We start from the raw sequence: 59,515 nt of genomic DNA on the forward strand, positions 1-59,515 counted from the left end.
AAATTTTCATTAGGTTTGAACACATATTCTTTTGTGGTACTTAGTCTCCAAAAGTGGTATGATATTGTAGTGGTACAAGATTGAAGTGATACAAAGTCTCCAACATTCAGGGGGAGAATGCCGGGTCATTTCCCTCAACAGCTATAAAAAATTCAAGTTAACAATTAATTTTGTTTACTTTACAGGGCCTTTTTTCACCACTTTGGGAACATGAACCATACCCTTGAAATTGGGAATTGAAGCTTCAATTCACCCTAAATTGGGAAAATATAATTAGTAAAAATTAATGAATTTCTTGGTAAATTGTTATAAAATAGAAACTGAAAACCTATCAGAAAAATGGTTACTTCAACCTACCCGTCTTTTTTCTACACCGAAAATAATGTGTATATAAATTACGTATCTATTCAACTTGATGTGGCATGCGGTGGTTAATATCCAGTTTAAAGACCACAAGCCTGTGAAAAGGTCATGCTCAGATTTTGTTTATACATGTAGTATGTTTTTGTCTTGTTGTAGCCAGGGAAACAGCAACTACAGTAAAGTCAGTGAGGGCCTGTCTAACTTGTAATAGTTCATCACAAGGACATTTAAAAAACTTACGAAATGTTGCTATGCGATCCATACTACTAAAAAGCAGCTTGACTGTCTGGGCTGCAATATTGAAGACCTTGTGAAAGTAGGACATGAACATTTGTTGGTTTGTGACACATGTTTGAAAATATTGGACAAACTCTCAGAAATGAATTTGAATTTACAAATGAACATGAAAGAACAAAAGAAGAGTGAGGATAGAACAAAGCGATTAATTATTCATTCTGTTTCTCCTGTAGTAAAGAAGTTCAAGGACACAACTGTGCCAGTAAAATGTAGAAGAAGTTCAAGGGCACTTTTTAAAATGCCATCTCCATCAAGATGTATTGATTCAGTTAGTAGTCCAAAATCAGGCAGCATTGATCATTTATACTCTGGGATACCAAGCAAACTAAAAACACAAAGCCTTGACCATTTGTATTCAACAAGTGTTACAACCATAAATCACTATGTAGGCCTTGCCGATAATCCGTACAGTTTTCATAAGAAGAAACTACTGATGCCCCCTGAAATTACTGTCAAAGAAAAGGAAAGTGTAATTACAATCATTGAACAATCATCAAAAAGACACTGTTAATACTGTTTTGGAAAAACTACTTGATCTCCCTTCTGTAAATGAAAGACTATATCTATTTTTATTGCAACGACTATCTGGAGAACTATACAGGATCTGTGAAACAACAGACAAAAGTGTTTTAAGGACAAATGTGTCAGAACTGGAGCCTGAAACCTTTTTCAGTGACATTGTAAAAGAAATGCATTTTAAATGTCCTAAGGTGTTGCAGTTTCTGATAACCCTGTCTTGCCCAATAGATTATGCCGTTGAAGAGAAAAAACATGGCATAGCAGCTATGTATGCGATTGGCATGTACTTACGAAACAACCACATGATTGCCTTTCAAAAAGCTATAGCTGCATCCTGTATACGACATAATGCAGGGAATGGAGTAAGTATGTTTATTCTGGCCTAAAACATGTACATGTAACAGGGATATAAATAGCATGAGTCCAAATTAGCAATGACCCCTAAAATGTGTTCTGGGCTAGTAGAATTTGAGAGATAACTCCTATATCACTATACAAAAAGATTAAAAGATTGAAAGAAAAATGTTGGGCTAATGGATTCAAAATGTTTAATAGCTTATAACCCTGTGGTATGGTTGGCAATTACATTCTGGATTATGTACATATTTAACAATGTATTATATGTACAGTCATGTTCTCTCCATTTGGCTGTAGCAGCTCACACTATTGTGTGAACTTTTTTCAAATGTATGTTATAATTTCATACAAAAATATGCACATAATGACGGTATCAATACATTATAATGTGCATGAAGATTCAATCAATGCTTATCATGAATGCCTGTGATGTATATGTAGTTTAAAGTCACACTCCATAGATGGCTTTTTTATAATATATATATATATATAAATATAAATAAATAAATATATACATAAAATAAATATAGGTAAAGGTAAAGGTCTTTTTTATTATAGTGTCATCCCTATTGAAAGGGCCAGCCAATTTGGATTATGAGACACTTTTGCGTGTATACCAATGTACCTCCCAACTCCTGTCACAATGCCAGGTGCCAGGCGGATAGAAGTCGGTAACCATTCAAGTTTAACGCTCGCGGCTCACGAGTCGGCCATATCGAAACAAGTCCCATGACAAACATCCATCCTTCGACAAACGCTCCCCATGGGACTCGAACCTTCGACCTCCCGATCCTGAGGCGGACGCCTTATCCACTAGGCCACGGCGATCGGTACATAGAATATATATTCTAAAGTACTAGTCTTCATCGTAAATAAGATTTTCATTTCTTCTCATACCAATCTTAAAAGAACATATATGTACAATTACTCATACCCTAGAATTTTTAAACACATACATTTTTCGTTAATACGAAATAGTTTTAATTTGCATTAACATCAAATATGTTCAAAGCAACCTATGCCAATGTCAAACATATTGATTTAGAGTTTATAGAGTGTAGCTTTAAGTGTTGTAAAGTATCAAACATGGCTTTCGTTTCCAGCTCATGGAGGTTTTACACAATATGGGAATGTCGATTCCTACAAAAAGCAAGCTGTCAATGTTGGATGACCTTTGACAAATAAACGGTCGGGAAGTAGTTTCTGCTTTGGCTAATGTGAAAACCATCAAAATCACAGTTGACAACATTGATGGGCACATAAAAGCCTATCAGGTTAAGAAATTAAAATATTTGTAACTTTTATTTCAGCTGTATAATTTTATCGATGTTTTACTATTTGTAGCACTTAATCAATTTTTAATGTATAATATTTATAGAAAATGAGAAAATAACAATAAAAAAACATCGAGTCTGTACATTCAACAGGAACAATATACATTCATTTTCCACAGGTAATGCTTGGAAGTGGAAACAGAGATTTTCACTAAACTCATTGGTCGATCCTGATCGACAGATTTGACCTAAGAGATCTTCAGGGACTGAGCACACAACCGAAACAGATAACTGCCCAAGGACCTGACCCTACCATCTTATTCTTGTCTTCAAACAAACATGACGCATTAAGGTATCAATTTATTTTTTTCTAGTTGATTGAAAGTAACGTAAGGACAACATATGAGTGAGAAGAGAAAAATAAGAAACAGTTAACAATGTTAATTGCATTGCAACCTTATTGTTTGTAATCCAACAATACATTTTCAATTCAGATAATTACATAAGGTAATGTTCAGTTGTTTTCTTTATTTGTATGAAAAGATTTACTCAGCGTGTGATGCGGATACTGGTAGATGAAATACAGCCATTATCCATATTTTATACGGCAACAACTCGTCTTGTGGACCATTAATACAGACAAGTGATTGATAGACCATCACAAGTTCACCCAATGTTCGTAAGTAGGACAAATAAATATGACTTAATGAATAATGAAATTGGCTAAATGCAAATTTTTACATTTTGGCACGTAACTTCATTATATGTTACCTCAGCTGGAAAAATCAGTCTTGTGGTAAAAAAACACACATTCCGACTTTTTGTTTAATTGAGATACTCCAAACATTGTAGTTTACAAAAATGATATAGATTTTTTTTTATTTCTGGTATTCCAACTAAATTCTATGGCCTTTCAAAGTAATGAATCTTACAGCTTTTTGGTATGAAAATTTGTCAATTTCTATGATAAAACACACTTAAAGCATTATTCAAACAAATTACAACAAGCAATACTGTTTTAAATCAGGAATCAGTCTTTAATCAAATACATGTACCTATTAACAATATAATCAAGTAGCAACACCATAATTGACATGTTTAAAATACAATAATTATGATACCATGGTAACCGATCTATATTATCACCAAAATACACAATCTTGCCTTTTTATGCAAATGAATTTACTAATAACAAAAATAGTGTTTACTAAAAGGTTAACACTTGACCAATAACAGTCTTTTTGCAAATAGTTAACAAGAAACAAATGATGATTATTGTTTTCTCTGTACTTTGGTTACATGTGTAAATAAATAAGTGTAATGTAACTTCTTTTTGAGAAGCACCCTGTATAACTTAAGTAGTCCTAAATATTTTCCTATATAATATATATATATATATATATATATATATATATATATATATATATATATATATATATATATATATATATATATGTAAATAGTTGAGAACTAAGCTACATGGCTTTTTTTAATTAAGTGATCATTAAAGACCCAAATTGTGTTCAGATAATGGACATTATATAAGGAACCAAAGAGTCATTATATACATCTGTTGGGAGAGGTATTTAGTTCAAGTTAGAACACAGTTTCCAAGTTCATGTTCTTGTTTTTTTCCGTATTCTTTACAGGGCATATTTTTGAGGCCGAAAATTTACCCCATTCCCTCAGTAAAAGGTTTATTTTTTCCCTAATTTGAAAACATATTCCCCAGATAGAAGGAAAATGTGCAAAATGTTTCATGCTTTTGTTGAAACATTTACATAGTCCGTTTTTATCAATTTCAGTAAAACAAACATTCAAATGCTATTAAAACATTCTGTTGTTTGCTTTTAGTAAGAGTATCTCATTAAATATCAATAAATAAATTATTTTGAAATAATGTGACGGCTAAAAAGTCGTTAAAGTCAATTGAAAAATAATATACTAACATCAATTTTTTAAATTTTCAACGGAGCAAATGTTTACATTTTTCTGCTTTGCATACTAGTAAACAAATGACGTTATAAGCATGTGTTGCGGCCAACTGTTTGCTTTTGCTTTGCTTTAGTTATATATGTCTAGGGAAAGATCTGAAGTAAAACAAGAGGTTGTTGCAACCTGCTCCTTGTTGGTTCCCCCCTCCTGCCCCTCTGGTCTGGTCAACATAAAATTATGAAAATATTTCATTTGCCCAAATATTTAATGACAAATGCAGCTGATGTGCTTTAAACCCTTGATCACATGCATTTGACTAATGAGTACTCTGGATATAGCAACCTATATGAACATGTTTTGTCCAAATTTCCACCCTGCTCCTTTTTAGCAGCACCCTGTACCATATCGGATCCTAGATCTTTCCCTAATATATTGCAAAATATTACAGTTTAGTTGCTTCATAAACTGTTTGAAACTCTGTTCAGTTACAATATACATCCTTATGTTATATACTGTTCCCATTCTACAAACATATTTGTGTCAGAAATTGTATTTATTATTGCTGCTAATAATGAAAATGTTTTGGCTTGCTTTCTGTTTCACAAACACCATAATAAGCATTGTCGTTTTATATACATAAAGCTCAAAGTTTTCATTTATGAATACAATGAAAGAGCAAAAACAAGGATAAAAACTAATTGTCTTCTGCATAAGTGTCTCTATAATTAGGTAAAATATGCACAAAAACACTTAAATTGTATAACATTCACAGTGTCCTAAACATCAGGCATACTGAATATATTCTATATTGGTAAAAAAACAACAACATAAACAAGTTAAAAAAACATAAAGAATGTGCTTTGAAACAAATTAGTATTTTTATGAAACAAATTAAATGCTACCATTTATTATTTGTTTTGGTTATTTTCAGGTGGTGAATTTAGCAACATGGCCAGTATTCCCCTAGGTGGTGATCAGCTGACACGGGTAACATTTGATTCGGCACGCGTTCTGAGATCTTGTACTCACAGTCGAACAGAGAGGTTTGACCAGTTGTCTCCAGTAATCGAACAACTATTTCATGTTCAGCAAGACTTGAAATAACCCTTAAACATAATTTAATAACATTTCTTTAAACAACATTCCATTTTAAACACATATTTAACACCGTTTTCTCATTATAAAAAATATTCATTCCTACGCGGAACTATTTTGGCGGAAGCACAAATCCCCAAACCAGGGGAGTGTGATGCGTCCTAGCATAGAGGTGACAATAACGTAGTGACGTCACCATCTATGTATATATTGACAGTAAAACAAGTTGTTAATGACGTCATCCATGACATCAGTCAATTTAAAATATAAAAATTATTTAATGATGACGTATTAATGTGCTTACATCACTTGAGCATTTTATTTCTAAGATGTTTGATAATAAAAACATACTCGACGGTGCTCTATTAAGTTTATCTGTGTGGAGTGTGTTAAAAAAGTGGTGTTGATCTTAATATTGGAAGACATAGCTAGTAAAATCGTGTAACTTACGAATACGTTTTGTTTTGAAATTACTGTGTACTACTATTAATTAAAAAAACTAACAAAATGACTATGCACCCAAAGGATCAAGAAATTGCTGACTGTAAAAGGAAAATCGAGGTATCGTAAATATTTCCACAATTATAAAGATATTAATACAGATAGATATATTAATACATATATTTATTCGTTGTTGCAATAGAAATCAACAATCATTTTAAAAAGCTATTACTCTAGTAACGTGTTTACAAAATGAATTGTAGGTTTTATTTTCATAGCATTGTGAAAGAGAGGCTAGATCTCTGTTAGAGAAAGAAGCACACGATTTTGAAGACATTGCACAGTCCATTGAACAGGAAACCAATTGGAATGTTGCAGAAATCTTCGCTGGATGTTTAGGGATCGTTGTAGGCACTGTTTTGATTCAAGTTTCTTGTTAGATCTTATTTCTATACCTACAGCAAATCTGTGAATTTGAATACATATCATTAAAAAGCATTAGTAACACATGTAGATCTATTGAAATTAATATCGTAAAAAAACTATTTAAAGCACATGTTTCGAAGGTTTATACAGTACTGTATACTCATTTATTTAACAGATGGCGCCAGTTTGGTATTAACACTTGCTGGTTGGGAATATGCTGGGATAAATCTGAGCAGCGCTGTTGAATGTATGCGAGCAGCGAAAGTCGCCAGAAATAATGCCGAAGAGAAGCGGGCTGAGGCTGCGAAGCTTCATTCAAGGCTGACGAAGCTGTTATATTGTGTAATCACGGAGATGCGATTTCGATGTTGACGTTAAAACGTTACGAAGAGTACTGACAATTCTATACTAAAGAGATGTTCTCCAAAATACTTCAAAAATTTCATTTGTTTACTGTTAGTCATATACTTGTGTTCTTATTTGTGGATTTGCTAATTCATAATTAGCAATAATTAATATTAATATTATTATTTAGTTATACTGTTATGGTAGCAAGAATATGTATTCTATAGTAATATCTAATTATGAATCAGAGTTTAAAAGTTTTGACTTTTTTCGTTTGCATTTCAATTAGATCTATTCCATTCCATTTTTATTGTTTAGAAATACTCTCTTAATATTTAAATTGCGTGGCCTAATTGATGTTTAAGTTAATTTTTTTAGTAGTGATTTGCATTTAATAGATAATGCTGAAAATTATTGCATAATACCCGTCGTTTGTTTATAGAATGTATTGAACAAATATGTATAATGTATTAAACATCATTTAATAAATACACACTTTTTAAACGGCTACCAGGGTGTGATTGTTTCACGCCATGAAAGAATCAATTGATTTGTTTGTATATTTGAAAAAAAACAACGTTTAAAGCTGCTTAGTAATATATATGATGCGGTAAATATAAATGAGACCAGTACATTTGTTGCAATACATGTATCAGCAAAAAGATACTCACGCGATACAGTCAAGTAAGATTTGTTGACTTGTCTCATGGTATCATAATAATACAAATTATATCCGACTTAACGACTTTTTCGGAAAAGACAAACTAACATGGACTTCAATTGTTCACTACATGATTCGATTATAGTTATTGTTCGCCTTTGATACTAAATTGAATTAAATATTTATGACTTGGAATGATTATATATATATATGAATGATTATATATATATATATATATATATATATATATATTGCGAGTTCTCCTGCTGTTCACACACAATTAAAATATGAATTAACGATGAAAAATTAATAAACACATCACGACAAGTTTTACTAGTATTATTTATGTTTCCCCAAAATACACATATCAATTGCCAATGAAAAAACAAAAATCACGACAATGTACTCTAGTACTTTTCTGTTTACAAAAGATTCAACTATGAATTGACAATGAAAAAAAACACGACACGTTACACTTGTACACTAGTGCGAAACATGCCGGGTTATAAGAAAAGCAGTTGAATATAGTTACGTTACCAGTCGCCAGAAAAGATAGCAAGTTCGACTGGTTGGTAAATCCATTTATTTTATATCTAAGTAAAATAAACTTAAACTATATTTTACATATATTTCTAGTGTCGCTTTTATTTACAACTAAAACATAATTATTTACATATTGTTTTTTTGTCGGACACGAGGACCGGCAGTTTCGGAAATAATAGCGGATCTCAGCCAATTTAATCGGACATGTCCGAGGTCCGACGTCTTTCGTATCGGTTGGACCCATGGAAGCAAGTTAACAAAAGAAAACCATGCTTTGACAAGTGGAGCATTTTAATAAAAGAAGTATAAAATTACTTCGTGTGCATTTGTGGAACAGTCACTTTTATTGTTGAGGCGATGCAATTTAACTGCAGACAGAAGATAAGATTTCAAAATGGCACCCTCGACACCAACAGACCACATAAGGAAAGAAACATGACGGTGGCGTTCCGTTTAACTATATCGCACGAGTTGTATTGTACTTCACGATTGCATGTGCGACGTTAAATGGCACTTAAAGCACTCAGCGATTGCGATGCAATGCGCATGAAAACCACAACCATCAAACTACAGCATAAACGTAAACAATGCATCGTTTCATGCATTTATTTAGAACATTAACACAGTTTTTTTTTGTAGAACGAAGCAAAGATAAACATACCGCAATACTGCATTGTACCTTAATGAATTCACTGAATTGTCCGGATTGTCCGGCAATTGAATACGAAAAATGACAATTCGAAGTAAAATACAGGAATTAGTTTTGTATTTAATACCGAAAATACACCAAGAAGAAAGTCAGATTATATGTATGTATATAAACAGAACTATACTGAACACTGCAAAGCGTTTCCTGTAAAAACACCCGATTTGTAGTTCAACACTTTGCAACGCTATTCGATTAACAAAGTCTTGGCAATTTAAATGTATTTGAAAACAAACTGCATTGCTATCTGTATATTACTTAACGTTAAACTATGCAGTTTGTGTTGTATTTATTAAAAATTATTACGACAAAAATAACAAGTCCATGTATGGGTCACTTTAATAATCTACAGAAAGACTAATCAAAACCGTCCTTCTCTCGCATAAGTGCAAAAGGTGCGGCATCCTTATGGTTTCGAATGTCACGTCGAATGATAAAGCAATAGTGTGGTCGAAAACATGATAACCTTTGATCTGAGTATTTTGAATCACATCGAACAAATTCACTGTTCATAACATATACTTTAGATCGGTATAAAAGTTGTTTAATTGAATCTAGGTATGTTCTCATAGAAATGCCTGGTATCGTATTCAAAAGATTACAGACCTGAATACATGCAATTTACAACAACAGTATATTTTACTATAAATTATAAACATAAACTGGCAATCGTATTGAACGAAATCATGGAGACTATTAATAACTCAAGCTACACAACTAAATAAGTATCGCCGAATGAACGTAAACTTATATTGAAGATCAAAGAAAAAAGAAACCAAATTTCAATGTGAGTATCAAAGAGCAACACAGATAAATGGATTAATTAAACATTGAATTACACAGAAAAGCGATGCAACATTAAAATGCCACGTGTTTATATCTAGAAGTTTGAATAATCAACAGCGACAAATTTTTTTTGTTTGCTTGTTAAACAAAGCATTTTTTGCAACAATCTAATAAAAAAAGTGGAGCACCCTACTGATTTTAATGTTATTCTAATTCACACAATAATACTAAACACCAATCATTAAAGGGATCTTTCCACAGAGTTTGGAATGTATTGAAGTTTGTTAGTAAATGCTTTATTTTGATACATGTACACATCGGATCTACAAAGCTCCAGTAAAACAAAAATTAAAAGAAAGAAAAAAGTAACCCTCAACTGGGCTCAAACTAGTGACCCCTGGAGTAAAAGTCTATCGACAATAACATGACTCTCAAAATTATTCATTCGTTTCGCGTTGCAACGCTTAATAATTGTCAGGATTATAAAGATATTTATCTGATCGAGAAAAAGCGGGGATATTGTGGTTATCTCAGTCTTCCGTCCGTCCGTCCGTCCTGGTCACCTGCTCCTCCTACACTATTAGCACTAGAACCTTGAAACTTACATACATACATGGTAGCTATGAGCATATGTGCGACAGTGAACTATTTGGAATTTTGATCTGACCCCTGGGTCAAAAGTTATGGGGGTTGGGGTGGGGCCGGGTCTGAGATTTTCCTGCGACCGCGATGCGAAAAAGGCTCATAACTACTGTGTCCCTTCAGATATTGCTTTCATATTTGGAATTTATGTGTATCTAGACAAGACCTTTCCATGCGCATATTTTTTTCATCCCTTTGACATTGACGTTGAACTTGAGGTAAGCTTTCAGGATTCGAAATCTGCGACCGCGATTCCAAAAAGGCTCATAATTACTGTGTTCCATCAGATATTGCTTTCATAGTTGGTATGCATTTGTATTTAGAAACACCTTCCCATGCGCATACAATTTTTTACCCCTGTTACCTTGACCTTGAACTTGAGGTCAGCGTTCAGATTTCGAAATCTGCGTCCGCGATTCGAAAAAGGCTCATAACTACTGTGTCACTTCAAATATAGCTTTAATATTTGGCAAACATGTATAGCTGGACAAGACCTTTCCATGCGCATACAATTTTTGACCCCTGCGACCTGGACGTTGAGGTCAGCTTTTAGGTTTCGAAATCTGCGACAGCGATTCGAAAGAAAAAGGCACATACCTACTGCGTCCCTTCATATATTACTTTCATATTTTGTTCCCATGTGTATCTGGACAACACCTTTCCATGCGTATGAATTTTGTTAACTTGTGGTCCGCGTTCAAGTTTCGAAATCTGCGACCGCGATTCAAAAAATCTCATAACGTTTGTGTCGCTTCAGATATTACTTTCATATTTTGTACGCATGTATATCTGGACAATACCTATCCATGTGCATACAACTTTTGACCCATGTGACCTTGACTTTGAACTAAGGGTCCGCGTTTAGATTTCGAAATCTATTATGTGGTTATCTCCGCCGTATGTCCGCCCGTCCGTCCTGGCCACTATCTCCACCTACACTATTAGCACTAGAACCCTGAAACTTACACACATGGTAGCTATGAGCATGTGTGCGACAATGCACTATTTGGAATTTTGATTTGACCCATGGGTCAAAAGTTGTGGGGTTGGGGTGGGACCGGGAGAGATTTTCACTCATATTTACGCCCCCGAATGAGGGCATATAGTGATCGCACTGTCCGTCTGTCCGTCCGTCTAAATGTTTGTCCGTCCGTAAGACTGTCCGTCAAAATTTGCGATTAGGTTTCGAAAAATGCTCATAACGTCCACGTCGCTTCAGATGTAACCTTCATGTGTAAGCATGTGTATATAGACAAGGCCTTTCCATACGCACACAAATTTTGACCCCTGTGACCTTGACCTTAAACTTAGGATCCGCGTTTATGTTTCGAAATCTGCGTGTAGGTTTCGAAAAAAAAGCTCATCTCTTCTATCAAAGCGTTTATAGGGGGCACATGTCATCCCATGGTGACAGCTCTTGTTTTAGGTTATTTTTCATTAAATTCTTCATTTCTACACCGATTTACTTCAAATTGATACTGAACATCTCTTATGACAATACGGTCAATCTCAACTATTCATGGCTCCATTACCAATACTGGGTCCCCTGGGTCAAAAATGCGGCGTGGAAATAAGCGTCGGCCTCTGCCTAGTTCAATGTAAAGGTTGGGTTCATTCAGCGAAGATATTGTTTAAATCTGAGGTTAGCTCTAGAGATGTGCTCATACACAACCAATCCTTCTCCTGAAATTACAAATACTTGTGATACTATAAATGTTAAATTTATATACGACTGCTTTATTTAAAAAAAATCACTTTTAAACACTATTTATATTAAACGTCACCCGTGTTGCTTCGATTATTTCGATATCTAATTGTTATTATTTATTTCATTATATTTACAGATTTATGAAATAGTTTGTGCACCAAAATAAATCGGCTATTATTTTATTTTTAGTATGAATTGTTCCAAACATGAATAGCCGCGTTTGTTTTAAAGTGTGACCTTTAAGGGCAGGTAACCACTAAGAAAAGTCATACTGCAATCACGCATCCGGTGTGTACTCCCAAAATGCGATCGTGAGTGGTACATATTACAATATCATAATATACATCGATAGGTAAGTAAAACAATAATCATTTATTGCATAAGTTAACTTTAATTGTTTGTTTGCATTCAAAAAGAAAAAATGCTTTCTTCTTCAAACTGAAAGTTACATGAAATATTTCGCAAAAAGAAAACAGTTTCACTAAATTGTTGGTACTAATAAACTGATAAAAAACAACTTTTATTAGAAAGACAATTGCATGTGTAACATGTACATATATAATTATTTTGTATGCGTTAAAGATGTCCTATCATCATATTGTATAGGGGATATGATGTATAAATTAAGCGTCAATATGTTTATTCGTAAATAAAAATATTGTAATCCTCAAAAAGTTATTACATTGTATATGTATTATGTGTATATGTATTATTGATATATACAGTTAATTCATTACATCGCATGCTGTTTTTAAAGGTTCTTCCCGTTATGATTTCACACAAAAGGGCGCACTCTTGCACAAATGAATGGTATTAAAGACATGCAAAAGGCCAACCCCAATGTCTCGATCATTGAGTAAGTAGTTTTTGTGTTTTGACCATATTATATTATTTAAGTATCAATTACAGGATCTTTGGCCACTGTAGAAAAAATAAAGATTTTGCAATATTCTCGCATAGTTATACTTAGTTAAATCAAAGTACCTCACAGTTTCCAGTATTCTAATATGTCCCTTTCGAATTATTTAACTTTTCTTGTGGACGGATAGACATATGGGCGTATGAAAAAATGAGAACATTGACAGCCGGGAATTGAATTTTTTTTTTTCATGAAACTATCTTTCGTTTTTAGTTTTGACAATATTGTCCTTTTTCAACAATAATGACATGACGATTGGTAAAAAAAGATTTTGCAATATTCTCATATTGGCCTACATAGGATACAATTAATCAAAGTAACCTCCGTACGTTTTGGGAAATCGCAGTTTCCAGTAGTGTTATATGTGTCTTTTGAATTATTTCAGTTTTCTTTCTGAACGGATAGACATACGGACGGATGGAAAAAAGACCTATTGACAGACGGACATTCGAAAAATAAATTGCAAATAGTTCAAACCAAGTTGCAAGATTATACTTTTAACATGTTTAAGTAATTACAATATTATATAATGTGTTTTAATTATATAACTGTGATATAATCGTCGACCTCAGGTGAAAAACGTTTGTGTATATTGACATAATACAATACGAAGCCCATTCATCGAGCAATTAGCCATCCAAATACTATACACCGCTATCTTGGATGGCTAGTAAAGCGCTCGAAAGGTACGTCTTCTTTCGACTGTTTTTTTTTCAAAAGAGAAACTAAACAAGCCGTTAGTCAATCCATGCTATATTACAATTGATTGAAATCGAACAGATGTTTGCTAACAACCAACATTTGACTAGTAAGTTACCCATTTAACCGTAACACTAATAACCAATAAGTTATATTATAAATCTGAGAGGCGGCATACGTTTAAGTTCAGTTAAGACGTAGTTTAGAAGTAGCCAAAAGATTTTATCTTAAAGATTTTAATAAAAATTGTATCAAATTATCTAGGATACACATAAGATCAAAACTGATATTGACTTCAGTTTACCGTTGCGTTGCATTGAGCTTTAACAAATGGCAATGTTTTACCTCTTTAATACTCTTTTCTTGTACTTTAGATTTTCTTGCAAACAATGTGTTGAACAAGCTGTATTAACATAATTGAATGCATATTTGGATTTAACAAGTAATTGGTATATTGTCGATTTATTAAGGATTTAATATAGTTTTCATATAAAGTTTAAAAGTTAATAATTTTTACAATTCTTGTTAAGATTGTATTTATTCTTGCTCTTGATGATGATGGTGATGGTGACGCTGCTGCTGATGCTGCTGCTGCTGCTCCCGATGATGATGATGATGATGTTGTTTTTGTTGATGATGATGATGATTATAATGATGATGATGATGATAATGATGATGATGATGATGATAATGATGATGATAATGTTGATAATGATGATAGCGATGATGTTTATGATAATGATGTTTATGATGATGATGATGATGATGATGATGATGATGATGATGATGATGATGATGATCATGACGATGATGAAGATGATGATGATGATGATTATGATGATGGTGACGATGATGATGATGGTGATGATGATGATGATGATGATATAATGATGATGGTGATGGTGATGATGATGATGATGATGATGATGATGATGATGATGATGATGATGATGATGATGATGACGACGATGATGATGATGATGATGATGATGATGATGATGATGATGATGATGATGATGATGATGATGATGATGATGATGCTGGTGATGCTGATGATGATGATGATGATGATGATGATGATGATGAAGATGATGATGATGATGATGACGAGGCAAATTATTATGCTGGTGGAATATAACATTAAGCTAAAATGAAGAAACAATTGACTTATTGGAATTTGGAACACCACGATTGCGTTGTATTCACTTTGACAAGAATTCTGCAAGAAGTATTTAGAATATTACTGCACATTACAATCTTTTAGTTAATAAACACCAAGGCGGCAATGAAGGGTCATATAAATAGGCAATGTTTTCGATAACATCTTCATCCCGCAATAGTCCTGCTATTCGCAACAATGTCATCCAAAATGATTGTATGCCTGTTGCTATTAACGGCGTTGACAACCAATTCGGCCGCACGTAAGCGTTTTATTGCAAAATATTATCATACAAAGCAACAATGTTCTTATTAATAATAGATACTTAAATTTAACATTGCATTGATGCAGTAATTGTTTCAGAATAATCTTTGGTAATTGGTCTTTCCCTTTTAACGTGTAACAGCAGCGAGACGTTCGGATTGTCATACAACCGGTTGTGACGTTCAGTGCGTCTTCATGAATTACCCTTGCGGTCACTGCACAAACGGAGTTTGCTACTGCAACGTCTGCAGTTTAATTGGGTATATCTGCTTGTATTTATTACGTCTGATTGTTAAAACACATACACTTATTCCTGTGTATATTTAAATATAATCACGTCAATACATACGGAATATTACGCTAGTCAATTGTTCCAAGAGTTTGTATCACTCAAGTGGCTTATGTGATGACGTATCACACGAGAGGCGGAGCCTCGAGTGTGATGCGAAATAGCACAAGCCACGAGAGTGATACAAACTCTTGGAACATTTGACTAGCGTAATATTCCTTTTATTATATTCAACAACTAACGAAAACAGTTAACAATTGTATTTTTTACTTTAACAAAACTGACAAAACAATGGTTAAAACGGTACGCCATAGTTTATTTAAGACGCGTATGAATACAGTTTATGTAAATTAACGTGATAACATTCGAACCGGGAAAACACAGGTTTCCGACACGCTTACCTTAATGCCATCGTTAATCCAATATTTATAACAATTAAATTGATTTCTTTAATTTTTAATCCGATGTTAATAGCAAAAAAACGTTGAAACGATATGCACTTCCGCTTCTATCTTCCATGTCTTTATCGAAACTTAGTTTAAACCACACTATTGTATTGTATAATAATTCATATCGAAATATTTATTTATGCATGATAAACACACACTCCAAAATACGTTTTGAATTCTTTCTATGTTTTTAACAAATAGTATACTGTTAAAAGTCCGACATGTCCTTAAATTCCAGAGTTTAGATAAAACCATTTTGTTTCGTCACAAAAATGACGTCACACGATGTACTACGTAATATATTTCGTTACATAAAAGATTTATATTTTCGGTGCGCGTAATGTGACGTCATTAAATGGGTCGAGGTAGTCCGGCTAGTATGGTAATACGGAATTGGAAACAGCGAGTAGCGTAATTCGGGATTTTTTATTTCAACGATTGATACAACCTGTAATTTGTCAAAAACATTAAACAGGTATATAATAAAATCGTTTAATCGTTTTTCTTACACGCTATTAAATGCATTTATTTTTTGTTAAACAAATTAACGTTGCTGAAAATTTAACTTTCCAATCTTTTTTTTATTATATTTGCATTTTTTCCTTGATAATAAATAACAAGAATATCTGTGACACTGATGGGTTCTCCCCGATGATTCTCCATGTCAATGGATAGGTTATTGTTATTATTCAAGGGGCAATCACTCCCTGAAAAGTCACTAGAGGGAAACGACGTGTAATGGATCATTAATTCCTTGGATCTCACGCACAAACTTTTTATTCATTAGAAAATGTCGTATTATTGCCTTTAAGGGCCAATAACTCCCTGAACAATTATTGGAACGGAACAACCTTATAAGATGTGCATTTCAACCCAATAAGGATGCTTACAATGAAGAGTCCTTAGATTCGGATCATTTTAGTCCGTTAATAATCGCGAAATGAATTTATTTTTCAATGGTTAATATTTCTTAGAAAAATGTTCTCAACAGATGGAATGGAAAAAAGTGTGCGCATCCACTCTAAGACATATGGGCATAAAACGTCCATCACATTCGAATTATTAGTTCTTTAGATCTCGTAGGGAAACAAAAAAACAACAAATTAGACATGACATTTATAATCAAAGGGCAATATAAACCGTTGGCATGGAACGACTGACAACAATTTGCAAGTCCTTAAAAGTGGAATGCTTTATACTTGTGCTGGTTTAAACTTATATATTCTAACTAAAATGTGTGTACTATTGCAAATATTCATATATGTCAGTATAATATGTCTATGGTTTAAAATAAGCACTCATATTTATCATTTCTTTTTTTCAGATAACAGAGAGAACTTCGGAGATAAATAACGAAATGTATTCATTAAAGGAATAAACTGTTTTTCTCATATTTTGCATTCTTTTATCTTTCGGTTGCCTTTAAGAGTTTATGAACTCGGTCCTGAAAGGTAATGTGTTTAATTATAAGTGCGCGTAAATTGTAAATGCTGAACCATTGAATGGATAATGAACGTACGCGTACGTTTATTGACTATTTGAATACAAACGGCACTGAAAAAGCTGCTTCCCGAATTTAATTAACGCACTAGAATTACAAAAGTTGGGTTGCATTTTGTATAAAAGTATTGTTTTTTTCCAAAACAAAATTTAATTTTGGTTTGGTCTTGTGATTTTGTGACAGCTCAACAATAATCTTACTTTAGATTTAAGAGCAAACAGGAACAATTAAAGTAATGAGGTGACATACAATAATAGGCATTCAATAAATGGGCACATTTGATTGCAACTCGTGTGTGCTACTTTTAAAACGCGTAGACACGTTGAAAAACACATGCAAGTTGTATAATTTATTTATCAAATTACTTGCAACAAGTTGAAAAATAATCAGGACAGTAAACAGTCCGTAGTGCTGGAATAACAATTTAATCCTTGCCAGTAGTTGTGTTATTGGTAAACCTTAGTCGCTATCAGCTGTTTTATTATTCAATATACTAACAAGTTGGATAAAATAGCATTATGCTGAATGTTCTAACATGATACTTTAAAAAATTATATTTCCTGCTTTTATCCGCAAAACAAACAATCGACATGTAACAGTATCCAGATTAAGTTTGCAAATCCAGATTATTTGCAAACTTATTTTTTTTATTTATTGAACAATTGTTATGAAATTTTGCATATTTGTAGGGGGCATTGAGTACATACATATAATTGAAAAAAAAGAGTTAAAATGTTTTTGGAAAGTAGAGTTATTTGATGATAAAGTTGCCATCCCCCGTTGGATCCCAACGGGGTTTTGGCTCCCCCGTTAAGAATTGCAATTCTCCAACTGGTGTTTTTTCCAGACGGGAGAATTTTACCTATATTTTACAAAAAATGTAATTTAAATATTATGCTTTGTTTTCTGTTTCAATGTTTACAAATACACATGTTTAAGTTATAATTGTAAGAAATATGTACTTTAATAAGAAAATAAAGTGTTTGTAGATTTTCTTCCCCCGTGGGGTTTTGACGGGGGATCCCGTCCATCTCCCATATCCATTAAACTCCAACGGGGTTTTCACGGGGGACCCCGTCAATCCCCAATTTAAATTAAACTCCAATGGGTGTTTGACGGGGGATCCCCGTTTAACTCCAATTTATAAAGAACTCCAATGGGAGTTTGACCAGAGAAGAGAGGGGGGGGGATCAGACTTCAATAAACAGTTTATACCCATTGCAATATATTCCATTGTATAAAGAGTAAAAGACACCAAACTTTATTAAATAATTAATGTTTTCTTTTTAAGGTTTCAAAATCAATTTATAATTTTTATATTTTCATAACTCGGTACGTTACGTTGAATAAAATGTCTTTTTGAAAGAGATTAACCCCACATATTGCTATTTCTGGAAAGATTAATTTAAAACGTTCCATAATTTTGAAAGACTGTATAAATAATATAGTGACTTATCTCGAAAATATATTACATTTACCTTTTGATAATCCAAACGTTGCTTTTATCCATTTCTGTGATGATAAATACAATCCAGAAAGACAATAACATTGGAAGCATAATTATTGTCATTCGGAATTGTATTTCTTTTGCTGTTTATTCCCGTGTAACAGTTTTGGAGGTTTTTTTCCTAGAAATTTACCTTGCAAACATTTTCGGTGCAATGTCGTACCTTAGTGTACCGGTTACATTCCACAAGTTGTGTTTTTTTTACACAAAATGCCTGATTAGGGCAGTGTGTTAGGTTCATTGTTTTGTTATTGCAGTTGTTTGTTTTTTATCTTTAACAACACCGTGCACTGGTAGCGTTATTAGCAGAGACATGCGGGAGTATTCTTGAAACATACTGTACTGGCTAGTTTCAATTATGGGACACACCACTTCTCCAATAGAATCGATGATGTTTAAATACATTTTAGTTATATTTGCAGTTTCAGTTATTAACTGTTTTGTTTTCTGATAAGGATATGATATCCCAGACGTTAGTTCCTGTGCTGTCTTTTTCCCTCTAAACAAACAGACATATAACACCAAGGACTTATATCACTTTTCATTATTGTGTATAAAATACAATATACCACACACAACTGAAATATTTGATATAACCCATATAAGCAGTATGATTTCCTTTCTAAATGTAATAAAAACTTAATTTTCAATCATGAACTAGTAGTTTCAGGAAAACAGGAAACCAAGAAAAAATGTGAAACCAACAAAGGCATAGAATTGTGAAATATGCAAGCCAGAGTTCTCGACTTATGATTGTTGAACGCTGCACTTCTATACACCACAACCTACCTTTGTTCGAAGTTTGATGTAAATGGGTCTTATTGTAATTACGTTATGACCCGGACACTAAAAAAGTGAGATAAATAAAGTAATGAAGGGGCTATAGCTATAGTTCTTGTGCACTGAACTTCTAATCAGTGAGATCTATCCATATATGCATATATGAAGTTTCATGTGAATAGGTGATATAGTTAAAGACTAATACTCTGGACAAAGTACTGGAAGCTGCCCGACCCCAGGCATGACATAATTAATCCCTTAATATGGACTCCATTGGTCATTGTCGACTCCGGTACTACTTACGTGTACCCCAGGTACTCTTAAGTATACTTACATGTACCCCGGGTACGGTAAATATACTAAATCGTACCCGGTCGATATTAGACTGTACTCGAGTTGTATTCCCGCCTAAAATCCTATGTCGTAAAACGCGCTACCGATTATCTTAAACAAACTTCTATTTTAAAAAAAACTGCCTCAACATGCTTTGTGAGTATGAGTTTCGATAATATAGAGGTCATTTTACAGAAAATTGACATAAATGTGAATATATTTAATTAAAAACAAGATGTGTTTGTGAAACACAATGTCCCCCTATATGACGTTTGACCTTGAAGGATGACCTTGACCTTGTGAAGGATGACCTTGACCTTTCACCACTCAAAATGTGCAGCTCCATGAGATACACATGCATGCCAAATATCAAGTTGCTATCTTCGTGAAACACAATGTCCCCCTATATGACGTTTGACCTTGAAGGTTGACCTTGACCTTGTAAAGGATGACCTTGACCTTTCACCACTCAAAATGTGCAGCTCCATGAGATACACATGCATGCCAAATATCAAGTTGCTATCTTCAATATTGCAAAAGTATTCATAAAATGAGCGATTTGGGCCACATATATTTGACCTCTGACCTTGAAGGATGAACTTGACCTTTCACCACTCAAAATGTGCAGCTCCATGAGATACACATGCATGCCAAATATAAAATTGCTATCTTCAATATTGCAAAAGTATTTATAAAATAAGCGATTTGGGCCTCATATATTTGACCTCTGACCTTGAAGGATGACCTTGACCTTTCACCACTAAAAATGTGCAGCTCCATGAGATACACATGCATGCTAAATATCAAGTTGCTATCTTAAATAATGCAAAAGTATTCATAAAATGAGCGATTTTGGCCACATATATTTGACATCTGACCTTTAAGGATGACCTTGACCTTTCACCACTCAAAATGTGCAGCTTCATGAGATACACAAGCATATGAAGTTGCTATCTTCAATATAGCAAAAGTTATTGCAAAATGTTAAAGTTGGCGCAAACAGACAGACCAACAGACAGGGCAAAAACAATATGTCCCCCACTACTATAGTGGGGGACATAAAAATAGCCGACAACGACCGATTAAGCTTTAAATTCCCGGGTACGTTTTAGTATATTTACCGTACCCTGGGTACATGTAAGTATACTTAAGAGTACCCGGGGTAAATGTAAGTAGTACCCGAGCCGACAATGACCAATCGAGCCTTAATATGCCCTGTATTTGACAGACATATAAGAGACAAATGGAAAGGATGAAAAAAACAACACAGCAGTAATTAGTTTTATCAGAGACATAGATAACAGAGATAACAGAGATAGGCAGCTCGCCAAATATCGGCAAACTCTCGCGCATCCAGTGGTTTTGGCGAGATAGGTTTAATTTTAGTCTGTGCAATAAAAGAATGCATGAACATAGTTTTTACAATTTAATGATATTTCATCAAAACTTCATCATTCATAAACACATATCAATACAACTGGCATAAAAAATAAGCAATTTATTACACGTATTAAGCAAGTTGTTGATATTACAAAATTAATAACATATCGGGAGAAAACAGCTAATATTCTGCAGTTATGCAGGCAACAAACATGTAAGCATAAGAGCCATTATCGTATGGGGCAGGGTATTAATGTTGCTGAAGAAAATTCATAATCACATAAGAATTTTTCATCATGGAGATTGGACTATAAATGCGACTGAGAGTGTTAACATGTTTTTACCAAAGTCATGTAAGGAAAAAGCCCCGCCCCTTGGTGGCCATGTTTTTCATGATATCATTGGGACACTCTATAGAGTGTTAAAAAGGTTTTTCGAATCCCGGACAATCGCTCCTACGGACAATCGCTCCTACGCTAAATTTGACAAGGCGGACAGTCGCTCCTACGATGTTTTGACAGGGCGGACAGTCGCTCCTACGATGTTTTGACAGGGCGGAAAGTCGCTCCTACGATGTTTTGACAGGGCGGACAGTCGCTCCTACATTATTTTGCCAACCCGGACAATCACTCCTACATTATTTTGTCAACCCGGACAATCGCTCCTACATTATTTTTGACTCCAAGGCAAAACATATTATTCGCTGATCAAAGGCTTACACCTATAATTAATCAACAATTATAATTGCCAACCTGTTAACAGAAAGCCAATTTAATTAACATGAGCCGATCAATTTGATTTTAATTAATTAATTTACTTACTGACAAACTATGTTACAGTTTGTCGATTCTGTAAATATAAGGTAGTTATAAGGGCACTTTGGACAATGGTTCCTACATTATTCCTATCAGGGACATTCTTTCCTATATTACATTTATTGGAATAAGTGCCATTTTGCGAATGGAATAAACATAAAAACCGCATTAAATCAATAATTGCTATAACAACAATGGTAGTATCAATCGATAATGACCACTTTGACACCTATGATGTGCCAACCGTGCATAAAGATTACAGAATGGCGTCACATTAAAGGGGCCTTTTCACAGATTTTGGCATGTTTTGAAGTTTGTCATTAAATGCTTTATATTGATAAATGTAAACATTAAATTTTAAAAGCTCCAGTAAAAAATCAAAAATAAAATTTAAAAAAGGAAAACAAAAGTAGCCCGCAGCAGGACTCGAAGTAAAAAACGCATTAGCCAACTGAGCTATCCTGCCAAGGATACATAAGATGCGTATTTTATACCTTATATCATCGTAGTTTCACAAATTTAAACGACATCACTAGAACTTTCCAAATTATTCAATCGCTTCAATCAATTATACATTGAATACAAAATTCATGAAATGCAACATAATGGCGAATTCAAATGTACAGACATTTTCGATTTCAAATTTAAATATCTGGCTTATTTTGCATTTTTCGACACAAGTTGGCAATTTTAATTGTCGGTTAATCATAGGTGTTAGCCTTTGATCGGCGTACACTACATTTTGCCGTGGAGTCAAAATAATGTAGGAGCGACTGTCTGGGTTGACAAAATAATGTAGGAGCGATTGTCCGGGTTGGCAAAATAATGTAGGAGCGACTGTCTGCCCTGTCAAAACATCGTAGGAGCGACTGTCCGCCCTTGCAAAACATCGTAGGAGCGACTGTCCGCCCTGTCAAAACATCGTAGGAGCGACCGTCCGCCCTATCAAATTTAGCGTAGGAGCGATTGTCTGTAGGAGAGATTGTCCGGATACCAGGTTTTTCTATAGCTATATATAGACATATAAGGAAAAATGCCCCACCCCCTGGTGCCCATGTTTTTGAACCAACCGGAACCATTTTTGAACTTGCCCAAGATATCATTGTGACAAATCTTCTGAACAAGTTTCATGATGACGGACAATAAACCGGAACAATTTTTTAACTTGTCCAAGATTTCATTTGGAAAAATGTTCTGACCAAATTTCATGAAGTTTGGACAATTAATGTGGCCTCAAGATTGTTTACAAGGCAAATGTTGACGCCACACAACACGCACTCCACGACTGCCAAAAGGCGATCAAAAAAGCTCACCATTAGCACATTGTGCTCAGGTGAGCTAAAGGGCAAAAAGATAATCACTAGAAATTTGTTCCCACAAAAAATGGTTCTGGGCAACTTCCTAACCATGAACATATTCAGTAGTGTGTCCTGCTTCATTAACACATACTTTCATCCTTAAATATGTTTTGCCATGCTTTGATCTGAATGTAAAAAGCGAATGTCCAGGTCTCTAGCGTGCGTATTGACAATAAATTGCTTTGGATCACTTCGTTCAGTATGTAACACTCAACCCTGATAGGCACAGTGATCTCAACTTGACAGTCTCCAACGTCAGCTGAGTCTGGTTCTGTTGTTGACGATGACTAACCACACTGAGTTGCTTTGTCTTCATACAATGCAGTGTTGAGAGAAGTATCATCCTCAATTCTCAGTTATGGATTCATCCTCATCGAGCAAGAAACCATCCTCAAGCGCTGTTGGGGATGATTCATCATGTCGAGATGGCTTGTGCTTCTTCTGCACCCCATAACTCAGTCACTCCCTCCTGGGCATGGCCAAACTGAAAATACAAATGAGCATATCAGATGAACACCAAATAATATGAAATGTATTATATGCTATTCTAAATTTAGATAAAACAAGAGATGTGTTCATCAGAAACACAATGCCCCCTACTGTGCCGCAATTTGACCTTTGACCTTGAAGAATGACCTTGACCTTGAACTTCCACCACTCAAAATGTGCGGATTCATGAGATACACATGCATGACAAATATCAAGTTGCTATCTTCAATATTGCAAAAGTTATGGCCAACGTTAATTTTTTTTCGGACGGACGGACAGACTGACATACTGACAGTTCAACTGCTATATGCCACCCTACCGGGGGCATAAAATATAAAGGCCTCATGGAATTTATAAAGAAGGCACATAAGCATGCAATTTATAATGTTTCATATGTGAATTCTTTTTCTTTCTATCAGCATTTTAACCATTTTAACCCAACAACATTCAGGCTGTTTAGTTGACTTGTTACTGCATAATGTAATAATGGCAATTTCTCCATAAGATACAAAAGACTACTGCAGTTGACGGCCAGTTCCCTTTAAAATAGGATTTATGTGTGTTACATGAATATTGTAACTTAAAAACTCTTCCATTATACAAAATTCCTTTTCTTGTAATAGAATGAGCTTCATTTTTATAAATTCATTGTCATATTTAAGCAAATGAACACAGAAAGACAATAAACAACCAATCCACCATTTACACCACACAATAACTGGTAATAAGACAAAATGCTGTCTTATTTCCAGGTATTGTGTGGTATTTAATATTACCTGAGCTAAGACACCTTATTAAATTATCTTCCTATATTATAAATTGATCAACAAGTACCTGTTTTAAATTAAATTCTTAGATTTAATATTCCTTGATCAATGGATTAAAATTAAATTATTAATTAAATTCTTATCTTAATTATTAAATGACTCTTGTTTCAAAACTAAATTTATAAATTAAATCATATATTAAATGATCAATTTATTAAAACTTTCCTTAACTTATAAAACTGAAGCACTTTTTTAATTAAGCACATTCTTCGATGATTTTAACTACACAAAATAAACAAACCATTATTTATACTAATTTACACAAAGTAAGATTTTGAATGAGAATGAAGTCAAATTATAAATGTTTAAATTATTATAAAAAGTTGATTTAATTGGGGAGGGCTAATCTCTTATCTGGCACCATACTGTGTCTGCCATTATAACTTTGATATACATCAAATGATATACGTCACCATTCGGTGGACGGACGGACTGACCGACATGTACAAAAAATCTACCCCCTCTTCTTTGAAGGGGGCATAAATATGGGAAACCATAAAACTATTGAAATCAGAAATTTGCTTATATATAAATGCATAATAGATTGTTAAATGAGGCATGTATTGATACGTCTTGCTAATTATAGCATTTAAACTTAGAGCAGATAATATAAAGATTTTTTAGAGATTAAATTTTCCCCCCACAACTAAAATTTTGTACATAACATCTAACTGTATTTTTTTCTTTATCAATTGCGGATTTTAAAAATTCACTTAACTTTGTTAAAACAGAAAGAGCTTTCTCTTACATCACACATTCTCACAAGTCATATATTTGCACAAAATGCATAAACATATTTTTGGTGTTATTTTGATGCATGTGTATTGTGTATTTATTATTATGGTAGTTTGATGTTTAGCTGTATATGCTTATGTCGCAAATAAACTCGCTGTTCTGTTCTGTTAATTTTATAATATTGGGATTTATTGTGCTCGAATAAAAGTCAGGGGAAGTCTACACTGTGTATTAGCAACCTGCTGTGTTGATCACTATCTTATTAGCTCAATACACAGGCACCTGGCTACTGTACTGGAAAAATTGGATTTACTGCCAAAATAACTGATTTCATTTATTGCTAAATTGTTGTGTACCTTAAAAAAACTTCAATAAATAGTAAACGCTCTACCATTGTCTTATATTTATACCATTTGAAAAAGTTAATGACAATTATTGCAAGCATCCGTTTTATTTACCATTATTATTTTAAATACGCGTTCAATGGCAAATAATACAGGTAAAATCATTATTTGATGTGGATATCAGTACAATTAATAAATTTTAATAAATGTCTATATATTCTAAGCATAGCATACGCAATTGTATAATTCCGAACTAATATAATTTACTTAAATATGATCTAGCTAGAATCAACATCAACATGGATCAACATCACCGTTGTACTTTTTATTTAGTTTTCATTAATCTGTCCTTGAAATAGAGGTAGCCTTATTAAAGACAGCGCTAAGTGTTAAAGTGGAGATTAAGAAATAAGATCTATTGCATCGCACTGGCGGTATAGCCTGTAGTCTTAAATAAGACACATTTAAGACATGGATAAAATACAATTATGACACATATGAATCTTTCATTTCTTCAAAAAATAAGCACGTAGTCACATATAAATAAGACACATTTAAGACACATAAACAATATGAATAAGACACATTTGAATCTTTCATTTCTTAAAAAAAGCATGTGAATCTTTAGAATACAATATAAAATAACATGTATTACTGACACATTATTCTCAAACAACATGTTTAATTAAAAAAATGTATCCGTACAATACTCAATATCCTTTTACAATGAATTTAACAAGTTTTCTTTAATGACCGATTCATCAAAGAAACACAAATTCCCAACCATTAACAACATGTTCAATTAAAAAAAAAAATGTTTCCGTACAATACTCAATATCCTTAAAAAATATTGCTCAAAAATCTGTTTTACTATATAACGTCTGGCATTTTTACCTTTGGCATTTTTACCTATGGCATTTTTACCACTTTACCTCTGGCACTTTTACCGCTGGCATTTTTACCTCTGGCATTTTTACCGCACACCATATAAATGGGTATCAAAAAGTAAATTTCAGTAGTGTTAAAGATATCATAGCAAATTCAATAAGTATACTGTATTGATATGACAGAAATTAAAATTCAAGTATGAACTGTGTCCACTTTATCAAATTCTAGTATTTTAAATGGGTCCAGTTTATAAAACTTCTTGTATTGAAATTGGTCCACATTCTCAATGGTATCGTATACAAATGGTTATGCTTTAAAAAAAAAATCTTGTATCAAAATGGGTGTACTTTATCAGAGTTCCAGTATAAAAATGGGTCACATTTCGCAAGTCTCAGCGGTCTCAGTCCCCCCCCCCCCAAAGAAATACTTAAATTACTTCCCAAAATGTATAATATATTATAACATCATTATTTTTTTTGCAAGCATTCCCCACACATTTGGCAACGTCAATATGGTGAAATAATCAAAAATAATATTTTCATGATATTGTTGAAAACACAATAAGAATCTTTTATTGACATACCATATATATATATATCGCTCAAATCAGCCAATGGAATAAATGAAGTGTCTTTATTTGTGTCTAGCCGCAGGAAATTTTATTGGACAGTCTGTCTTACAAAGGTCAGGTAAGGTAAAAAGCTGGCTTAGACAGCTTCCACGAGAAAGTACAATTGAAACATATACATGTAACTGTTAAGCATGTGCTAATTATAGCAAAAAACAAAACCTGCATATTTAATTGGCTCTGGAGATAATCTGTCTACTGGGGTCGGTGATGTCCCCCAATAGCTTATCTTATTAGTTAATTTATAAACTGCAGTGTGATAGCTCTTATAATGAAGTGAAGCAAAATGTCTATGTCACAAAAGAATGTTACTCTCAGTTGCAACTGGGCAAACATGTGGTCAATAACTCGAAAAAAAAATCAATGAAATTAATGATTTTAACTTATTTTTTAACATGATTAATGTTTTTTTTCATTGATATATTATTAATTGGTAATCTCAACCAAAGTGATCAAATTGATTACAAATGTATTAATTCATGCATTGAATAATATTTGGGCTTCTAGACCCTTTATCAACCACTGTTCATCTATAAAAAAAAATCCTATTCTTATTAAGGGTGTCACGATACGCTCCCCTTCATTACTATACGTATCGCGGTACAGTGTGTACGATACAATACGTAATGGGATACGTATTGTCAGATGGAAACAACATACAAACCATTTTAAACCATTTTTTCAATTTTATTTAAAGACCTCTACATACATTCATTTCTTTAATTTGTAAAAAATGTTTTTTTATTTTAAATTCATGATTACAAAATTTGTCATTTAAAAATGTGATATGAGATGATATTGGGAGAATTTCCGTTAACATTGATCCAATTACTGTGCCACATATTTTATTGATTGCGCCAATGAAATCTTTCTTGCCGCGTATTGTTACAACATCCAAACATTTAAAGTTTACTTGGCGCGTTGGCGCATATGAAAAATGCTGTACCGTACCATACGCACTCGAAGGCGTATCATGCACCGTACTGAGAGGAGACTATTACGATATACCGTCCCACAGAGTACCGTGACACCCTTAATTCTTATCCTATTAACTTGCACAAAAAAGAAAGATGCATGGTACTGCACGATTATTGCATTTGATGTTCATGGGCATTTGAAAAGTGCGGTCACTCATTCAACTTCTATCAGAAAGGAAAGAAAATGCCAGAGTCTCTCCACTGGTGCAGAAGTTGCATGAATTGCTTTTTTAAAATGTAACTTGTATACATGGGTTAACATGGTTCACTAAAATTCTCATGAAATCAATTATTTGACTGATTACTTAACTGTTCCCACACCTAATTAAGCTCCAACACTTATTTTTTGCATAAATGCAGATCATCAATGCAATAGACTGTATTTGGAACTCAACTAATCGTTAGGTACAATAAACTTTTTACCATTATGACCCTACTGTCACATGAATATTCTGGTACCGTACTTACTTAGTTTGAACAAGACTATTTCCAAGCAATATAAGTCCAATACCGATGAAACTCCACCATTTTCAGCAATATTTCTAGTCTATTTGTTGCCATACCAATCAGAATTATTGACATTGGAACACAATGAATTGACATGCATAATCTCCATGTTGCCTTCTATCCATGTTTCAAGTTTCATGAAAAAATATGTAGAACTTTAAAAATTATCGCAGGATCCACTATTTTCAGCAATATTTATAATCTATTTGTTGCCATCGCAACCATAATTCTTGATGTAGGAACAAAATGAAGTGACGTGCATAATCTCCATATTGCCATCTATCCATATTTTCAAGTTTCATTAAAAAATATGAAGAACTTTTAAAGTTATCACAGGATCCAGAAAAGTGTGACTGACTGACTGACTGACTGACTGACAGACAGAGCAAAAACCATAAGTCCCCTCCATTTTCACCTGTAGGGGGAATAACAATACGCATTCCCGTGGATCTAGGTCAATTTTATTTGTACCTCATGTAAATTAGTGGAAAAACCAGTTGTAGGCAAGTTCCAAATAAGAACTATTGTTCAGACTTAATCCCTTTAAATACCCCTCGGACCGAGAGCTATCAGAGATCTACACCACTTTAGTAATTAACTACATGAGAAGTTGGCAAGTGTCTGATGTTGTTAATGTGTCATTTGTCTTCATGAATTGAAATTGAATCTGCTTTTTGGTCAAAAGTAATCATAATCATAAAATAATAATGAGTAATGACCTCTTGTAGAGGTAATCTATAAAATTATTATTTAAGTAATACAAAAGCTATAATTAATGATCAATCCATGATTAATGAAAAAAGTAATCAATTAATAATCATGATGATAACAGATTAACAATTATGATTACCCCATGTCTGCTACTGGCAACTTATTGAAAATATAACCCCATTTCTCAGGTAAAAAGTTTTATCAACTCATCAAATAATTATGAAATGGTATTTGTACTAAATACTTCACGTAAAAATGAAAGTTAGATTATAATTTGACATTTGCACAACAGTAGATAGCAGCTTGTGCTTCAGTGATGTGAGACACAAAGAAACTATTATCAAGCATGTGCAATACCCTTAATGTTTTGAAGCATATTTAATTTGCATGAAATGTACAACTCTTTTATCTTAAAATAATTAATGAGAAAATCAGAGCTTCCCTTGACATACTTTTTTGTATCTTCATCACACCCTAGAGTGAATTAAAAAGAGCCAAAACAAAAACACAATTTCTGATAGAATATTGGAAATAGTGTCACAAAGCATTTGGAGAGAATGTTCAAAAGAAATTGTAAATCAGGGCTCGAAATTAACACTCGCACACTCGCAAAATGCCAGTGAAAAATACTGATTAGGAGTTAAGTTTTAAGCCACTAGTATTTTTTTGCGAGTACATAAATAGTGGGAAAAAAACTAGTAATATAAATGCACTCGACGTCATGAACGCTAAACCGTAGCTGGGCTCGAAATTAACACTCGCACACTCGCAAAATGCGAGTAAAAAATACCGAATGCGAGTCAAGTTTTAAGCCACTAGTATTTTTTTGCAAGTAAATAGTGAAAAGAAATGAGTAGGTATAATGCTGCTCGACACATGATCACTAAATCTTAGGTCAATTTATAGAACGCCCAAGAACCCTTATGCGTAAGCGCGCACCTTGTATGTAGACTGGTATATACAGACACGCGGGTGGTATTGGTACAAAGGAAGTGAAACAGTCGACTATTCACACATGTTCATTGAAGCGAAAAATAACTTGTCACTTTATTCCCACAGACGGAAATAACACAAAATATACATAATACAAAAGATAAAGCAAAGTTAACCGTTTAGTTAGAAAAAACAGATTTTAAACCCTTCTATGAAAACAGTGAATTAGTGGAAAAAATAACTTAAAATAAGACTAAAACTTGTTATAGATGAAGATGGTCAATCAACCTAATGTGATACAAGGAACTGATATCTTTGTATGGTTGCAGAAATAAAATGTGTATACATGTTAAGTACTTTTATTTTGTTTAAATAGAACTAAACTAAAAACCAAGGGTTTTTTATGTTTCCATCAAAATTTGCAAGAATGTTTTTGATTTTGCGAGTTGGTATTAAAGCTGCTCGCAATTTTTTGCAAGTAGAAACAAAAGTTAAATTCGAGCCCTGCGTAGGTCAATTTATAGAACGTCTGAATACCTGTATGCGGAAGCGCACACCTTGTATGTAGACTGGTATACTTATAGTACAGATACGAGGATAGTATTGGAACAAAGAACGTGAAACAGTTGACTATTCACATTTGTTCATTGAACTTGAACAGACATGGCGTCGAAGCCAAACATAATTAGTTTCTTTTTGCATACAGACGGAAAAAAAATACGAAAGATGAAGTAAAGTTAACCGTTGATTTGTATTTTGGTGACGTCGCACTCAACACACGATATCATAGCTGATTTTTTTCAATATTTGAAAAGTTTTAAACCCATTAAAAATATCCCAAACTGACACTTAAACTTTGTTTTCTGAGTGAACACGACACACTTTTATTCGAAAACAATGCCCTTATGGTCCAAGGAACTGATATATTTGTATGATTGCAGAAATAAAATGTGTATGTTAAGAACTTTTGATTTTGTTTTAATAGAACTAAATTAATGTCCGAACTTTTTTATGTTTCCTGCAAAATTTGCGAGACTGTTTTTGATTTTGCGAGTTGGTATTAAAGCAGCTCGCAATGTTTTGCAAGTAGAAAAACAAGTTAATTTCGAGCCCTGGTTTAATTTAAAAAATGTATCCGTACAATACTCAATATCCTTTTACAATGAATTTAACAAGTTTTCTTTAATGACCGATTCATCAAAGAAACACAAATTCCCAACCATTAACAACATGTTCAATTAAAAAAAAAAAATGTTTCCGTACAATACTCAATATCCTTAAAAAATATTGCTCAAAAATCTGTTTTACTATATAACGTCTGGCATTTTTACCTTTGGCATTTTTACCTATGGCATTTTTACCACTTTACCTCTGGCACTTTTACCGCTGGCATTTTTACCTCTGGCATTTTTACCGCACACCATATAAATGGGTATCAAAAAGTAAATTTCAGTAGTGTTAAAGATATCATAGCAAATTCAATAAGTATACTGTATTGATATGACAGAAATTAAAATTCAAGTATGAACTGTGTCCACTTTATCAAATTCTAGTATTTTAAATGGGTCCAGTTTATAAAACTTCTTGTATTGAAATTGGTCCACATTCTCAATGGTATCGTATACAAATGGGTATGCTTTAAAAAAAAATCTTGTATCAAAATGGGTGTACTTTATCAGAGTTCCAGTATAAAAATGGGTCACATTTCGCAAGTCTCAGCGGTCTCAGTCCCCCCCCCCCCCAAAGAAATACTTAAATTACTTCCCAAAATGTATAATATATTATAACATCATTATTTTTTTTGCAAGCATTCCCCACACATTTGGCAACGTCAATATGGTGAAATAATCAAAAATAATATTTTCATGATATTGTTGAAAACACAATAAGAATCTTTTATTGACATACCATATATATATATATCGCTCAAATCAGCCAATGGAATAAATGAAGTGTCTTTATTTGTGTCTAGCCGCAGGAAATTTTATTGGACAGTCTGTCTTACAAAGGTCAGGTAAGGTAAAAAGCTGGCTTAGTCAGCTTCCACGAGAAAGTACAATTGAAACATATACATGTAACTGTTAAGCATGTGCTAATTATAGCAAAAAACAAAACCTGCATATTTAATTGGCTCTGGAGATAATCTGTCTACTGGGGTCGGTGATGTCCCCCAATAGCTTATCTTATTAGTTAATTTATAAACTGCAGTGTGATAGCTCTTATAATGAAGTGAAGCAAAATGTCTATGTCACAAAAGAATGTTACTCTCAGTTGCAACTGGGCAAACATGTGGTCAATAACTCGAAAAAAAAATCAATGAAATTAATGATTTTAACTTATTTTTTTACATGATTAATGTTTTTTTTCATTGATATATTATTAATTGGTAATCTCAACCAAAGTGATCAAATTGATTACAAATGTATTAATTCATGCATTTAATAATATTTGGGCTTCTAGACCCTTTATCAACCACTGTTCATCTATAAAAAAAAATCCTATTCTTATTAAGGGTGTCACGATACGCTCCCCTTCATTACTATACGTATCGCGGTACAGTGTGTACGATACAATACGTAATGGGATACGTATTGTCAGATGGAAACAACATACAAACCATTTTAAACCATTTTTTCAATTTTATTTAAAGACCTCTACATACATTCATTTCTTTAATTTGTAAAAAATGTTTTTTTTATTTTAAATTCATGATTACAAAATTTGTCATTTAAAAATGTGATATGAGATGATATTGGGAGAATTTCCGTTAAAATTGATCCAATTACTGTGCCACATATTTTATTGATTGCGCCAATGAAATCTTTCTTGCCGCGTATTGTTACAACATCCAAACATTTAAAGTTTACTTGGCGCGTTGGCGCATATGAAAAATGCTGTACCGTACCATACGCACTCGAAGGCGTATCATGCACCGTACTGAGAGGAGACTATTACGATATGCCCGGGTGTACTTTGTCCAGGGTTTTCCATGGAAATCCATGGAAAATATGAGGCTGGAGTATTCGGACTAAGTTTCCAGCCTTTTCCAGCGGCAATATTTTAAAAAAAGGGTGGAAAATTGTCCATGGTATGTAGAAATAGCCTGGAATAGTTTCCATGGTTTTCCAGGCTCCCTGGAATAATTACCATGGAACAATTTCCAGGGTTTTCTAGCCAGCATGGAATAAATACCGTCCGAATACTCCATGTAATCTGGAAAACCATGGAAAACCATGGATTTATTTCCAGGGTTTTCCAGATTACATGGAGTATTCGGACGGTATTTTTTCCATGCTGGCTGGAAAACCCTGGAAAATGTTCCAGGGTTTTTCCATGTTCAATATTCCATGGATGCCTGGTATAACATGGAAAATTGTCCAGCGTTTACCATGGTCACTGAATAGAAAAAGAAATTTCTGGTCTAAAAACAATATTCATGTATTAAATGAATACAATACTCACAGCTTAAGTAAATCATAATTTAAGGTTAGATTAAAACAAAACAAAAAATCAACATAATGCCTTAGTTTCTTCGATGTATTATTTTGTTCACAATTCATCAAAATATAACATCAGATTACAAATTGTGTTACATTTATTTAACAAATTATTCAGATCAAACAAGTGTTGTTTAATACATGCTTACAAAGCCTCTAGGTCCATAATCATAAATCAGGCCCTTACATAACAGAACAAGCGCTCCTTTAAAAGTTAAAAAGTATAATGCAACCTTCACAACATGTATTCAAAGTAACAAAATACAAGCAAGTCAAGTAATATACAGTAACAATTCACGAACCCTGTACAAACGATATACAAGAAACAAAATGAAAAATTTAAGTTATTTTTAGCTGCTTCATGTATGTCACAATATATGTAGCTGAACATGAGCACAAGGATAATATTTTTATGTCCCCCACTATAGTAGTGGGGGACATATTGTTTTTGCCCTGTCTGTTGGTTAGTCTGTTGGTTGGTTGGTCTGTTGGTTGGTTGGTTGGTTTGCACCAACTTTAACATTTTGCAATAACTTTTGCTATATTGAAGATAGCAACTTGATATTTGGCATGCATGTGTATCTCATGGAGCTGCACATTTTGAGTGGTGAAAGGTCAAGGTCATCCTTCAAGGTCAGAGGTCAAATATATGTGGCCAAAATCGCTCATTTTATGAATACTTTTGCAATATTGAAGATAGCAACTTGATATTTGGCATGCATGTGTATCTCATGGAGCTGCACATTTTGAGTGGTGAAAGGTCAAGGTCATACTTCAAATATATGTGGCCCAAATCGCTTATTTTATGAATACTTTTGCAATATTAAAGATAGCAACTTGATATTTGGCATGCATGTGTAACTTATAGAGCTGCACATTTTGAGTGGTGAAAGGTCAAGGTCATCCTTCAAGGTCAGAGGTCAAATATATGTGGCCCAAATCGCTTATTTTGTGAAAACTTTTGCAATATTGAAGATAGCAACTCGATATTTGGCATGCATGTGTAACTTATGGAGCTGCACATTTTGAGTGGTGAAAGGTCAAGGTCATCCTTCCAAGTCAAATATATGGGTCAAAATTGCTCATGTAATGCAACTTCTGCAATATTGAAGCTAGCAATTTTATATTTGACATGCATGTGTATCTCATGGAGCTGCACATTTTGAGTGGTGAAGGGTCAAGGTCAAGGTCATCCTTCAAGGTCAAACGTCATATAGGGGGACATTGTGTTTCACAAACACATCTTGTTCTCAGCTACTTTCACTTTAATGCAATTTAGGTGCTTAATTTCATTAAAATACTTTTATATAATTTTATTGTTCAAAGAAATTCAGAACATAATAGATGTACATGTATTACTTTCCAAGTGACAATTTAAAATATAATTGCAAATCTAAAACTTGTGTAGGCAGCTTAGTAAATTATAAGTACCCAGGTGGGATAAAATTACAGTTTTTAAAAACTTTTTTGTTAATTAGCTGGGCTTCAGTAGGTCGTGGATCTTTTATAGAACTTGTACTGCTGTTATACTGTAGGGCTCCTGCATGATCTCTGAAAGAAAAACAAAGCAAACAATATTACAAGAAAGTCATAAGTTTTTTACATTCATCTGTAAAAGTAAATGTGCAGCAATCATATGATTGAATATCTATACTTTAATGCTCATTCATATTTTTATCTATTTTAGATATTTCATATCACTGCTCAATTCTGTACATCTGGCTTTTTTGTATTCGAGCGAACATTTACGATCCTAAGTAGTTTGCAAGCGGGCTTTAATCTACTTGCAAACAGGAAAACTGAGACTTTAAAGTGAATAAATTGGTGATTTTACTTATATTTTTATAATGACTCTCTTTTATTTTGAAATTTATATTGTTGTTTTCTTAAATGCCCCAAAACGGGGTACACTAGCATGTTTCTGGAAACTCAAACATATATAGGAATTTTATATTCAGATATTGCTATATGAAAGTTATGCTAATTTGCTAATTCATATAAAAATAACCTGTAATTGAAACTAGACCAAAATATTGGATACCAAAAAGACAAAATACTTTCAGGTGGTTAACACTAAATAACTTATATGAGCCCGGGGCATAACAATATTTACCATGAATTTGTGGCCATGTTAGTCCTCTTGGTAAATGCGCCAAAAGAGCCGCTTTGCTGTCTTGGGTTATTTCCCTGCCAAACTCTGCAGTATCTTCCATCAACTGGTCAGCTACAGTTAAAGCACATAATGAAAATGTATATAGAAAAGAATTCAAGTATTGTTTTAAATATTTAGTAAAATGGTCTTTCAATAATAACTTACAATGAAGTTAATACATCACAAAGCATAGCATAACAAAATTTGTTGGTATGATTAGTTCAAATTTATTATTGCTATAATTAGAAAGATGTGTAATTCTATTGGTATGAAAATGCACAGTGAAACCTAAAAAACAATGCTATTGGTTTAATTAATTTATTTATAAACATTAACAGCATTAATGAGCATTGAGTTCTTATCATGCACAGCACATAACTCCCTTAGCCTCAGTTCCCTAGCCATGCATTATAAACTTCCGATACTACATTCAAGCTTATTAATATCTCCACATAGGACTTCCTTTATCAAGCTGCAAACTGCACTTAGTGAAAATGTGTGTGACAGCTGCTTTTAAACTTCTATATTTGCCATACTTTTACCTAAAATGTCACATAAAAAAGGTCTACAATGATGACATAAAAAGAATAAATTTAAAGGAATATTTAAAAATAATGAAAAGCACAAACCTTCAGTTGTTGTTCTATTCCTAGACAGACTTCTGAAACACTTGTATGCATCACTTTTTAACAACATTTCATGTCACTTTCCAAATGATATCCATACATTATTATTTTAAGAAATTCTTGTTAATGGAAAAACTCATTAACTCTACTGTTTGTGAAATTACATTAACTTCATTTTAACAACAAGTTTAACCTGCATTTTTTTCTTCAATACGCCTTCTCCAGAATTTCAATCTAACAGGTAAACTTTCTGTATTTGAACTCAGCCAATCAGAAAAGGCTGTGATATTTTATAACCAATAGATTAGCCGCAGACACATCTGACTCACACACAGGCTTTTCAGATAGTTTGTTAATTGCAAACCTGGACTGTAGTTAAATATTGAGTGTGTATACACCTTGAACAGGGTTAAGGAATTTAAACTTGTAGACATTGCTTTGAAAGTTACTTCTATTACTTCTACTACTAGTACTACTACTACTACTACTACTTCTGCAAAACTACTACTACTATTACAACAGCCACAACAACAACAACAACTACCTACTACTACTACTACTACTACTACTACTGCTACTACTACTACTACTACTACTGCTACTTCTACTTCTACTACTACTACTACTACTACATCTACTACTACTACTACTACTACTACTACTACTACTACTACTACTACTACTACTACTACTACTACTACTACTACTACTGCTGCTACTACTGCTACTACTACTACTACTACTACTACTTCAACTACTACTACTGCTTCAACTACTACTACTACTGCTACTGCTGCTGCTACTGCTGCTGCTGCTGCTGCTGCTACTACTACTACTGCTACTGCTGCTGCTGCTACTATTACAACTCCTGCTGCAGCGACTACTACTACTACTGCTGCTGCTGCTGTTACTACTACTACTACTTCTACCACTACTACTGCTGCTACTTCTACTTCTACTACTACTACTACTACTACTACTACTACTACTACTACTACTACTACTACTACTAGTACTTCAACTACTACTGCTACTACTACTGCTACTACTACTGATGCTGCTGATGCTGCTACTGCTACTACTGCTGCTGCTGCTACTTCTACAGTGAGTACTACTACTGCTGCTGCTGCTAATGCTACTTCCTTTACTACTACTACTGCTGCTACTAGTATTGTTATTATTATTTATACTACTATTGCTACCATTACTGCTACTATTCCTGTAAATGCTAAAACAACAACACAATAGTAACTGCTACTGTCACTTAAATTTGCACCAATAGTATAATTATCAGTAGTTTAACTGCTTGTACAACTTATACAACAACCACTTTTACTTCTACTCCTACAACATATTCTACTGCCAGCACCAGCATTACTACTTCTACTACTACTACTACTACTACTACTACTACTATAACTACTACTATTTCTGCCCAAACTATGCACATTGTTTTATGTTTTATTCATATGTTGTGTAAATTGTTGAACTCTGATTTACTTTGAATAAAATGTGTTGCATTTTTATAAGTTATTTTCTCCTCTTATAAAGTCTAAGTTTTTTCCAGGGTTAGCTGAAAATGTTAGAGTCTTTTCCATGCTTAAAAAATTCTATGTTCCACTTTCCATGCTATCTGGAAATATTTTCCAGGGTTATCCAGCCTAAATCCAGCGTTTTCCATTCCTTTTCCATGCTTTTCCATCCAAGGCTGGAAAATGCTTGGAAAAAAAGTCCACGTTTCATGGACATTTCTAGAACAAAACCCTGGAAAACCCTGGAAACTGTTTCAAATTCCAGGGATTACCATGGAATTCCATGTTATACCATGGATTTCCAGCCTAAGTTCCATGATTACCCTGGACAATGTACACCCGGGTACCGTCCCACAGAGTACCGTGACACCCTTAATTCTTATCCTATTAACTTGCACAAAAAAGAAAGATGCATGGTACTGCACGATTATTGCATTTGATGTTCATGGGCATTTGAAAAGTGCGGTCACTCATTCAACTTCTATCAGAAAGGAAAGAAAATGCCAGAGTCTCTCCACTGGTGCAGAAGTTGCATGAATTGCTTTTTTAAAATGTAACTTGTATACATGGGTTAACATGGTTCACTAAAATTCTCATGAAATCAATTATTTGACTGATTACTTAACTGTTCCCACACCTAATTAAGCTCCAACACTTATTTTTTGCATAAATGCAGATCATCAATGCAATAGACTGTATTTGGAACTCAACTAATCGTTAGGTACAATAAACTTTTTACCATTATGACCCTACTGTCACATGAATATTCTGGTACCGTACTTACTTAGTTTGAACAAGACTATTTCCAAGCAATATAAGTCCAATACCGATGAAACTCCACCATTTTCAGCAATATTTCTAGTCTATTTGTTGCCATACCAATCAGAATTATTGACATTGGAACACAATGAATTGACATGCATAATCTCCATGTTGCCTTCTATCCATGTTTCAAGTTTCATGAAAAAATATGTAGAACTTTAAAAATTATCGCAGGATCCACTATTTTCAGCAATATTTATAATCTATTTGTTGCCATCGCAACCATAATTCTTGATGTAGGAACAAAATGAAGTGACGTGCATAATCTCCATATTGCCATCTATCCATATTTTCAAGTTTCATTAAAAAATATGAAGAACTTTTAAAGTTATCACAGGATCCAGAAAAGTGTGACTGACTGACTGACTGACTGACTGACAGACAGAGCAAAAACCATAAGTCCCCTCCATTTTCACCTGTAGGGGGAATAACAATACGCATTCCCGTGGATCTAGGTCAATTTTATTTGTACCTCATGTAAATTAGTGGAAAAACCAGTTGTAGGCAAGTTCCAAATAAGAACTATTGTTCAGACTTAATCCCTTTAAATACCCCTCGGACCGAGAGCTATCAGAGATCTACACCACTTTAGTAATTAACTACATGAGAAGTTGGCAAGTGTCTGATGTTGTTAATGTGTCATTTGTCTTCATGAATTGAAATTGAATCTGCTTTTTGGTCAAAAGTAATCATAATCATAAAATAATAATGAGTAATGACCTCTTGTAGAGGTAATCTATAAAATTATTATTTAAGTAATACAAAAGCTATAATTAATGATCAATCCATGATTAATGAAAAAAGTAATCAATTAATAATCATGATGATAACAGATTAACAATTATGATTACCCCATGTCTGCTACTGGCAACTTATTGAAAATATAACCCCATTTCTCAGGTAAAAAGTTTTATCAACTCATCAAATAATTATGAAATGGTATTTGTACTAAATACTTCACGTAAAAATGAAAGTTAGATTATAATTTGACATTTGCACAACAGTAGATAGCAGCTTGTGCTTCAGTGATGTGAGACACAAAGAAACTATTATCAAGCATGTGCAATACCCTTAATGTTTTGAAGCATATTTAATTTGCATGAAATGTACAACTCTTTTATCTTAAAATAATTAATGAGAAAATCAGAGCTTCCCTTGACATACTTTTTTGTATCTTCATCACACCCTAGAGTGAATTAAAAAGAGCCAAAACAAAAACACAATTTCTGATAGAATATTGGAAATAGTGTCACAAAGCATTTGGAGAGAATGTTCAAAAGAAATTGTAAATCAGGGCTCGAAATTAACACTCGCACACTCGCAAAATGCCAGTGAAAAATACTGATTAGGAGTTAAGTTTTAAGCCACTAGTATTTTTTTGCGAGTACATAAATAGTGGGAAAAAAACTAGTAATATAAATGCACTCGACGTCATGAACGCTAAACCGTAGCTGGGCTCGAAATTAACACTCGCACACTCGCAAAATGCGAGTAAAAAATACCGAATGCGAGTCAAGTTTTAAGCCACTAGTATTTTTTTGCAAGTAAATAGTGAAAAGAAATGAGTAGGTATAATGCTGCTCGACACATGATCACTAAATCTTAGGTCAATTTATAGAACGCCCAAGAACCCTTATGCGTAAGCGCGCACCTTGTATGTAGACTGGTATATACAGACACGCGGGTGGTATTGGTACAAAGGAAGTGAAACAGTCGACTATTCACACATGTTCATTGAAGCGAAAAATAACTTGTCACTTTATTCCCACAGACGGAAATAACACAAAATATACATAATACAAAAGATAAAGCAAAGTTAACCGTTTAGTTAGAAAAAACAGATTTTAAACCCTTCTATGAAAACAGTGGATTAGTGGAAAAAATAACTTAAAATAAGACTAAAACTTGTTATAGATGAAGATGGTCAATCAACCTAATGTGATACAAGGAACTGATATCTTTGTATGGTTGCAGAAATAAAATGTGTATACATGTTAAGTACTTTTATTTTGTTTAAATAGAACTAAACTAAAAACCAAGGGTTTTTTATGTTTCCATCAAAATTTGCAAGAATGTTTTTGATTTTGCGAGTTGGTATTAAAGCTGCTCGCAATTTTTTGCAAGTAGTAACAAAAGTTAAATTCGAGCCCTGCGTAGGTCAATTTATAGAACGTCTGAATACCTGTATGCGGAAGCGCACACCTTGTATGTAGACTGGTATACTTATAGTACAGATACGAGGATAGTATTGGAACAAAGAACGTGAAACAGTTGACTATTCACATTTGTTCATTGAACTTGAACAGACATGGCGTCGAAGCCAAACATAATTAGTTTCTTTTTGCATACAGACGGAAAAAAAATACGAAAGATGAAGTAAAGTTAACCGTTGATTTGTATTTTGGTGACGTCGCACTCAACACACGATATCATAGCTGATTTTTTTCAATATTTGAAAAGTTTTAAACCCATTAAAAATATCCCAAACTGACACTTAAACTTTGTTTTCTGAGTGAACACGACACACTTATATTCGAAAACAATGCCCTTATGGTCCAAGGAACTGATATATTTGTATGATTGCAGAAATAAAATGTGTATGTTAAGAACTTTTGATTTTGTTTTAATAGAACTAAATTAATGTCCGAACTTTTTTATGTTTCCTGCAAAATTTGCGAGACTGTTTTTGATTTTGCGAGTTGGTATTAAAGCAGCTCGCAATGTTTTGCAAGTAGAAAAACAAGTTAATTTCGAGCCCTGTAAATACATTTTAAATGTTTATTTATGGATTATGATGAACAATTTAATGATCAATATAAAAAGTGCTTATGAAATGCTGGGAACAAATTAAAATGAATGTTGCCTGATTGAAATCCCATTGTGGTTTTTCCAGAGACTGTTTATCATCTTTGATGTGAGGTGTGAGCATTTAGAAGCCCTTAAATCAATTGAAAGTCTGTCACATTGAATCTTAAATTATGATACTGAATATTGAATTGTGTAAAAGGTCCCTTTTTTGGGCTGGACTAAATGACTGCCAACGTATGACATTGAACAACAAGTTTTACTGTAAAGTGTCAAATGAGCAGTACAACAATTGGCCCAGTGACACCCCATTTGCACAAATATTTGTTTGGTACTTTTTCAATCATTTTTAACCCTAGCATTATAACTCCTTAGTAAACTCCTAACAACAAGTATCGTTGAAAGCGATGGATGCTCCCCGATGATGCGCTTTGTCAATCTATGTGTTAATAACCACCTAAAAAAATATATTATTAGCCTCGGTGACCTTGACCCCAAATGACATCAAGCGTCATCAAAAGGTAGAGGTCTATATATGTAAGGTACCTACATGCCAAATATGTAAGAGATCAGTAAAATATTGAAGGCGCTATGAAAAACTTTAACAAAAGTGTGACGGAAAAATATATAATTAGCCTCGGTGACCTTGACCTTTAACCCAGTGACCTAAAAACTCATCAAAAGGTAGAGGTCCATGCAAGGTACCTACATGCCAAATATGAAAGAGATCGGTAAAGTAGTGAAGGCGGATGGCCCTATGAGAAACTGTAACAAAAGCGTGACGGAAAATCTATTATTAGCCTCGGTGACCTTGACCTTGAACCCAGTGACCTTAAACCTCATCAAAAGGTAGAGGTCCATGCAAGGTACCTTCATGCCAAATATGAAAGAGATCAGTAAAGTAGTGAAGGCCCTATAAGAAACTGTAACAAAAGCATGACAGAAAATCTATTATTAGGCCTCTGTGACCTTGACCTTGAACCCAGTGACCTCAAACCTCATCAAAAGGTAGAGGTACATGCAAGGTACCTTAGACATGCCAAATTTGAAAGATATCCGTAAAGTAGTGAAGGCCCTATGAGAAACTGTAACAAAAGTGTGACAGAAAATCTATTATTAGCCTCGGTGACCTTGACCTTGAACCCAGTGACCTCAAACCTCATCAAAAGGTAGAGGTCCATGCAAGGTACCTACATGCCAAATATGAAAGAGATCGGTAAAGTGTTGAAGGCGCTATGAGAAACCGTAACAAAAGTGTGACGGAAAGAAGGAAGGAAGGAAGGACAAACACTATATGCTCCGCCAAAATTTTATTTCGGGAAGCATAAAAATATAACACTTGTTTAACCCTTTCCCACACAAAAGCAAAGTGGAAGTGGCTATGTGCAAACAGCATAACTTCAGAACAGCCTGTGAATAAAATGCAGGCTGTTCAGGTTTTATGCTGTTTGCTGCTCATCAGTATCTAAGGGTTGGAAATGAAGCCTTTAAAACTTGGATTTAGTAAGAAAGGTCTTGAATTAAATATAACTTTCTAAGTGACTACAAATGCGTCAAAATACGTATCTAAGGGGTAAAGGGATAAACAAAAAGTAAGGATTTGTAGTAAAAAACTAAGAAGATTGCCAGTAGTATTAAAAACAAATAAAACTATGTATTTAAAACTGATAATATTGTCTTTGTGAAATTAATCTGCAGATTCATTAGCCAATTGTTCTCAATAATTAAATCAAATACAACTGATAGATTTACCATGCCAACACATTGTTTAAAACAATTATTATAATACTTGTTTTCCTCAATAAAAAAACAACCTATTTCGTCTTCATTTAAAATTAATAAAAAACCCTCAAATCTCAAGAGTGTTTGACCTGGAGATAATAAGATATTTGTGTGGAGTGTGTCCTTCAGCTTATCAGTTACTGTGTTACTGATTGTAATCTAATAAACCGTGGGTGACTGTGCTCTCTAGGGGTCTAAGGTGACAAAATAAGATAAGACTGGATGCATGTATTTAAGAGGGCATAAGGCACTATTTGGATTTTTTAAATTAATAAATGACATTAAATAAAAATAGAAACTAACAAACTAACAGCTCATAGATTATGGGCATTCAATAGTGGTGATATTATATTGTTAGCAAAAAACAACTGCATTCATTTATCAAAAAGAAACTTAACACATAAAATTGTCTATTTGGTATCTGAAAAATCTTTTCTTGCTGAAATTGTGATGTGCACACCATCAATGCATTTGGTTACGTAATATCCCATATTTCTACGAATTCACTGATGGTATTGACACAACTTACATGTAACTGTAACAATAATAAATATTAATAATAATTATAATGCGAAAAAGTTTCCATCGTAGATTTTCATTTACAAGTAATTGATCGCCTGATAATAAAGGCCAATTTGGTGCAGTCACACCAGCAACAAGTATTTGATTTCCATTCTGGGACCAGGGTCCATGTAAATTGTTTCGGAGGTAACAATACAATATAGGTGGAGCTAAAATTAGGTACTCTGGTTGATCCACATGGCACATGACCATGTCAACTTTAAAATATGTTTTTCAGTGAGTCAGAGATTAATGCATAGAATTAAGCTCTTGAAAATTCTTCCCACATTTTGAGTCTTAACTGCAGGAGCTCCAGGTCAACACATTGTCATAAGCATGATAATACATATTCATCATCACACACTGTCATGTAATTATTCAGGTGAGGAAGGAACTAAGAAATAAAATATATGCACACATGCACACATTTGTTCACAACCTGTGGCTTTCAAGCCTAAAAGATGCAGCAGACGTAAACATCCTCAGGTGTGAAAAAATGATGTTCAATAAATTAAAAATAATCTACAGTAGATACACTTGATTAACCACACAGACGAAATCTACAGTACTGTAACGACACTTAAGCATGTGAATAATTTCATCATTGTTCAATTAATGGATTTTTTTCAACATTTGACCAACAAAATTTTTGTTGTAGTAAATACATTCAATACCAACAACAAAAAAATCAATTATAAAAGTGGATAACATTCATTAACCCTTTCAGTGCGGGAACCGAATTTTGGCGTCTCATCAGGATCCAAACTGTTTGCTATTCTGATAGTATTCTTTGAAAAAAATCAAAGAAAATGCTAATTTTAGAAATTCAGCAGACGACGTTTTAGCAGACAACAAATTTTCCAGCTTGCAAAGGGTTAAGGGGGCAGGGGATATATTTTTGCCCAAAATTCAAGTTCCGAAAGGCAGCAAACAGTCAAATCCATTTCATCAAAACAGAAAGTGACACAAGAACGCCTATTTGTGTCAGTGTCATAACAAAGCGCTAAGGCAACATGCAGTGAAAATAAAACCAAAGACAAGGCCAGCTTCTTCACTTGTGAAACTATTGCCCTTGATCTTCCCCCTGGAAGCGAGACAATTCACCCCCAAGACAATTGACATGACGCCTCATCTATGATCGCTCCGCCCACTAGAATTGATCCACCAATCAGCGATCGATTAATCGGGCGCACTCGTTAGCAACGACCTGTCCGCCATTTTCTAGACAAGCTACATGTTTAGGTTCACTTTTATTCCAACGAGTTTCTTTTGTTTTCCTCTTTAAAAAAACGATTAAAAATGGTTAAACGGTGTCAATGGGGATTATGTAACTCGGACAATCGATATCCTGACAGATTAGTTGGTGACATTGAATTTATTTCGTTTCCAAAGCGGAAATTTCCAACGAGGCAATGCGGTCTTGACAAGAGCGAGTGGAAGCTTCAAGAATTACCGAGATCCCCTTTATAGAACATTAATTTATTTCACAAACTTGAAATGTCATATAAGCAATAACTAAGCATTATTAAGTATGTATTATGTCACATGTTCATGTAAAATAATTGAGAATTTGGTACCCAATTCGTGTTACTTTACTACGAAATCCCCGTTAAAAATCGCGTTTCTGTGTGTGTCAGAAACAAGTGAAAACCATTTTGTTATTATTTTAATAAAGACGTATCGATAAATGCTATTGTAAAAGAGTTATTATTACTGATATTAGTTAACCAATAAATGAGGTAACTTCGGGGAAGTCGGTACCTGCGCAAGCGTCTGATATTGGTAGCCTTATTAATTTATAATAGCCTGACCGTATTCCATTTCGTACAACGCTAATTTTATATCAGACAATGTCCAAACTTACTGTGTTGTTTTTGCGCTTTAAATTATACTGATTGATAAATGTCCCATAAGCAATGTTTAATATGATTAATATCACTTTTATACGCAATAACATGTGGGATTGAGGTACCCACCTGGCGTCAGAAAGCGCATAAAAACTTCACCAAATTCCCAGTTATAAAGCGCTATTTCGTGTCAAATACACGGGTAGGGGGGAATATTTCAGTAAAAATTTTGTTAATAACACGGGTAAATACCGGTGAAGTGTTAATTTATTGCAAATTCCACCATTACACGTAATAACGGGTTCGATTTCGGTAAGCGTGCAAGTGTTTGGGAGCGTGTTTAATGTACCGATTTACCCGTTATAAATAGCTGGTGTTCTCTTTAATCGTATATTTTTTTTGCATTTGCAGAATAACTAAATTGCATCAACTCCTTTACAAGTGTAATATGGTGTTAAACAAGTCCATAAAATCATCTGGAGTATCGCGTAAATCTATATGCAGTCTCTAGGCAAAGAAGCCATTTTGGTGAAAGCTTGTCTAGGTTTTCTTCCCGCTGAGCCACGTGATTAAGTGGGCGGAGCAATCACTGATAAGGCGTCATGTCAATTCACCCCGAGGAGACAATTCACCCCCTAGACAATTCACCCCTGCTCCTGGACAATTTTTTTTTATCTTTTGCTGTTTGTTTAGGATTTAGTAATTACAGATATCTTTTTTCTAAGGATAGTTATTTGTATTCTTTTTTATTTTTATGAAGTTCTAATAAAAGCATATTAAGATGTTCTCAGAATTTCTTTCTTTTTTTCATAAAATTACTTGCAATTGAAACATAACTGTGCTTTTTATCTATTGATGTTTGTTTTTGTTATTAACAATATCTTATTATTAACAATATCTTATTATTGTTTTTATGTCATTAAATAATTTATTATGTGTTTATGTTTTATTTAAGATTGATTTTATTCATTAAAACAGTTTATATTTGTAAAAAGTGTATAAATAAATAATAATGGTATTGGATACATTATTTGGAAATAATCTAATTGTTTTATTTGATAAGTTATGCAAGATTTCGAAATTTTTATAAAATTACTATATTTATTTTTAAATGGGAAATATAATATAAAATATTTGTCACATAATCAGTCAACAAAGTAACAACACCTAAAAAACAACCTTTTTCACACCCATAAAGGTATCAATAAACAGATAATCTGTCAGGCATTTAGAGCTGATGAGGGTACTGATTATCTAATGGTAGATAAGGCTATTACTGATTGGGGTTGCTTAGAGATAAGGCTGTAGTATGGAATGAATTAACATACTGTATGATTGAAGTGGACTTGAATTGAGTACAATTTTTGTAAAAAGTACATTACATTTCAAAACATTTTTAAGAGGAGCATACTAGCGGTATTATAGTAGATTTAATAAATCATGAGGTATTGGTGTATAAGTAGCATTTTAAAAAATTATAACATAAAATGGTGTGAATTTGATACTGGCTTTGAAAAGAATACTGATAATTGCAGACTAAAATATGTTTCAATACACAACATTACAAAACACAACTTCTATCACTAATCCTTCAATGAGAGAAAATCCAACAACTTAATGGATAATAAGAATAAAAATAATAATTTTGTTAATGAAACACTTTTGTTTATAGGCAGTTAAATAAAAATAATAATCAAAATATCAGGTGAACAACAATGGAATTTTTTAATACAATACCAGGTCTTAGAATTGCCCAGCCCAACATAATTATTTGTCAATGTGTGTAACTGAAGTCTTTGTTTATCTGTGTTGACACTTTGATAAAGCCTTGTCAGGTGTGTGAATGCTTATCATGTACCATCATGTAACTCTAATGGAACTCAAAACTCCCCATTTTTCTCATGTAACTGCGGCGTGCGTCAGGGAGAAAATTTATCGCCCATCCTCTTTTCCCTTTTCCTAAATGACCTTGGGAATTACTTAGAATCTAAAGGCCACCATGGTATAGAACTTACAAATCCAGAAAACGATATTGCTACTTTTCTCAAAATAATTGTACTATTATATGCAGACGACACAGTCTTAATTGCTGAAAATGCCCAAACACTACAAAACTGTCTGAATGACTTTGCTGATTACTGTAAAACATGGAAGTTAAATATAAATAAGGATAAAACAAAAGTAACTATTTTCGGATCAAGGCAAAATAGAAACTTCTCTTTTAAAATAGACAACACGTCTCTAGAAATTGTTAACTCATACAAATATCTAGGTGTTTTTTTAGCAAAATCTGGTAGCTTCCTAACTGCAAAGAAACATCTTGCACAACAAGCAAGGAAAGCAATGCACCTACTCTATTCAAGAATTAATAACCTTAATTTACCAATATATCTGATATTAAAACTTTTTGATAACACTATCCTGCCAATATTAACATATTCAGCAGAGGTTTGGGGCTATGAAAGCATTGATTTACTAGAGAAAATACACAATGAATTTCTGAGAAAAATTTTCAATCTAAGAAAAAGCTCCCCACTTTATATGATATACGCAGAATTCGGAAGATACCCCATAGATCTCTCTATAAAAGGCAGAATGATTGCATACTGGAATAGATTAATAACTGGGAAACCGGATAAATTAGCATATCTCATATATAAATACATGTTAAACCTTCCTAACTTTGAATCTAAATGGATAAATTATGTAAAAAATATCTTCACACAAACTGGCAGAAATTACATATGGCTAAATCAAGATCAAATCCAAAATAAAAATATAAAGTACACTATAAAGGGCATATTACTTAATCAATACCAGCAAACCTGGCATACCTCACTTCAAAACTCAACAAAAGGCTTAAACTATTCAATATTTAAGGATAAGATTGAATTAGAGAAATATTTAATCACACTAACTAAATATGAATCATCTTTATTTATTAAACTTAGAACTGGTAATCACTTTTTCCCAAATGAGACAGGTAGATGGACCAATCAAGACATAAATGAGAGAACATGCCCTCATTGTACATGCAGAGATGTGGCGGATGAATTTCACTACATGCTTATATGTCCCTTTTTTAATGAACATAGAAGGAAGTTTATAAAAAATACTACTACTGTAGAACAAATACGCTAAAATTTAAAGAATTGTTGACAACAAGGTCCTTAAAGGATTTTAAAAAATTATGTAAATTCATAAAAGTATTATTTCAAACATTAACCCGCTGATAAGTTTAACTTGGTGTATATGTTAAATTATGTTTGTTATCTTTTATGTATTTCAACAATTAAACCTCATAAGACTAATTCATATCCACAAAAAATATTACTTTAAACGCTAACACGTTGATAAATTTATTTATATAGAGAACAAAATCATGTCTAATGCAGTACTTTTTGCATTTCGTCTCAATCAATCAATTAATATTTTATAAGATGAATTAATCATCTTACATATTGGTATTACTACATCATAGTTCATGTTGAATACCTAACTTCATTCACTACGCATGTTTAAAATATTTTTACGCATGTTTTTTCAATCTGGCAACAAATATCAATGTCACAAATTTGAAATTACTGATTTACTCATAAATGTTGTTAGCAAATTGTGATTTATATTTTAAACCTTTCACTAGCCAAATTATATGCAATGTACATGTATGTTTGTATCTCAAGCTTATTGTTAACCTTGCTGGAATATGTTTTTTAATTAATGACACTTGACACTTATTACTTATTGCAGCAATTCTACTCATCCCCCCTCTCCATCACCCATCCATGCCTTTCACCATTGATTTCATGTGCCATGTGTAAACTTACACAACTTCACAAATACATGTACAGTAAAGTACTTTTTGTCATGCAATCTCACTACTGCAGGTCAAATCGACACAATTTAGTACATGATTATATAAAGCTACTTGCTGAAACAATAACATAAAGTCCTTTACTTACGAATCACATGGTCACTGACACAGGACAAACATGGGCATGGTTAATCTGGCCTGACACAACATCGGTCAATGTCACATGAATGGGTCACTTCACATTTGATCATTACTTAATTTAAACACACCAATTAATCCCAAGTAGAATTACATTAACAGACAATTTCGGTCTACAAAATGTAAATCTATACGTCACTTTTGAAAGTTTAGTTAATATGCGATCTATAAATGAAACACTCTCCACGATTATTCTACAGAGGAAACAGTGAAAACACAAACAATACGCACATTTCTGACCTAATTCCAGGGTTTACACACAGATCAGCGAAGCGCTGCAGACAAAAATAAATTAACCAATCAAATTCACCGGGTTTTAAATAGAACCGAATGGAAAAACCATAACTATAGTCTGCATAAGTAATCCATGTAAACAAACAGGTTATTCAGGCCAAAGGAATAAAAAATGTTTATTTCTCAGGTCAACATCATCATTCCCCCACTCAATTCAAATGTATGTCTCATATCTTTTTTCATCTCCACTTCTCTTTCTCTTTTCTATTTTCTATGTAAAGTTTAACACCATGTCACAATTGTTAATAACTCTTTGTAAAAGATGCATTGTCACTGTATACTCATGTGTCACTATATTTGTGATTTGAGCTTAATAAAGGTTATGTTGTTGATGTTGTTGTTGCTTGATTGTAATACCCATTAATAGCACGCTTCCAACCAGATTAAATTTCCTTTCTTTAATTAAGGTTTTCTTATCAATTAAACCATAATATTTTATTAAATTAATTATCCCATCTAACATGAATAAATAAGTAATTGTCATAATGTAAAATTCTAAGAATTAAATGAAACTAATTAATCAACTTCAATATTTGACAAAGTTCTCAAATAATAAAATAGCAGTTAACCTAATAATATTATTTCAGTCTTCACGATAGTTCATTTTATCCACTAGCCATTCGGGCTACTGGAATGGTAAAGACAAGTAGCCCAGCAGCAAAATTACTAGCCCAAAGTAAATTTGTTAAAATATACACCCTGATAAAGGGTTTCATCTTTCAATAGCAGTTAATCTATTAAAAGTAAAATTGTATCCAGGGTATGTTAACTGTAAAGCCTATTGCAAAAACAATTGCAACACAATATAACAAGTCAGTGTAATTATGTCCTTTATTAATTATAAGTATTTAACATGTGATAAACAACTTCTTCGTTCATCTAATCATCACTGCAATCCTGGAGATCCTCTTAGTCAGAAACCATATCCTGTAAAACAAGCAACCTGATAGTTATTTTCCAGAAGTTTACTTGACAAGTGAAGGCATAGATGGCATACTTTTATCATACATGTTGACTTTTTTCTTATGCTGTGTTTTTAAGCGTAGCTTATTAAACTCTGTCTTACAGAAGTAGCTTCTCCTTCATCACTGATTTTTTACTACTTTTCTTGAAATTCACGTTTCCGTGATTTTTCATAGTCATTTGTTGACTTACGATCAGAAGTGGGCAGTTTCTTGCCAGGCTTCACACCAGCTACGTATTTAAGCATTATGCAGCCTTATGCGCGTAGGGACTTACAACTTTGGAAATAAACCCACAAACAAGGTTACAAAGTAAAACGATGTTTATTCGGGAAATGCAAGCCGCGTACGTCGATAAGTTTACTTCAGCAGAAAAACACATCAGCATGACGTGTGCCACTAGTAAATAACCAGTCTAAATTGTTCACCACGTGGCCTGTGTTACGACTCGAAAATGACCGTTGAATGTATGGACCAATCGGAACGCGTTTAAATCTCGTATTTTAGGCGAAGTTGAACGAAGTTCTGTCGGAAATCTTCGCGACGTACTCACAAAATAATGACTTTTATCACACTTAAAAATGAAACAATATTGATACACGGAATTTCTACTGGCCCGACGGGCGTACAATATGGCAATTTTAATAGGCCCGAGCTATAATTTACACGCCCAGGCCAACGGGCGTGCGCTTATTTCGCAGACTGTTATTTAAATCCAATGCACAAATATTATAAATACAAAATACTTAATTTGTTTCAATTTTATATGTTGTAACACAGTTTATAGAAAAATAACATTGGTTGGATTGCATTTGACAAAAAACACTATTTCATCTTTCATTTACATACTACATTTATTATCTTCACATCAAAATTGTGCTACAAAGTCAAAATTATAACCCCAAACATCTGTTCACAACTTATTTTTAAATATGACAAAAGCAAATGACAATACAATATCATATAAAAAATATGGCAGTGAATTGTCTTGGGGGTGTATTGTCCAAGGAAATCAAATTCTGGAGTGAATTGTCCAGGGGATGAATTGTCTTGGGGGTGAATTATCTGACACCCTTTCCCCCACCCACCTACTTTTTAATGAAAAATTGAGAAATTTTACCCATTTCATGGCATGCAAAGTACATTCAAACAGAATGCAATTCTAGTTTTGGCTACATTACTCATTAATTTCAACCATGTGCTGTGCTTATTTAACTACAAGTCTTTAGATTTTTCACAATTTACCTTTAAAGTTCTGTTCTGTTTCTGCAGCGTGAAATATTGACCTTCGCAAAAATCTCCTTTTTGGAGATCCAAAATATCCTTGCAAGGGAGCTGTCGCTAGTTTCAATGTTGTTTTTTTTACAATATTTTGAGACAGTCTTTCTTAAACCTAACACAAGAAATACCTTTTATAAATTCCTAATAGATTTTTAAAGACCATAGGTTACCCATACCCTAAAGATATGTAATTTTTTCCCCCCTTTCACTGATATGTGCTCGGTACGACTAAAGAGCGTATATGTCTATGTAGTGTCTATCGCAACCGTTGTTTATTTTTGGTGTTTTCACTTCATATACACTTATATTTGTTAATGCAGCATCAACATACTACAACAATATCCCGGAAAGAGAAAAATAATGCATTTGAATATCAACCGTAGTTTCGTTTTGACAACTGACGACATACAATATTCGATTTACGAAGTGAATCTTAATCTAGTTTTAGTGCAGATTCGTTCATACGACACAAAAACACTATTTTGTTTTACGGATCATTTCGGATTAGAGGACTGGGTGAGTCATGTAAAATATCGATTATAATATATACTTTTTATTAACAACTGGCAGCAAGATGAGTTGCAGATAATTCAGTAACCACATTTAAACTAACTCTTTTGACCTGTTAATTATGTTCAGCTCAATTCAACAGTGAAACATGCCCATAATATCACTTTAATTGTTAATTTGGAATTGTAATAATAAACCATATGTCACCTAATCAGTCAAGAAAGTAACACTACCTGAAAACACCATATCCTATTTCCCACCCCTAAAATTACAATAAACAGCTAATCTGTCAGTCATTCAGAGCTGATGAGGGTACTGATAATCGAGGGGTAGATAAGGCTATTACTGATAGGGGTTGCCTAGAAATAAGGCTGTAGTATGGAATACTTAAATAAATATTTTAATTTGTCATGCTTTACAATTTAATATTTAATTAATTAATGTAGAACTGTAACTCATGTTCAAATTTTGATAATGCTGGGCAATTTTATTAAATTATTAATTAAATACACATTTGATTCTGTAAAATTGTATTATGACTGATTATTATTGTAAAATTAATAATCTTTGCGTACAAAAATGTTTCAATACATGTAGGTATGATAATCATATATACTCGGTTTATATGATACTAAGCTATACGTATTTGTACTCACGTTAACATTATTGTTATACGTTTTTTACTTATAATTGTGTGCGCAATAAGTTTTCCATAGGTAACGGGATCTTCATTAATAGTTTTATGACAAATATTAAATTCTTAATAATTCATAGTTCTATCAGTCTTTATGTCCTATTCATTAAATTACAATATTAGTGTACATATTGTAAATCTTTGATAATGTGTGTAAATATTGAAAAAAATATTAAAATAAAAGTATATAGATGTATTTCTACTTGTGTACATATTGTACAGCTTTGATACTGTATGTAAATATTGAAATAAATATTTAAATAAAAGTATATAGATGAATGTCTACTTGTGTACATGATAAAGCTTTGACAATGTGTGTTTCAAATATTTTAATAAAAATAATAGTTTAAAAAATATATTTTAAAAAGTACTTTTACTGTCTGTTATAATGTGCCGATAATGTAACCTGGTGTAAACACAATTTGTTAAAAAATGTGTTATTTTGTGAAAATATTGCAATAAAAAGTATTGAACTAAACTCTGAAAGTATTTCTCATTTGTGTTTATGCATGAATAACTCATTCAGAACCCATCAACACATCAATAGTTTCACTACCGTGCGAGTTGACTTTTAGGTACGGGTTGACTTCCGTGCGAGTTGACCAAACAACGTGCGAGTTGACTACCGTGCGAGTTGACTAAGGTTCGAGTTGACTGTAAACCTTGTATTGTGGAGTCGTCGTGGTTATTGTTGGTTGTGTGTAGCCTAAAAACAATGTTCATATTCGCGAACATGACTTTAGAGTTCGAAACATGATAATGGCTAGAGAATTGATCTATTTATGTTAACAGTCTTAATTATATTTTACATTAAACTGTAATTTGTTGATAAAAACATTGCAGAAAAAGCATCAATATTGCAAATATTCGATCATATTCGCTCGTTTCGTTCATATTCGCGAAAATGAGTCATATACGCATTATAGACGGACCCAAAATTTCGAGCAAAAAACTTCAAAAACTGTTAAACGGGAATAAACAACACAATAATACAATTCCGAATGACAATAAGTATGTTTCCAATGTTATTGTCTTTCTGGATTGTATTTATCATCACAAAAATGGATAAAAGCAACGTTTGGATTATCAAAAGGTAAATGTAATATATTTTCGAGATAAGTCACTTTATTATTTATACAGTCTTTCAAAATTATGGAACGTTTTAAATTCATCTTTCCAGAAATAGCAATATGTGGGTCTAATCTCTTTCAAAAAGACATTTTATTCAACGTAACATACCGATTTAAGAAAATTCAAAAATTATAAATTGATTTTGACACCTTAAAAAGAAAACATCAATTATTTAATAAAGTTTGGTGTCTTTTACTCTTTATACAATAGATATATTGCAATGGGTATAAACTGTTTATTGAAGTCTGATCCCCCCCCTCCCTTCTCTGGTCAAACTCCCATTGGAGTTCTTTATAAATTGGAGTTAGACGGGGATCCCCCGTCAAACTCCCATTGGGGTTTAATTTAAATTGGAGTTTGCCGGGGTCCCCCGTGAAAACCCCGTTGGAGTTTAATGGATATGGAGTTTCACGGGATCCCCCGTCAAAACCCCACGGGGGAAGAAAATCTACAAACACTTTATTTTCTTATTAAAGTACATATTTCTTACAATTATAACTTAAACATGTGTATTTGTAAACATTGAAACAAAAAACAAAGCATAATATTAAAATTACATTTTTTGTAAAATATAGGTAAAATTCTCCCGTCTGGAAAAATCTCCCGTTGGAAAATTGCAATTCTTAACGGGGGAGCCAAAACCCCGTTGGGATCCAACGGGGGATGGCAACTTTATCATCAAATAACTCTACTTTCCAAAAACATTTTTACTCTTTTTTTTCAATTATATGTATGTACTCAATGCCCCCTACAAATATGCAAAATTTCATAACAATTGTTCAATAAATAAAAAAAATAAGTTTGCAAATAATCTGGATTTGCAAACTTAATCTGGATACTGTTATACGTGCATATAGTAGCTTATAATGGCAACTATTTTTTCAAATATACAGTATGACAACACTATTCAATCCAATAGCGTTTTACAACAAATAGTTTATCGCTGTATTTGCCTAAGTGAAATAAGCAGCTAAACTTAAGAATAGCATACAATTAATGTTTTAAAGTTAAATCAGCCAGTGGTACATCAACAAGATTAAACATATAAACAAACAACAATTATAAAATAATTCTCAAAATCGACCCTATTGTAATCGAAAGGAATTTATACCGAGAACGTGGGATTGTTTTAACTTTATCTTTGTACAATTAAGGTCAAATTGTACTGATATAAAAAAAGAAGATCTGATCAAAATTAAAGATTTAATGTATTCGTATTTTAGCCTGTTTCTATATAATGGTTATTTATAAAACAAACGGTTACCTTTTGACAAGACTGTGTGAGAACGATGTTGCGCGCACGTTGCGTCGACATTATTTTTGCATTTTGTTTTATGATCAATAAATATTCCATCAACAAACGGGATCATCATGAATGAAACAAAAAGACGAACATCCAAATTTCAATATCGACTATAGCCCAATCGACGCTATAAGTGTCGTACAATCATTGTTTAAATGTCATATAATTTATTAACAAATATAAGTGGTCTGCCTCTTGAATAACTTAAAGGATTATTGTTAAACGAATCGTATGCATGTTAAGGATTTAAACTACTACTACTTCTACTACTACTACAACCACTAAGAACTAAGACCTTAGTCGAGCTTGTTGAAGGAACAAGTAGCACCTTGTTAGCTTATCTGAAGGGAACCAGGTACTCTGGTCGCTCTTAAAACTGCTTTATCTTGACTCAGCATGGGTTCTAAATGCCTTTAAAATCTTGCAAAGATCTGTGTGTTTGTCAAACAGTGGATTTTTTCAAACAGCATAATGTTTAGTAATGTCTTTCAAACTTTCCAAACATAAAAGGGTTGTATCTGTGTAGCAAAATGTTTGGTTTAAGCAGATTGGCACAACGCATAGAGTTTTATAGATATCAACTAATAAGATGTAATTGTTAATTATTTTAAGCATTTAAAGCCACACACCTTCAAATGAAAGTAAATTTAAGTACAAATAAGAAACATATTTTATCTATGCCAATTTGAATACATCTGATGGATACAAGGTTGAAATCCGTCTCTTTTGCGCTTTAAACTTTATAATAATCGCGTTTATTGAAATGGACGTATACGTCTAGAAATCCTACTTTCGGTTTTAAAATTTAAAAAATAATACATGACTTGCTAACTAGGCTATAGATTTTTTTATATGTCATTTAGAATATATCTGGTTGTTACAAGGTAGAAATCCGTCTTTTGGGGGGCTTTAAAACTAAAAAATAATCGCGTAGTCGAAATGGACGTATAAGTATAGAACTCATACTTTCGGTTTTAAAATTTAAAAAAAAATTACTTGCTAACTAGGCAATAGATTTAATTTTATCAATGACATTTATAATATTTCTGGTGGTAACAAGGTAGAAATCCGTCTTTTGTGCGCTTTAAAACTTAAAAATAATCGCGTTTGTCGAAATGGACGTATGCGTATACAAATCCTACTTTCGTTTTTAAAATAAAAAAAAAAATACTTGCTAACTAAGCCACATATTTAATGACAATTTTGCACATTTTCAAATTGCATCTTTATGTATTGATTAACATGTATTTCAGTTCAAGGTGTGTGGCTTTAATAGATAACACACACTCGAATTAACACTTAATTGCAATGTATTATTTTATGAATTTCATTCCATTAAATTGTGTTCATAAACTCCTAACCAAAAGTGAAAACTTAATACAAACACCCTTTGTAAAATGTCGGATCAATAACTCAACAAAGACTTGTTAGTAAATTAATAGCGCGTTCAGATAAAACCAAGTTGGCTGAAGAACTTCATTGTTTGCATTTCCAGATTGAAATTTGAAATTAAAATAAAGATAACTTCACAATTGCGCGGTAAACTTATTTTCAAATATGCCTACAGAAGTGTCGGAATATCTATTTCTGAGTGTAGGATTGCAGTTATCGAATAACGACTTATATGCTCATATACTGGTTAAAAAGCTTGCTTAGGAAATGTTTAAGTTGGTTAACTGTCAGGCGTCATTTGACTGAAATACGAATGATGAGAAGATGTTTCGCGCATATAAACTATGCATGCGTTGATTATTATACGAATAACTCAGTATTAATAAAGAGAAAAAAGTTAAGGTATTAGGATCAAATATTACGGTAAGACGGTATTATGGAGCTTTGCAATGTGTGTATTTTCTGCGCTGGTCTTCTAAATGTCAAAACAAATAACGAAATAAAAATATTAAGTGTTGACATATAACAATAAGTCGTAATGGTTGAGCCTCAAATTTAAAGTCAAAAAGTTTCACTAAAGAATAAATGTCACAAATTTTCATTAAACAATTAAACGTAGTTGAGAAGACCTCAACTTGTATTTAAATGTAACGACATTTGTCTTACGTAATGGCGGCAAAGCGAGTCGTTAATAACGAGGCTTGAAATTTATTTACGCTGTGAAACATATTGATTTATTGATATGCTACGCTTTCCAAAGGGCATTTAGCTCACTGGGTTACCGGTCCTCAGTAGAAAAATCAAAGTTTGCAGACCCATAATTGTTAGAGACCTGCTAAATATAATATACGCAAAAAAGAATAGTGTTTATGTACGGTATAATACTTATGTGTCTTAATATTAACAAATAATACATTTACATTTCTTCTTGTTGAACTACACACTACTGCTACACCAAAATTAGTACTTGAAATTCAGGAATCCAAGGTATAGGTTATATAATTGCACATATAAAATGCATTCAAAATGTTATTTTATACGCACGTATGCCTTGTGTTAAACGTAGTTTTAATTGATATATTACGATTTGTCACCTTAAGAAAATGCATATAAAACACAATCACACGTCACCTGCATTGTCGTTAGAAATTTTCATACACTTTAAGCAATAAATAAATCAGTTATTGCTCTAAACATAGGTAGACGTGGACATACTTCGTAAAATAATGTTCAAATTATTTGAACAAACATTGAAAGGTAGACACAGTGAAACAGAAATAATTGTTGGACACCGACTTGCGGCGGTCTTTATTAAATAATTTTGTGTCGTGTTGTGCAGGAGGAGTTATGTAAAAAAAAGTATCTTTATGTGATTGATAGTTTCTCTATCTATTAACAGTACTGTAATTCCAAATAAACAATCATAAATTGTGTCGATGTTTATGTCGTGCGTTTACTTTTTTCAGACGTTTTTTCATTACGAAAACTTATTGAAACAATCACATCCTATATGTTAACAGAAGAGTCATTCTATACATATATGGCGGTGACGTCAATCTTTTTGTATCACAGACCGTCGTCGACCAAACGAACACAGTTTAAAGTTAAACAAAATAATAGCCGCTTCGCCTGATGCTATGAACTTTGAAACGCTTGCATTTTTTGTCTGGAGATCTCGGTGTTTGCATCGATTTATTTAATAATATTTAGCGATTATCCGCG

At 33.1% G+C, this 59,515-nt stretch overlaps 2 long non-coding RNA genes across 3 annotated transcripts; one reads left to right on the forward strand and one right to left on the reverse strand.

Moving 5' to 3' along the window:
- Nucleotides 1-6,210: 6,210 nt before the first annotated feature.
- Nucleotides 6,211-7,254, forward strand: LOC127843232 (uncharacterized). 2 transcript variants are annotated; one of them, XR_008032150.1, is made up of 3 exons: nucleotides 6,211-6,401; nucleotides 6,545-6,688; nucleotides 6,883-7,254. It is a non-coding gene; the product is annotated as an uncharacterized LOC127843232 (long non-coding RNA). The 2 variants fall into 2 exon arrangements; XR_008032149.1 differs by having other exon boundaries at nucleotides 6,560-6,688.
- Nucleotides 7,255-21,265: 14,011 nt separating this feature from the next.
- LOC127843228 (uncharacterized) lies at nucleotides 21,266-52,896 on the reverse strand. The gene is made up of 2 exons (XR_008032145.1): nucleotides 52,728-52,896; nucleotides 21,266-24,035 (listed from the first exon to the last, which is right to left on the reverse strand). It is a non-coding gene; the product is annotated as an uncharacterized LOC127843228 (long non-coding RNA).
- Between the last annotated feature and the right edge of the window lie 6,619 nt (nucleotides 52,897-59,515).

The sequence above is a fragment of the Dreissena polymorpha genome, chromosome 8 (assembly GCF_020536995.1).
Source record: "Dreissena polymorpha isolate Duluth1 chromosome 8, UMN_Dpol_1.0, whole genome shotgun sequence".
In the NCBI taxonomy this organism is placed as follows: Eukaryota; Metazoa; Mollusca; class Bivalvia; order Myida; family Dreissenidae; genus Dreissena; species Dreissena polymorpha.